Source organism: Balaenoptera ricei, chromosome 5 (assembly GCF_028023285.1).
Source record: "Balaenoptera ricei isolate mBalRic1 chromosome 5, mBalRic1.hap2, whole genome shotgun sequence".
Lineage (NCBI taxonomy): Eukaryota > Metazoa > Chordata > Mammalia > Artiodactyla > Balaenopteridae > Balaenoptera > Balaenoptera ricei.
Window position 1 is genome coordinate 110,805,589 of NC_082643.1, and position 72,089 is coordinate 110,877,677.

The 72,089-nt window shown below is 37.3% G+C and overlaps 1 long non-coding RNA gene across 1 annotated transcript; it reads left to right on the forward strand.

The window, feature by feature from the left end:
• The first annotated feature begins 4,142 nt into the window (after positions 1-4,142).
• LOC132366611 (uncharacterized) lies at positions 4,143-44,597 on the forward strand. The gene is made up of 3 exons (XR_009503477.1): positions 4,143-4,301; positions 43,676-43,767; positions 44,386-44,597. It is a non-coding gene; the product is annotated as an uncharacterized LOC132366611 (long non-coding RNA).
• The last annotated feature ends 27,492 nt before the right edge of the window (positions 44,598-72,089 follow it).

Genomic DNA, 72,089 nt, shown 5'->3' on the forward strand with positions numbered 1-72,089 from the left:
TGAAATAATCCATGTGAGGCACTCAGCCTAGCTTCTGGTTTATAAATTCTCAATAAACATTTACAATTACTCTCATTACTATAAGAATATAAAACTGGTCCAGTGGTTATTACATCTGAAGCCTCTAACTCCAGTTAGACCTGAAAGGATGGAATGCAGGGAGTAAACTTCTTGGGTGACAGACACCCCTGTTTTCCTCTCCCAAAGCCCACATGTCACTAGGACTCAATGTTGAGTCATCCTACCAGACTTGATAGTATCTCCATATTCCTAGTCCTTCTTCATGAGAGTCAGACTTAAGATTCAATGATCTCAGATTGAAAACTGATCACTCATGACATCTGCAAGGACTTGTTCTCTCTGGGCTCATATTGCCCAGAGGGTAGAGGGTGCCATTACCTTGTTTTGGACCATGGTCCCCTTCACAGTCTAAAGCTCAGTTCAAACCTCAGCCTAAATCCTGAAACTCTTTGATCCTAGAGAATCAACAATGTTTCATGACCACTTTGTGCCACCTCTAGTCCTTTTATCTCTTATCACCTATTCCCCTTACTTCCCCTATTTTTACCCCTACATTTCATTCCTTTATGCCATGCCTTTCTCCCTCTCTATAGTGTTCTCGTTTCTTTCCTGACATCACTATTTAACATTCCCACAAAAATAACACTGAAATATTATCTATAAAAACCACTGGGCTGTAACCTTTAACTTGGCATCCATAGCTGAACCCCAGAGCATCCAGGAATGCTTTAAAAGTGTATGCAATACTCCAATAAAGATGTTTAAAATTAATTAATTAGGGCTTCCCTGGTGGCGCAGTGGTTGAGAATCTGCCTGCCAATGCAGGGGACACGGGTTCGAGCCCTGGTCTGGGAAGATCCCACATGCCGCGGAGCAACTAGGCCCGTGAGCCACAATTACTGAGCCTGCGCGTCTGGAGCCTGTGCTCCACAACAAGAGAGGTCGCGATAGTGAGAGGCCCGCGCACTGAGATGAAGAGTGGCCCCCACTTGCCACAACTAGAGAAAGCCCTCGCACAGAAACAAAGACCCAACACAGCCATAAATAAATTAATTAATTTAAAATAATTAATTAATTAATTAAAAAGTGTATGCAATAATAGTATGTGTAACTGTGTGCGTGTGTGTGTGTGTGAGAGAGAGAGAGACAGCGAGACAGCGAGACAGAAAGGGGTAGAGAGGTAGGGTTTTGTGTGTGTGTGTGTGTGTGTGTGTGTGTGTGTGCTCGCATGCACTTGTTTTCCTGAGAGAGCACATTGTTTTCTTTAGATTCTCAAAAACTTTCTGATATTAAAAATGTTAATAACCTCTGCTAAATTAATCTAAAGACTGTAGAATTGTTTTAATGTGTATTAATCATTATATGTCAGGAGATAAAAACATGAAGATGATGAATTCTCAACAAATATTTATTGTGCTAAATGTTAAGGAAGTAAGTGGATCTAAGCCTATGCCCTCAACAAGTTCACATTCTACCTAGAAGAACAGTTAATTTAAAAAATAATAACAGAGTATGTTATTTTATTTTGTTTTGTTTTGCTTTGCTTGTCATTTTTGTTGTGTCTTATGTTAATAAATAGTCTTTGTGTGTAGTTAGAAAAAAGCTGGGAAAGATTGGAGGATGGCGTAGAACAAGGTTGAAAAGTCATATCCAACATAACAGAGGAATAGTAAATAAGGTAATCTTAAGAACAAGGCAATTTTAGAGAAAATATGAGTCTGGGGCTAGAAAAATTATGGTTGAAGTTATCACTAACTAATCAGTGAAGAAGTAGACAATTAGAGATGTGGGACTGAGCTGAACTTAGCAAAGTGGACACAGGTGAGTGGCAATCCTGCTATGAACAGTGTAAAAACCATAGTCTAAGGAATTAGAAATGAATGGATGGTCAGGATGTAGAGCCTGGATGGTCCAAGAGAGGACAGAATCGGTCAAAGGAAAGTCTTCTTTAACTACAGAAGACCTGAGCACATTTGTTCAGAGAGGATGAGTTACCAGCCATCACTAGTTTCTTTTTTTTTTTTTTTTTTTTTTTTACTAGTTTCTTCTTTGTGTTGGAACACCTGCCTTAAGAGTAACACTCGGGTCATTGTTCTTTTGGTTGTACAAGGAAGTGTATACAGAGTTCTGAGTTACAGCTATTTTAGGAGGCTGTGGAGACTTTAAAACTGCACCTATCACTTGTTTCAAGGCTCAGTGACCAACCACAATGTACTGCAAAGATAAAAAAAAAAAAGCAAAATGAAACAGAAAACGCTAACAACCACAATCCTTGGTGAGTCCACAGAAGCAGTCTGTAATAAGAAGTCATTTGTCAGCATGGTTTCCTAAATGTAAGTATACAGAAGTACAGAAAATTATACAAAGATAAAAAGAATAAATGGTTCTAATCACTCAGTCTATTAGAGACATATATTTTGGAGATCAAGAATTAAGGAACAGTCAAAAAGTTGTTTAGTGAGATAAAACTTTGGGGACAGTGAGAAAAATATCTGTTGACTGATGGCTTAGTTTTATTAGAACCAGACCATCACACTGGATATTGCAGCATTTCTGCTTGTGGCTAGAACTCTGGGTAAAGCTGTTGGAATCTGTCACTGTCTTTGTGTGCCCTGAAGTTTCTTCCAATTTTTAAATTTATTAGGACAGCACATGGTCTCCAAGGGAGACCTACTCTGACCCTAGTGACCATAGCTTCTATTTGTTAAAGCAATAAAAAAACACCAGTATTCTGGTATCTTCACATCAGTAAATATCCTCTGCCCATGCTCAACAACAACAATGAAAAAACCCTGAAAAAAAAATTTTCCTGGATCTGTAGGGAAAATACCTCACATTGTTTTGATGTATTCAGGTATATGATGTTAGAGGTGAGAGTATGGTACAAGTGGTAGTTGGAGAAGTTATTCTGGCCATAATCCTGATAGAAAAACTCTAGGTGATTTATTCAAGCTGCTTATAAAATTTCATATAACTCTATGAAAATATATGCAGGTGGAAAATACAAAGGAATAGCAAACCAACCAGAGAGAGAGAGAGAGAGATAGAAAGAAAGAAACACAGATAGATGTGAGATGGTATACAGTTCCCTTTAATATTTTAAATAGCTTTGATAGGTGAAGAACACATTGTTTTAAGAAAAGTAATTTGAGGACACTGGCCTAAATGAATGAAACCTCCATTTGACTTATACAGTTGAAACTTCAGATCAAGGCTTGTTTTTTTAATATCATTATGTCTTTGGATGATTGAGCACTCATTCTGTTCTTTAAACAATTAAAGGGAGATTCCTGAGTAATAACATTATATAAATAACTCCTAAACATAACCCAAAGCCTATAGGCTTAAAAAGTAAATAAAGAAACAAACTAATAATAATTGTTTCACCTCTCACCATTGCCTCATGGTGACATGCCTCATGTCACCTAAGGCTCATGGAAGGGCATTGTGAAAATAGAGTATGCTTAGAATAGCTTCAGAATACTTTATGACAACCAGTGAGGGAAACACAGAGTTCAAGCCAAATAATGCTAAGAACAGCACCTCTGGGCTGGCATGTGGATACTCGTTAGCTGTTCTTGGCAAGCCTTTGAGGCCATGACTTTATGGTACCCACTGAAGAGGAATGTGAAATGTCCAAAAATGTTCCCATAGTAATCTATGCCCAGAATGCAGCTATTTTTAAAGAAAGGAACACATCCAGCTCAGCTCTGTATTCCATGAGACACACAGAGTCCCAGGTTGGAAGGATGCTAAGGCCAGATGGAACTGTGCCTTCCCTAAGCTCAGAACAAACCAATTGATAAATAAAAGAATATAACCAGCTAAATGATATTGACCTTCCCACAAAAAAGTCCTAAAGCAAATATCAGCTTTATCTAAAATGGAACGTTGCAAAACAGCTGTCTCTGAAGACATTTATCTTAACTTGGCAAGGGTCACAGCATCACAGGAATGGATGCTTGGTGTCAGAAATCACATAAAGTAATGGAATAACTCAGAGGCAAGTAAACAGAGGGAGCAGAGGACCAGGGGGTTATTTGTGGTCTCTGAGAGTCTGTTCAGTGATTATCTGTGGAGTTCCAGGTGCCCTAATTTCAAAGCCCAAGGGCAACGTTCTGTTGTTGAGTGGCATCCTGGTGCTCGGTAAGCAGGCAACCTGCATTCCTCTCTGACAATCAGGTGGAAGATTCAGACAATCTGTTCAGACTAAAGCCTGGAATGGCTGATCCTTCTTTGATTTGCTTTGCCAAAGCGACTGAAGAGAATAACGGCACATAGTGAGTAGAAATAGTGCTTGGAAAGATTCTAATTTTAAAAAATTAAAGAATGGAAATCAGGAGAAAAGTCTGTTGAGACTTCTATATCCAAAATCTAAGGATATCATGGGATTTTTTTTTTTTCCAACTGCGTTAACAAGGACTGAGTTATAAAGCATAGAGCTGTTATCTATGTTACTGGAGCTATATTGATAGATCGATAGATAGACAGACATATACTTAGATAAATATAGACATATAGTGTCTAGAAAAGATTTTCTAAAGCCTTACATTCTTCTATTACCTAGCATGTGTAACTCAATGCTTGGCACAGAGTAGATGCTTAGAAAATGTTTGATAAATAAGTGAAAGAATGAATTCTTGGGTTCTACCTCCTCTAAAAAATCTCTATTAGGAGTTTAAAAGTCTTATTTTAATCTCCATTCCCTTCATATGTTTCCTTTCCCCAAATATCTTAGGAAAGATGCCAATAAATAAATACATAAAATCATAAAAATTAAAAGTTTCAAGACAGAAAAACAAGAGAAGCAATGTAAAAATATAATTCCACAAAAAAGAGTTTGAGTTTTAAACATCAGTGGTGTCATCATTTCATTAAAATTGGGAAAATGGTGCCTACTGTACAAGAAAAAAATTACGTTCTGAAAGATTTACGCCTCCCATAAAAAGAAAACACATGCATAGAATAAAATATTAGCTTAAGATTGTACATGATTACAAACTTGGCTATTCTATTAACCTAGTGAAATTGTGTGTGTGTGTGTGTGTGTGTGTGTGAGAGAGAGAGAGAGAGAGAGAGAAAGAGGGAGAGAGGCTGCATGTATGTGTGTTTTCTTGGGGTTCTTTTTGCTGGCAACAGTTTCAACTATGCACTGGTTTCTGTACCCCTGGTTTCCACTAACTGAATATAAATTATCATTTTTATAACTTTAGATTATTTGGGGCAGCTCTCAATGCAACTTATAGTTGGAAACTAGAAACTCTTTTGGTACCATTTCTTTTCAAGGGCAAATAATACTGAATTTTTCAAGAAGGATTCCATTCAACAACCACCTAGGGTCATTGCTAACTGTTATCAATAAGGAAATTTTGGTATCATAAGGTCTCTAGTGGTTTTATTTTTCAACTATGTAGCTTCATTCCCCCTTCCTAACAGCACACAGGTTTTACTTTGGGAAGCTCTTTCCCAGTCTGTGAGCACTTAGGGTGAGAAGATAAATCTTGATCCTGCCCCACTTTCCCTTCAGAGTTGTTTTTCCAGTCTTTACCTCTCAAAACCTGGTACAGTCAAGAATAATGTAGGTGACCAAAACTTGATTCATGAAATTCTCTCTCTCAAGATGTTGAATTTTGTGTGGAGGAACTCAAAGAGAATAAATAGTATTCTTTCACTTTGGGGTGGGACATTTTTTATTATCCCATTCCTCTACCCATCACTTGTAGACTCTATATCACCTCTTTTGTTTATTCAACATTATTTCCTTCTGCTGTGCTTCAGCTGCAGACAGATGAGGTAGTCATACTTCTCAGCTTAAAGCACATCATCACCATGGCCCAAGCACAATTTCTACCTTGTCCATTTATTCATTCATTCCTTTATCTCTTCATTTTTACCATATAACTTTCTCCTTTCCCCTTCCTCTCATAAACAACCATTCTAATGTGTATAATGTATACCTTTCTGGTTAGATGAATACTAACAAAATGTATTGTTGGTTTATGTGCATGTGTTTCTAATTTACATAAATCGAATGATTATATACATATATAATGTATATATTTATGATTTTTACATTGTCTTTACTCAGAATTATTTTTAATATCTATCCATGTAACTATGTGAACATCTAAGCTGACGCTTTTGATATCAATAATGATCATCCACTACATTTTTTCCATCCACTCTCTCATCCACTACATTTTTTCCATCCACTACATTTTTTCCATCCAACCCAAGTTGCCTTCACCTTCCTGCTTCCATAATAGTATTGAAATAAACATTCTTATGGGCCTGGGTTCTTTAGAACACGTACTGTGTAGGCATATATTTTATTTGACAAAGCAGTAACATATTAACAAACTGAGAGCTTACTCTGTGCTAGACAGTTTCAAAAGCTGGGAATAGCAATGAATAAAATAGTCTCTGTCCTCATGAAGTTTATGTCCTTGAAGAGAAGACAGACAATAAATATGTAACAGGACATGCAAGTGAAGGTAAGGGGTTGAGAGTAGTATATACAACTACACACAAAGTCTAGCATTCATACTAGAAGTTAGGTTAAAAACATGAATTTGAGATCCGGCCATGAAACTGTATAAAGTCACTTAGAAAGTTCGTATAGATGAAGAGTTGGTCTGGGGACGAGCTCTGATGCACTTTAACATTTAGAGATTAAAAACATTAGATAAGAAGCCAACAAAGGAAACCAAAATGAACGTCAGGTAAGACAGGAGGATAACCAAAAAGAAGCGGTGTCCCAAAACAGTATTTCCCACAAAAATGATACAGTGTCATGTTGCTGATTGGTCAAATGACATAAGGACTGAGATTAGTTTTGAATTTAAAAATGTGGAGGTCATGGTGATGTTGATAATATGGATATAGTTGTACTCAAACAGTGGAATGGGTTTATGAGAGAATTAAAGATGACTTGGAGACTGGCTTCTTTTCAACATCATTTTGAAGAAACTTGCTATGAAGTGCAAAAGAGAAATGGGGTCATGGCTGGAGGAGGATAAGTAAAGAGAATTTTTATAAGATGGAAGACATTACAGCATGATTTTAGGCTGCTGTGAATATCAAGTCAGGCTAGTGGAAAGATTAAAAATTATGATGCAGGAACAAGAGAATTCCTGAAGTGTTATCCTTAAATTGGTGAGAGGGGATGAGGTTTAGAACACAAGTGGAACACCAACACAAGTAATTACGCTATGGGAATGCTACCTTTAATATGGTGCACTTTTCTCCGGTTCATAAAACTGGAAGATATTGTGGTAAAGAATGAACACAGAAATTATTCAGGCTTTCAGTGTCTACAGAAAATCCCACCAAGGTCTCCTCACTGCTCATCCTGTGCTACATATACATCAGGATGCTGATTTATGTGTCTTTTGTATTACCGTTGTCATGTAGTAAACAGCCAGGGAGTACTTTGTATTTTATCAGTATCTATTTTGAGAATTCCCTTTAAAAGTAAAGAATCTAGATCAGTAACTTGCACCAAACACAAAACTCAACTCCATACCAATTAAGACCAGAAGCAAAGACCTGAATCTGTAATATTTCTAGAAGAAAAGCCGGTTTGTACAGTCCTTCACAGATGTGTCCACCCGTGGGTAAATGGATTAAAAAAATTAATAAATACTTCAATGGAAAACTATGAAGCCATGCACAAGATGAAATCTGGCCCAGTTCCACAAAATGAGAGACCTAGAGAATAGTATGGTCACAAGATAAGTCAGAAGCAGAAGACAGATCGCTTTCAATGGTATGGGGACCATAAAAAAAAAAAGAAAGAAAAAAGTAAATTAAAACTTTCATGAACAAATTAAATTACACAAAAACAATTTAACTGATTCAAAGAGCAAAGCAAAACTCTGCATTCCTACGGGGAGGATTCTCAGAGGGAGTGCCCCTTGAAATGAAGGTTAACAGTGTGATATCAGAAAGAAACTAAGTTTTTCTGTTGTTGTTGGTTTTTGTTTTGTGGTGAGCATGTGTATGAAAAAGAGAAATTCAAATACAGTGTTGTACAAATGAAAAAAAAATGAATACAAGTGGAAAGGATGCTCATGACGTGAAGATGGACAATTCATGCATAGTTACAGGATGGAACAAAGAACCTGGGGGCACAGATGTCAGGGGTGGGGGGCAGGGGGGAGGAATTACTGGGGTAAAAATGATGGTAGAAGAATGCAGAACATTTGTTTTTTTCTATTTTCTTCATCAACTGGCCTCATTTCAACGATCCAGGTTCCTCCACCTTCCCTCTTTGCCTCTCTTAATCTTTCAACAAGCTCTTGCTTCAGAATATAAACTGCCTGCACCATACATTTTGTATGACTTTATGCCTCCTGTTTTTCTACTTATATTGTCCTCTCCAATCAGTCAGCTAGCAAACGTGCACTTATTTTTCAGTACAAGTCTTTGCTTAAATTTCCCTGACCCACCCAGTAGTTTTGTTGCTAAATGTATATATATACACACATATATATGTATATATATATACATATATATATATTTTAAGATATTATGTGACTCTCACTAGACTGTGGCTACAAAAGTACCTGGGATATTAAACTTATTTGTTGATTCCAATTACTTGTCCAATGCGTACTATAAGCCAGGCATTCTCCCAGGTATTGGAATACAGCCATTCACCAAAGACCCTGCTTTTAAGGTGCTTACACTCTGGCGGCTTTCATAGAAAACAAGTCTTTAATGAAGCACCATTCCACTTTAGTGATATGTCAACTTTAGAATTAACATTTGCTTATGGTCAGTTTCATTTTACCCTCTATGGTCAAGATATAATATAACATTAAAAATCAAGTATGCTTTTTTGGTTTGGTTGGCCTCTTATTTGTTTTCTTTTGCTTGTTTGTTTTTGCTACATAACCTAATCATAAACAATAAATTTTGTAATTTTATGCCTCAAAGAATTATGACTTTTGGAAATGTGGGTTTGCAGGCTGAAACCCTAGTATTAAAAAAGCACTTTATTTTGAGTTTTCTCTACTTCAGGTTGCTATGCATTTCTAAACCTGCCATTAAATTGACAATGGAAATTTTGGGACAGCACATATTTCTTAGGCTAGCTGAAAATGAAAATGGACACATCTGGGTGCTGGGTGCTCCATCCTATTTTTTGTCTGCAGGGATCTGGACTTGCGGATAAGTTTGCTCATTTTAATTAGATTCATTACCCTTTCCAACACTGATTTGTCATTCACTGGTAGCCATTAATATTTGTAAGGTAATTGTCAAATCTGAAAACTTGCATATGGGTTCCCCTACCCTAAAAACAGACAATGTACTTTTTGTTATCAACAAGATTACTTAAAACAGACACAAGTCCACCACAACAGTAATCCATAATAACCAAGAAGGAAAATCTTACACCATCCTATTCTAAGTTACTGGAATCACTAACTCTATATCTCATTTTTGGAAGGCTATCCAAGATGCAAATTTGTTTTCCGCTACCTGACATGGGTTTAAGAAATTAATGGAACCATCTTCAATATAGTTTACATAATTCAAAATATTGGCTGCACACTGGCTCCAATTTATTCCCTGAGCCCAGGGAAGATTTGAGTGGAAACTTTGGAACTGTCTATTAGTAAAGAAATGCGGGCTTCCCTGGTGGCGCAGTGGTTAAGAATCTGCCTGCCAATGCAGGGGACTCGGGTTGGAGCCCTGGTCTGGGAAGATCCCACATGCCACGGAGCAACTAAGCCCATGTGCCACAACTACTGAGCCCGCATGCTGCAACGACTGAAGCCCGCGCGCCTAGAGCCTGTGCTCCACAACAAGAGAAGCCACCACAATGAGAAGCCCGTGCACCACAACGAAGAGTAGCCCCCGCTCACCACAACTAGAGAAAGCCCACCTGCAGCAACAAAGACCCAACGCAGGCAAAAAATAAATAAAAATTCAAAAAAAGAATCCTGTTAAAAAAAAGAAAAGGTGAGAATTTAAGTGAGCATTAAGAATTGGTAAAACGCAAAACAAGTGTTAGATTTATAATAGTAATTTTCATTATCAACATGACATTTAGAAATATTTAGTCTAAAAATGTCTCTTGCCCTCCTTACTTTCAGGATTTTTAATTCAACATACAGGGTTATCGACTCCTTTTGCTCATAGGACAGCATTAGGTGTTGTCCCTTCTGAGATTAATAAGGAAGACAGGTCACCACCCAGACCCATGACAGTCTCCGTTCCATCCGGGATTATTCTAAGGAAGGGGAGAATCCATACCAATATGTTTCAGCTAGGAGAATGGGGATCAGGACGCTAGCTGATGCACAGTTCCCCATTCAGTGAAATCTGTTAGTAAAAGGGAGAATTGTCATTCCTGTTCTGCCATCAGTCTTGCTAAGCTGCAAATCCCTACAGGTTTGAAGCTTTCATGAACAAGGTCAAAGCATGGAGTCACCAAAAGGCCACTGCATGGAGAAGAAACAGAACGACAGCCTTCCTCCCAATCCCAAATTCCCACCCTTCCTCCAATACACATACACATCACCTAATGTGACACTGAGGTCCCTGTTACATTGTCTCCTTACATCAGCTTATTTGGAAAGGAAAACCAAACCCTCTGTATTACTAAGGAGGATAAACAACAACTGTCTAAATAAAAAGTTTTGCATATCAATGCCTACTGATCAGCAATTAGTTTAAATTCCCTATTGGGGCAGCATTTTGAAACTTTGAACTAGTGAAGGACAACTAGTTGATTAAAGTGATAAACCAGTTCCACAGTTTGGCTGAGCTATTTATCCAGCTAAGATGATCTTCAAAGGCCTGTCAAAAAGCACCTTTATTAAAACCATACAGGATGCATCAAGCCAGTTTTGGGTTGACTTGAGAACTATAATTCATTTTTTAAAAAGAAAATGGGTTTGCATGAGGTTGTTTCCCTAGTGCAACTGAAATTTAGGAATAAATAAAATCACCTTTGTTGAGAGATTTTTTTATTTTAATAACATCTGTATCCCATGTTATTATTACATATATTTTATTAAGCACTTTGAAATCATTTTTCCAAGTCACTGAATCCCATATCATTGATTTCCTAGAGTTGTTTGTTTTCTTCAAACATTTTATTGAAATATAAAATCCATACAGAAAAATGCATATATCATGTGTACCACTGGATGAATTGTTACAAGGGGAACCTATCCATGTAACCAAGCACCCAGACTGAGAAGCGGAACATTCTCAACATCCCGGAGCCACTCACCTGCTTCCTCATGATAGCCTGATATCCTAATGTCTAACAGCAGAGATTAGTTCTGCCTGGTTTTGTAGCATAGAAACTTTTTTCATATGTAAATACAATAAAGTATCATCATTCGTTACCTTCAAGCAAAATTGGATGTCGTATCTCAGTTGCCTTTTAATAACTGGCACAAGTAGGAACTACGTAAATCAATGTATCTACTTTCCAGGAAATCCTGAAATTCTTCCAAATATTTGATTTCTAGAGCTACCCTGTGTGATTTTCTTCACTTATTAAGACATACATAACTGATGTTTGTTTGCTTCCACTTCATAGACTCAGTCTGCTTTCTGAGAATCAAATACTCTCAGGCTTCTATTTTGAATGATTAACTTCTGAACCACTCATAAGCCGATGGTAATGATAACCAATGTTTCAGGAACTGGAGCTAAAATGAAATATACCTGCAATATCTTATTGGAGACGGTGGGGAGGGGTCTGTTTCTTTTTCTCTCTCCAGCTGCTTTGCTTTCCACCTTTCTTCTCAGCATGAGCACCAGCATCAGTTTTCTCCTGTTCTGTTTCCCTGCTGGGATCCAGCCAGGCTTCGTCATTTCCTGCCTGCCCAGCAGTCTACCCTAGACCTTGTAATCAGCTGCTCCACTGTGACTCCTCCTTTGCTCTTTACCTCAGGCTCAGGAGACCTTTGGGTTGGAAAACCATGGTTCATTTCCATACTTTTTCTCTCATTTCCCTTCCTCTTTCACATAGCCCCAAATGAATGTTAATAATGACATTTTCGGGCTTCCCTGGTGGCACAGTGGTTGAGAATCTGCCTGCCAATGCAGGGGACACGGGTTCGAGCCCTGGTCTGGGAAGATCCCACATGCTGCAGAGCAGCTAGGCCCGTGCACCACAACTACTGAGCCTGCGCGTCTGGAGCCTGTGCTCCGCAACAAGAGAGGCCGCGATAGTGAGAGGCCCGCACACCGCGATGAAGAGTGGCCCCCGCTTGCCGCAACTAGAGAAAGCCCTCACACAGAAACGAAGACCCAACACAGCCAAAAAAATAAATATATATTAAAAAAATAATAAAATAATGACATTTTCTTACTTAGAGATGTTTAGATATGGAAAGAGAACTTCTCTTCTTTGGCTGAATCAGAAACAAGAACAAGAAGACTTGTGGAAACTGAAAGTTGCCCACTTTCATAACGTGGTCCTAAAAGCTGTCTTTGGAGAGTTAACGGTTGTCATTTTCTCAAACGGTGTGTTATCTTTTGTAATAAATATTATGTTTAGTAAAAATACTACAGCTTAAGCTCATCTGATAAGAGTGTCACAAAATGTGTCATAAGTTCATCACTGCTAATGACATGGATTCATACAATTGTAATTAAAATTAATCAAATTGATAATTAATTAATAATAAATAATTAAAATTTATTGTAATTTTTAAACGTTTGCCCTTTGCACAGCCCCAAGTTACCTTTCCCATTGTATATTATGTTGTGATAAGAAGGAAAGGGGACCCATTCAAACACAATACATTTGGTACTGTGCCCATCTAAATCCAGGACACTGGTTGCAAATTAAATCTGAAAAGATACTATAATTAAATCATTTTATGGACCCTCCCCCCCACCACCAAGTACTATTAGAAAAGTAACTCAACATTCCCTACTGACATTGGCAGTACAGGGTAAAACAGATAGAAGAGTTTATAAACTGGGTCAATTATTATTAAATATCCACACAATATCATTAATAATAAATAAATAACACTATAACTCTTATTCTTCTCATGAGTATCACTTAACTAGTAGGAAATATTTGTAGGGTTACATGCAACCATTTTACTTAAAACTAAAATGTGGTCTATGAAATGACATGTAAGAATTACAAACTGAACCTGGTTTAGGATTCACACTGAAGTCTACTGGGGATGAAAACATGCATTTTCTTCCTGCAATTCCCTAAATTAGAGAAGTTTGTATTCTGGGCAATTTCAGAATCATAGAAACCTAACACTAACATTTCTGGATACTGTCATCAACAATTCACAAGAAAAATAAAACCAGGAACTCCATTGATTGAACAATAGCTATGTATATTCCTACAGAACCTATCTAAATAATCTTCCATGATTGGAAGATGTCCTATATAAATAAAATCTTTCTGGAGAAAACAATTAAATAAATTTCCATTGCAATAGCTGGCAATACAATCTGTCATGTGCTGGTTTTAAATTAAATTCAAAGGTATTCCTAGCTGTCCTAGGGACTTCATTGTTTAAAAACAGTAATCACTTCAACAGAAATCAAATCCATTCTAGGAAGTTCACTCTAACTCTCATTCTTTAGTTGTTGGTCAAATATTTTCAAATTTTTTTTTTTTTTTTTTAAACATCTTTATTGAAGTATAATTGCCTTACAATAGTGTGTTAGCTTCTGCTTTATAACAAAGTGAATCAGTTATACATATACAATATGTTCCCATTTCTCTTCCCTCTTGCATCTCCCTCCCTCCCACCCTCCCCATCCCACCCCTCTAGGTGGTCACAAAGCACCGAGCTGATCTCCCTGGGCTATGCGGCTGCTTCCCACTAGCTATCTATTTTACATTTGGTAGTGTATATATGTCCATGACACTCTCTTACCCTGTCACATCTCACCCCACCCCCTCCCCATATCCTCAAGTCCATTCTCTAGTAGGTCTGTGTCTTTATTCCCGTCTTGCCACTAGGTTCTTCATGGCCTTTTTTTTTTTTTTTTTTCCTTAGATTCCGTATATATGTGTTAGCATACTGTATTTGTTTTTCTCTTTCTGACTTACTTCACTCTGTATGACAGACTCTAACTCCATCCACCTCATTACAAATACCTCCATTTCATTTCTTTTTATGGCTGAGTAATATTCCATTGTATATATGTGCCACATCTTCTTTATCCATTCGTCTGTCGATGGACATTTAGGTTGCTTCCATGTCCTGGCTATTGTAAATAGAGCTGCAATGAACATTGTGGTACATGACACTTTTTGACCTATGGTTTTCTCAGGGTATATGCCCAGTAGTGGAATTGCTGGGTCGTATGGTAGTTCTATTTGTAGTTTTTTAAGGAACCTCCATACTGTTCTCCATAGTGGCTGTATCAATTTACATTCCCACCAACAGTGCAAGAGTGTTCCCTTTCCTCCACACCCTCTCCAGCATTTATTGTTTCTAGATTTTTTGATGATGGCCATTCTGACCGGTGTGAGATGATATCTCATTGTAGTTTTGATTTGCATTTCTCTAATGATTAATGATGTTGAGCATTCTTTCATGTGTCTGTAGGCCATCTGTATATCTTCTTTGGAGAAATGTCTATTTAGGTCTTCTGCCCATTTTTGGATTGGGTTGTTCGTTTTTTTGTTATTGAGCTGCATGAGCTGCTTGTAAATCTTGGAGATTAATCCTTTGTCAGTTGCTTCATTTGCAAATATTTTCTCCCATTCTAAGGGTTGTCTTTTGGTCTTGTTTATGGTTTCCTTTGCTGTGCAAAAGCTTTTAAGTTTCATTAGGTCATATTTGTTTATTTGTGTTCTTATTTCCATTTCTCTGGGAGCTGGGTCAAAAAGAATCTTGCTGTGATGTATGTCATAGAGTGTTCTGCCTATGTTTTCCTCTAAGAGTTTGATAGTGTCTGGCCTTACACTTAGGTCTTTAATCCATTTGGAGTTTATTTTTGTGCATGGTGTCAGGGAGTGTTCTAATTTCATACTTTTACATGTACCTGTCCAATTTTCCCAGCACCACTTATTGAAGAGGCTGTCTTTTCTCCACTGTATATGCTTGCCTCCTTTATCAAAGATAAGGTGACCATATGTGTGTGGGTTTATCTCTGGGCTTTCTATCCTGTTCCATTGATCTATATTTCTGTTTTTGTGCCAGTACCAAACTGTCTTGATTACTGAAGCTTTGTAGTATAGTCTGAAGTCAGGGAGCCTGATTCCCCCAGCTCCATTTTTCGTTCTCAAGATTGCTTTGGCTATTCGGGGTCTTTTGTGTTTCCATACAAATTGTGAAATTTTTTGTTCTAGTTTTGTGAAAAATGCCAGTGGTAGTTTGATAGGGATTGCATTGAATCTGTAGATTGCTTTGGGGAGTAGAGTCATTTTCACAATGTTGATTCTTCCAATCCAGGAACATGGTATATCTCTCCATCTATTTGTATCATCTTTAATTTCTTTCATCAGTGTCTTATAATTTTCTGCATACAGGTCTTTTGTCTCCTTAGGTAGGTTTATTCCTAGATATCTTATTCTTTTTGTTGCAATGGTAAACGGGAGTGTTTTCTTAATTTCCCTTTCAGATTTTTCGTCATTAGTGTATAGAAATGCAAGCGATTTCTGTGCATTAATTTTGTATCCTGCTACTTTACCAAATTCATTGATTAGCTCTAGGAGTTTTCTGGTAGCCTCTTTAGGATTCTCTATGTATAGTATCATGTCATCTGCAAATAGTGACAGCTTTACTTCTTCTTTTCCGATTTGGATTCCTTTTATTTCTTTGTCTTCTCTGATTGCTGTGGCTAACACTTCCAAAACTATGTTGAATAATAGTGGTGAGAGTGGGCAACCTTGTCTTGTTCCTGATCTTAGTGGAAATGGTTTCAGTTTTTCACCATTGAGGACAATGTTGGCTGTGGGTTTGTCATATATGGCCTTTATTATGTTGAGGAAAGTTCCCTCTATGCCTACTTTCTGCAGGGCTTTTATCATAAATGGGTGTTGAATTTTGTCGAAAGCTTTCTCTGCATCTATTGAGATGATCATATGGTTTTTCTCCTTCAATTTGTTAATATGGTGTATCACATTGATTGATTTGCGTATATTGAAGAATCCTTGCATTCCTGGGATAAACCCCACTTGATCATGGTGTATGATCCTTTTAATGTGCTGTTGGATTCTGTTTGCTAGTATTTTGTTGAGGATTTTTGCATCTATGTTCATCAGTGATATTGGCCTGTAGTTTTCTTTCTTTGTGACATCTTTGTCTGGTTTTGGTATCAGGGTGATGGTGGCCTCGTAGAATGAGTTTGGGAGTGTTCCTCCCTCTGCAATATTTTGGAAGAGTTTGAGAAGGATAGGTGTTAGCTCTTCTCTAAATGTTTGATAGAATTCACCTGTGAAGCCATCTGGTCCTGGGCTTTTGTTTGTTGGAAGGTTTTTAATCACAGTTTCAATTTCAGTGCTTGTGATTGGTCTGTTCATATTTTCTATTTCTTCCTGGTTCAGTCTCGGCAGTTTGTGCATTTCTAAGAATCTGTCCATTTCTTCCAGGTTGTCCATTTTATTGGCATAGAGTTGCTTGTAGTAATCTCTCATGATCGTTTGTATTTCTGCAGTGTCAGTGGTTATTTCTCCTTTTTCATTTCTAATTCTATTGATCTGAGTCTTCTCCCTTTTTCTCTTGATGAGTCTGGCTAATGGTTTATCAATTTTGTTTATCTTCTCAAAGAACCAGCTTTTAGTTTCATTGATTTTTGCTATTGTTTCCTTCATTTCTTTTTCATTTATTTCTGACCTGATCTTTATAATTTCTTTCCTTCTGCTGGCTTTGGGGTTTTTTTGTTCTTCTTTCTCTAATTGCTTTAGGTGCAAGGTTAGGTTGTTTATTCGAGATGTTTCCTGTTTCTTGAGGTAGGCTTGTATTGCTATAAACTTCCCTCTTAGCACTGCTTTTGCTGCATCCCATAGGTTTTGGGTCGTCGTATCTCCATTGTCATTTATTTCTAGGTATTTTTTGATTTCCCCTTTGATTTCTTCAGTAATCACTTCATTATTAAGTAATGTATTGTGTAGCCTCCATGTGTTTGTATTTTTTACAGATCTTTTCCTGTAATTGATATCTAGTCTCATAGCGTTGTGGTCGGAAAAGATACTTGATACGATTTCAATTTTCTTAAATTTACCAAGGTTTGATTTGTGACCCAAGATATGATCTATCCTGGAGAATGTTCCATGAGCACTTGAGAAAAATGTGTATTCTGTTGTTTTTGGGTGGAATGTCCTATAAATATCAATTAAGTCCATCTTGTTTAATGTATCATTTAAAGCTTGTGTTTCCTTATTTATTTTCATTTTGGATGATCTGTCCATTGGTGAAAGTGGGGTGTTAAAGTCCCCTACTATGATTGTGTTGCTGTCGATTTCCCCTTTTATGGCTGTTAGTACTTGCCTTATGTATTGAGGTGCTCCTATGTTGGGTGCATAAATATTTACAATTGTTATACCTTCCTCTTGGATCGATCCCTTGATCATTATATAGTGTCCTTCTTTGTCTCTTGTAATAGTCTTTATTTTAAAGTCTATTTTGTCTGATATGAGAATTGCTACTCCAGCTTTCTTTTGATTTCCATTTGCATGGAATATCTTTTTCCATCCCTTCACTTTCAGTCTGTATGTGTCTCTAGGTCTGAAGTGGGTCTCTTGTAGACAGCATATATATGGGTCTTGTTTTTGTATCCATTCAGCCAGCCTGTGTCTTTTGGTGGGAGCATTTAATCCATTTACATTCAAGGTAATTATCGATATGTATGTTCCTATTCCCATTTTCTTAAATGTTTTGGGTTTGTTATTGTAGGTGTTTTCCTTCTCTTGTGTTTCTTGCCTAGAGAAGTTCCTTTAGCATTTGTTGTAAAGCTGGTTTGGTAGTGCTGAACTCTCTCAGCTTTTGCTTGTCTGTAAAGGTTTTAATTTCTCCATCACATTTGAATGAGATCCTTGCTGGGTAGAGTAATCTTGGTTGTAGGTTCTTCTCCTTCATGACTTTAAGTATATCTTGCCACTCCCTTCTGGCTTGCAGAGTTTCTGCTGAAAGATCAGATGTTAACCTTATGGGGATTCCCTTGTGTGTTATTTGTTTTTTTTCCCTTGCTGCCTTTAATATGTTTTCCTTATATTTAATTTTTGACAGTTTGATTAATATGTGTCTTGGCGTGTTTCTCCTTGGGTTTATCCTGTATGGGACTCTCTGTGCTTCCAGGACTTGATTAACTATTTCCTTTCCCATATTAGGGAAGTTTTCAACTATAATCTCTTCAAATATTTTCTCAGTCCCTTTCTTTTTCTCTTCTTCTTCTGGGACCCCTATAATTCGAATGTTGGTGCGTTTAATGCTGTCCCAGAGGTCTCTGAGACTGTCCTCAGTTCTTTTCATTCTTTTTTCTTTATCCTGCTCTGCAGTAGTTATTTCCACCATTTTATCTTCCAGGTCACTTATCCTTTCTTCTGCCTCAGTTATTCTGCTATTGATCCCATCTAGAGTATTTTTAATTTCATTTATTGTGTTTTTCATCATTGCTTGATTCCTCTTTAGTTCTTCTACGTCCTTGTTAAATGCTTCTTGCATTTTGTCTATTCTATTTCCAAGATTTTGGATCATCCTTACTATCATTATTCTGAATTCTTTTTCAGGTAGACTACCTATTTCCTCTTCATTTGTTAAGTCTAGTGTGTTTTGACCCTGCTCCTTCATCTGCTGTGTGTTTTTCTGTCGTCTCATTTTGCTTATCTTACTGTGTTTGGGGTCTCCTTATCACAGGTTGCAGGTTTGTAGTTCCCGTTGTTTTTGGTATCTGTCCCCAGTGGCTAAGGTTGGTTCAGTGGGTTGTGTAGGCTTCCTGGTGGAGGGAACTAGTGCCTGAGCTCTGGTGGATGAGGCTGGATCTTGTCTTTCTGGTGGGCACGTCCACGTCTGGTGGTGTATTTTGGAGTGTCTGTGGCCTTATTATGATTTTAGGCAGCCTCTCTGCTAATGGATGAGGCTGTGTTCCTGTCTTGCTAGTTGTTTGGCATAGGGTGTTCAGCACTGTAGCTTGCTGGTCATTGAGTGATGCTGGGTCTTGATGTTGAGATGGAGATCTCTGAGAGATTTTTGCCGTTTGGTATTACGTGGAGCTGGGAGGTCTCTTGTGGACCAGTGTCCTGAAGTTGGCTCTCCCACCTCCGAGGTACGGCCCTGATGCCTGGCTGAAGCACCAAGAGCCTTTCGTCCACACGGCTCAGAGTAAGAGGGAGAAAAAATAGAAAGAAAGGAAGGAAGGAAGGAAGGAAGGAAGGAGGAAGGAAGGAAGGAAGGAAGGAAGGAAAGCAAGAAAGAAAGAAAGGAAAGAAAGAAAGAAGCTATAATATAGTGAAGTAAAATAAAGCTATTGTAAAGCAAAGCTATACAGACAAAATCTCCCCCAGAAGCATATACATATACACTCACAAAAAAAAAGGAAAAGGGGAAAAATTAATATATCCTGCTCCCAAAGTCCACCTCCTGAATTTGGGATGATTCGTTGTCTATTCAGGTATTCAACAGATGCAGGCACATCAAGTTGTTTGTGGAGTTTTAATCCGCTTCTTCTGAGGCTGCTGGGACAGATTTCCCCTCCTCTTCTCTGTTCGCACAGCTCCTGGGGATCAGCTTTGGATTTGGACCCGCCTCTGCGTGTAGGTCGCCTGGGGGCGTCTGTTCCCCGCCCAGACAGGACGGGGTTAAAGGAGCAGCTGCTTCGGGGACTCTGGCTCACCCAGGCCGCGGGGAGGGAGGGGTACAGAGGAGGCGGGGCGAGCCTGCGGTGTCAGAGGCCGGCGTGACGTTGCAGCAGCCTGAGGCGCGCAGTGCGTTCTCCCGGGGGATGTTGTCCCTGGATCACGGGACCCTGGCAGTGGCGGGCTTCACGGGCTCCCGGGAGGGGCGGTGTGGAGAGTGACCTGTGCTCGCACACAGGCTTCTTGGAGGCGGCAGCAGCAGCCCCAGCGTCTCACGCCCGTCTCTGGGGTCCGCGCTGATCGCCGCGGCTCGCGCCAGTTTCTGGAGTTCGTTTAGGCGGCGCTCTGAATCCCCTCTCCTTGCGCGGCGCGAAACAAAGAGGCAAGAAAAAGTCTCTTGCCTCTTCGGCAGCTGCAGACTTTTTCCCGGTCTCCCTCCCAGCCAGCTGTGGTGCGCTAACCCCTTCAGGCTGTGTTCACGCCGCCAACCCCAGTCCTCTCCCTGCCGCCAACCCCAGTCCTCTCCCTGCGATCCGACCGAAGCCCGAGCCTCCGCTCCCAGCCCCGCCCGCCCCGGCGGGGGAGCAGACAAGCCTCTCGGGCTGGTGAGCGCTGCTCGGCGCCGAGCCTCTGTGCGGGAGTCTCTCCGTTTTTTCCTCTGCGCCCCTGTTGCTATGGGATCCGCGCTGTTAGCTGCGGCTCGCGCCCGTCTCTGAAGTTCGTTTAGGCGGCGCTCTGAATCCCCTCTCCTCGCGCACCAGGAAACAGGGAAGAAAAAGTCTCTTGCCTCTTCGGCAGCTGCAGACTTTTTCCGGGACTCCCTCCCGGCTAGCTGTGGTGCACTAACCCCTTCAGGCTGTGTTCACGCCGCTAACCCCAGTCCTCTCCCTGCGATCCGACCGAAGCCCGAGCCTCAGCTCCCAGCCCCGCCCGCCCCGGCGGCTGAGCAGACAAGCCTCTCGGGCTGGTGAGTGCTGGTCAGCGCCGAGCCTCCGTGCGGGAAGTGCGGGAATCTCTCCGCTTTGCCCTCCGCACCTCTGTGGCTGCGCTCTCCTCCGTGGCTCCGAAGCTTCCCCCCTCTGCCACCCGCAGTCTCTGCCCGCGAAGGGGCTCCTAGTGCGTGGAAATCTTTCCTCCTTCACAGCTCCCTCCCACTGGTGCAGGTGCCGTCCCTATTCTTTTGTCTCTGTTATTTCTTTTTTCTTTTGCCCTACCCAAGTACGGGGGGAGTTTCTTGCCTTTTGGGAGGTCTGACGTTTTCTGCCAGCGTTCAGTGGGTGTTCTATAGGAGCAGTTCCACGTGTAGATGTATTTCTACTGTATCTGTGGGAAGGAAGGTGATCTCCGCGTCTTACTCTTCCGCCATCTTCTCTCCTCCCCCCTCAAATTTTAATGTTTAGATCGCTTAAAAAATTTAGTTGTCTGGTTTATAGAGATATTTCTCCGTTTTCTTGGTCTAGCATCCAGGGCATCAACTCTAAGTTAATGACAGTTTTACTTCACTGCAAAATGCTATGAACCATGTGGAAATTTCAGAAATTCTCACTGTCTTGACTATAACAAAGATACATGCTATGTTGACAGCATGTAACTCCACTGGTCAAAAGAAATATAGTAGAGTCAATCTATTAGTTTATTGTTTATTTAGCAGAAATATTTGGCAGCCCATCATAATGCCCCAGACTAGAATAAATTAACTTACTTAGCCAGTTTCTAAGTTATCTACAATGTGTGAAGCTCTGCATGAGGTACTAGAATGAAACACAAGGATGAATAAGACACGATTATTTTCCACTAGTAGTGCACAATCTGTCTTTGGCAGAAGATGGGATTTCTATTACATAGATGTACAGATTACCAAAGTAATTTTTTTCAAGAAACTTTTTAGTTTAACAATAATCTGAGTAGCTGAGTAAATACAGATTTTATTCCCACTTTTAGACAAAGCATGTGTACCAAGAAAACAATAATGAGCATTTTCATTTCCTGATCTATTCAATACTGATTTATTGAAACAAAGAAATATGGAAGAAAAGCAAATGGAAAGTTAGTCAGTGTTTACTATATACCTACTATAGATAAATCTCAGAAAAAGTACCTTTAATAGGAAATAAAGCTGTGAAGGAAAAAGAAGAAAAATGAGAAATGAATAGGAAAGGAAATGAGGTCAAAGGATAACAGAGGCTTCAAGATTAAGAATCATAGAAAAGAATTCACTGAAACCCATGGAACTAAAAGTGAAATATACTTGCTGAACTAGATATTATTATTACTATATTATTTTTATTATGTAAAAGAATGAGAAAATAAATATCCAAACTCAGGGAAGGCTAAGTGGACAGAATACAATTAAGAGCTATTTGGGTTGAGGGAGAGTGGAGGAAAAAGAGGAATAGTTGAGTCTTCGGAAACATAATTAAATGTGAGAAGTGTAGAACAGCAACTATGGTTTTGTTGGACAATATGCTATAATATTTGAAGAATATACCAACTCATGAAAAATAAACACACGATCACAGCAAAAGAAAGTTACCATTTATAGAGCAATACACAGTGTCTCAGTTGTGCATTGAGTATATTTTCCTTATTAATGAAAAACTTTAAGATATGAAATAAATGAAACCATTTGAGGAGTGGTGTAAAAGCAATGGTTTCACATTCAAATATCTATCAAACATATTATATGTCAGAGAAACTTTCTCATCAGAACACTGCTCATTCACAAGATGTTTGAAAAAACAGAACAGCATCAAAATGCAGTTGGCCCACTGCTAATTTTTTTTCATAGTTTATCTGAATTGAGGTTTGAAACAAGACTGAATTTATGATTCATACACACAAAAAAGTACTTTTCAAGGTGCATCCACTCCTTTCCAAAGTATTCCTATGCAAGATGCAGAACATTTCTGAGGGATTACACAACTGGTTCACAGCCAAATATCATAGGACTTCCACCACCCCAGGCAATAATCTTCTTGAAATGAACATCCTGGAATAACTAATTACTCTTATACATTTTGTGGTTGCAAAACTTAAAAAAAAAATCAAGGCAAAAGTTCACTTGTATGTGCTTACTTGGATTAATGGAACAGTTCTGACCTCACTGGCCACCAATCAAGAAGAACCAAATATGTCAAGCATCTTAGAGCAACCACACAATTCACATAACAATGGCATATCATAAACTGATGTTGAATGAGGAAACATGTTGACATGTGTCATAAGATACTTGAACCACAGTGAATATCTTCAAAAATAATGTGTATTGCCTTGCTTAACCAAACTCTGACTCTCATTTATTTGACATTTAGAGACACAAAATTCAAATGCAATATAGTCCCCAAACATAAGTTGCTTCTGTGGTACAGCAGATATAAAAGTTACAAAACACCCAGGTTTTTCTTTCCTTTTTTAAAGCTAATGAGTGTTCTCTTTAAATGTATTAGATCTACAAAGATTTAAAATAGGCAACTTTTATCCATATACATGAGTCCAGTTAAGCTGGTAGTAAATGATGAGTTGGCCAAACACAGAATTTCATTTTACATTTATGTTAAGCATTAGGTCTGATTAGAAGTCATAAATAGTAACCTTTCTCTTACACATACACAGACACATACGTGGATATATACACACATATATGCATATATATACTATATATACACATACACAAACATTCTTACATGAAAGAGTTGTTTAAATAATGGGAAGCTAGTTTTTTTTTATATAAATTTATTTATTTTTGGCTGCTTTGGGTCTTCGTTGCTGCGCACAGGCTTTTCCCTAGTTGCGGAGAGCGGGGGCTACTCTTTGTAGCGGCGAGCGGCATTCTCATGGGGTGGCTTCTCTTGTTGCGGAGCACGGGCTCTAGGCGTGCGGGCTTCAGCAGTTGCGGCACGGGGGCTCAGTAGTTGTGGCTCGTGGGCTCTAGAGCGCAGGCTCAGTAGTTGTGGTGCATGGGCTTAGTTGCTCCACAGCATGTGGAATCTTCCTAGACCAGGGCTCGAACCCATGTCCCCTGCATTGGCAGGAGGATTCTTAACCACTGCACCACCAGGGAAGTCCTGGGAAGCTAGTTTTAATAAGTAATTTTAAATGTCTGAGCTAGGAAACCCTTCAGAAGAAGAGTATAATATGCTGAATTAAGTAATATTATATTTTACATAATTATTCAAAAATTCTGAAAAGTCAGTGGAAAGATTTCACTTCATCAAAGAGACCTAAAGCCAATGCTTCTGTGAAGTACATTAAAGCAATATTTTAACTTATTTCTGTGATAGCCAGTCTGCTAGAATTACAAAATAACAAACATTTTTGATACTCTGCATTATTCTAACTTCTTCTCAACTATTAATTTATTTATTAATTTATTTAATCTTCACAAGAAATTTGTGAGGTAGGTACTGTTATTATCACCTTCATTCCACGGACAAGAAAACTGGTGCATAAATGTTAAGAAACATGCCCAAGATCAATGAACTAGTAAATGTCAGATGTGAGTTTTGAACTAAGGAAGTCTGGAAGCAGAGTCTATGATCTAAACTACTACCCCACGATACCTTCCACAAAATGCTACTACAGTTGACCACTGAACAACACAGTTTGAACTGCATGGGGGCACTTATACACAGATTTTTTTCAATAAACATATTGGAAATTTTTTGGAGATTTGCAACAATTTGAAAAAACTCAAAGACAAACCATATAGCCTAGAAATATCAAAAAAATTAAAAGGTATGTCCACGAATGCATAAAATATATGTACATACTAGTCTATTTTATCATCCACTACCATAAAACACACACAAATCTATTATAAAAAGTTAATCTTTATCAAGACTTACACATAAACACTAACAGATGGTACATGGTGCCATTTCCAGTTGAGAGAAATGTAAACAAACATAAAGATGTAGTACTAAACCATAACTGCATAAAATTAATTGTAGCACATACTGTACTACTGTAATAATTTTGTAGCCACCTCCTGTTGCTATTGTGGTGAGCTCAAGTGTTGTATCAGCTGAAAATACCATGTGACAATAATCATCACCTTGTGAGCAGTTTGCCTCTCCAGTAAATCATGTATCTCCATTAAAAGTGATCTCTCATGGTTCTCGAACATTTTTCCTTGTGTTTAGCACAATACCATAAATCTTGGATATCACCATGGGACCCATACAAAGTGCCACTAGTTACGCTGGAAGTGCTCCCAACAAGCAGAAACAAGTCATGACATAGCAAGAAAAGGTTAAATTGCTTGATGTATACCATAGATTAAGGTCTTCAGTTATGGCTGCACACCATCTCAAGATAAATGAATCCAGCATAAGGATCATCATAAAAAAAGAAAGGGAAATTCATGAAGCTGTCACTGCAATTATACAAGTCGGTGCAAAAAACCTTGTACTTTTTGCAAAATACATTTTTATCTCGTATTTTAAAATGCAGCTTTTATGTGGCTGCAGGATTGCTGTAAGAAAGGCGTACCTATAGATTCTAATGTGATTCCAAAAAAAAGCAAAATTATTTTATGACACCTTAAAGCAAAAAGAAGGAGAAGGATCTAAAGCTGGAGAATTTAATGCCAGCAAAGGATGGTTTGATAATTTTAGAAAGAGGTTTGGCTTTAAAATTATCACAATAACATGAGAAGCAACTTCTGCCAACCAAGAGGCAGCAGACAATTTCCCAGATGACATTAAGAGAATCACTGAGGAGAAAGATATCTGCCTGAACAGTTTACTGATACAGACAAAAGTGCCCTATTCTGGTAAAAAAATTCCACAAAGGACATTTATTAGCAAGGAAGAGAAGCGAGCACCAGGATTTAAGGCAGGAAGGGATACGCTAACTCTACTTTTTGGTGCAAGTGCAGTCAGGTTTATGAGCAGGACTGTCCTTCTCTATAAAGCTGCTAACACCTGAGCCTTGAAGGGAAAAGATAAACACCAGCTACTAGTCTTTGGTTGTACAACAAGAAGACCTGGATGAGAACCCTTTTGCTGGATTGGTTCCACCAATGTTTTGTCCCTGAAGTCAGGAAGTATCTTGCCAGTAAGGGACTGCCTTTTAAAGTTCTTTTGATATTGGACAATGCCCCTGGCCACCCAGGACCCCATGAGTTCAACACAAAGGCATCAAAGTGGTCTACTTGCCCCTAAACACAATGTCTCTAATTTAGCCTCTGGATTAGGGGGTCATAAAGACTTTTAAGGCTCATTACACACAGTACTCTATGGAAAGGACTGTCAATGCTATGGAAGAGAGCCCCGATAGAGGGATCACCACGAAAGTCTGTAAGGATTACACCATTGAAGATGCCATTGTTGTTCTAGAAAAAGCCATGAAAGCCATCAAGCCTGTAACAATAAATTCCTCTGGGAGAAAACTGTCCAGATGTTGTGCATGACTTCACAGGATTTACAACAGAGCTAATCAAGGAAATCAAGAAAGAGATTGCAGAGAAGGCAAAAACGGGGGTAAGGGTTTCAAGATATGGGTCTTAGAGAAATTCAAAAGCTAACAGACACTTCACCAGAGGAATTAACAAAAGATGACTAGATGGAGATGAGTGCTTCCAAACCAGGAAGACAATGAGGAAGAAGACATAGAAGAAGCAGTGCTAGAAAACAAATTGACATTAGACAAGGTGGCAGAAGCGTTCTGATTATTCAAGACTGCTTTTGACTTCTTTTACAACATAAACCCTTCTGTGATACAGGCACTGAAACTAAAGCAAACTGTGGAAGGATTAGTACCATACAGAAACATTTTTCGAGAAATGAAAAAGCAAAAAGTCAGACAGAAATTACAATATATTTCCGTAAAGTTGCACCAAGTGTGCCTGCCTTTCCTGTCTCCCCTTCCACCTCCTCCACCTCTTCTGCCTCTGCCACCCCTGACACAGCAAGATCAGCCTCTTCTCTTCTTCCTCCTCATAGGCTTACTCAACATGAAGATGAGGACGAAGACATTTGTGATGATCCACTTCCACTTAATGAACAGTAAATAATCATCATGCCATGCAGTTAATGAACTTATCTGTTGTGTATGTATGTGCATGTCTTCATGTGAAAATCTCATAACTGTATGGCAAGAACTGTATGAGATGTTCTGATATTATCATCATTATTACTTAAGTATTCATGGTATAGAACATTGTGTGCAAGACTTGTGTTAAATAGTCCATCCTTACATAGGCATATATGAGTGATATTTAATATAAAATTAATAATAATGTGTTAGTTTCATTACTGTTTTATAACTTTCCTTTCAAAGAATTGCATTACTGTACATTATGCCTCTCTCTCAGCCTCTATATATGAGCCTATCATCACAGGTAAATGTTTTTATTAAAATATAACAATGTTTCCCATATTGTATTATGAATATTACTATCATATTGTATGCCATAAAAATTTTATAACAATGTATTCATTAGTGTTCAGGCGAGGCTAACCTGAAGCAATCAAGTACATTAGGCTACCATAAAGCAATCATATTGCTGCTTCTTTGTTATTAATGCATGAGTCACTATACCTATAAATAAATGTGAACATGAGAAAAAAATAAGGAGTGTGACGAGAGATTTAAGATTTAAGAAAACCACAAAGAGTCATTTCAGGAAATCGATGCAAGTAAAAGTTTAATCAACAATGTCCATCAGCAGTACCTACACACTGTCAGCACAGTGGACTGACTGATGTGTTCTAACACCATCATTCTAGAAGTAATGCTGCAGACATGAGAAGTCATTCAAAGATGTATGACACTCTGGATCCACTGAGTTCATTCTCTTCCTGTCTCAAATGGGGCAAGGGTAGAAGGGAGAGTGCTGGCACCAGAAACACCTGCACTTGAACTCTGACTCTACCACCCAGTATTTTATGTGGGGTTACTTGGGCCTCTCAGGGCCTCAGTTTCCTCATCTGTAAAATGGGGATAATACCACTTACCTCACAAGGAATTAAAGAATTGAGCATGTAAAATGCTTTCAATCAATGTTAGTTCACTTACTTGAACTAACATGAGAGCCCTTTTCTTGATGTTTGAGCACTTAGAATGTTAACTGACATAAGCACCTATGTGATCAAAACCATTTTCATTCTTCACAATAGTCCCTGCCACCTCTGCTAATCATATGGTTTCATTTGTAAACAGGAGGCAAGGGTCTGAAATGACAGGCAGGTAACTCATCTGTTTTCTCTTGCATGACTGCACCAATGGCAATAATCAATATTTCAATGGTAACTAGATTGCATTTAATGAGCTGTTTGAAACCATTACTTAACCTTGTTTTCATCTGGTGCTTATTAGTGCCTTACTGCAGAACATGAATTTTAATTAAAGTCTTCTTCATAAAAAAAAAAAAAGAAAGAAACAATGTCAAATATGGCAGAATAGTAGAAGCCAAATTGCAGGGTAACTTCTAGACCTATAACCAGAGTCAAGTCCCAGCAAGACCAAAAGTGTGATTTACAAAATGTTACCCATGGAGCTGAAATACACCACAAAAGAACTGCATGCATTTTCCAGTTTAGATCAACAGAAACCCAGGTAAAATGTGTGGGAATGGATCTTAAGGGTATACGATTAATGTGGAAGGCATATAAAATGGAGGAGCTGGGATGAATTTATTGATACGGGCCCATTAAGTAGAGATCCTAGATTTGATGTTTTAGCTTGAAAGGGGCCAGGAATGGCTCTGCAGTTTGCTCCGTTGATTGACTGAAGTATAAACCCGAAGGTGTTCTATACTAAATGAAGTTGAAATGCAGAACTTCCTTTATAGACTGTGAAGCAGAGGCCAGCAAACCTTCTCCCTAAGGAGTCAGATAGTAATTTTTTTTTTTTTTTTTTTACTTTGCAGGCCATATTGTCTCTGTCCCAACTATTCAACTCTGCCATTGTGACATGAAAGTAGATATAGAAAATACGTAAATAAATGGGCAAGAGTGTGTTCTGATAAAACTATTTACAAAACAGGCAGTAGGCTGGATTTGTTTGACCCATGGACTATAGTTTTCTGAAACCTGCGATAGAGGAAGATATCCAACGGCTTAGGGATATTGGGACATTAGAACGGATTTATCATGAAAGGTATGCTCACCTACCTCATGAGGGTCCAGAGAACATGCCCTTTGCCACAGCTGTGAGGAATAAGTGAGCTCTGGCATTCTTAAAGAGTCCTGTAATGGCCCTTTTCTGTAGCTTAGAAATTACATTGGAAACCACTACCATCAAACTGAGATTTCTAAATGCAAAGAGAATAATGAGTTTCCAGGCTGGCAGGTGCCAAGGGAAAGGACTTAATTTTCAAAAGCAAGATCAGCATTTTACTCTAATAGACAGGGAAGCCAAAGCAGTAATCAGAATAGTCTGGCTCACAAAGATCTTTGGAGTTAGATAATTGTTCATGGTGTACTTAGAACTGAAATAAATGGCAGTCTGCTAAAATCTTACTTTATCCATGTAAGCAGAAAAGCTCTAGGTCTAGTGAACTGAAGTCTGACTTGAATTACCAAAACAAAGAGTTATAACCCTTCAACCAGTTCCCAAACTTGAACCAGATCACAGACCCAGAGTCCTCTGAATAAAGGGAAGTCTGGGTGCCCTCGAGGAAGGACCCTGCTACGCTGTCAGAAATGTATACTGATAATTTTCCTCCCAGCTTTTCCAAAATGGAACTGCAGCCATTTAGCAGTGTGACTGTGCATGAGAGAAAGAGAAATAACCAGACTTTTAGGGGATTACCAGATACTGGCTCTGAAATGACACTAATTCCTAGACACGCATAGGATCATGTGGTCTACCAGTCAGCAGAGGGGCTTATGAAGATCAGGTAACCAATGAAATTTTAGCTCAGGCCCATCTCATAGCAGGTCCCTGAGCCTTCTGTGGTTATTTTCCCAGATACAGAATGCTTATTTGGGATAGGCGTACTCAGCAATTGGCAAAATCCACATACTGGTTCCCTGACCTGTGGAACAAGGTCTATAATGATAAGAAAGGCCAAGTGAAAGCCACTAGATTTGCTTTTACCTACAGAAATAGTAAGTCAGGAGCAATACCACATTCCCAGAGAGATTTCAAAGATTAGTGCCATCAAGGACTTGAAAGATGCAGGGGTGGTCATTCCTACCTCATCCACATTCAACTCATGTATTTGGCCTGTGCAGAAAAGAGATGGATCTTGGACAATGACAGCAGATAATCATAAGCTTTATCAGGTGTTGATCCAAAGGCAGCTGTTCTTCTAGATGTGGTTTGTTGCTGAAGCAAATCAATACATCCCCTGGCACCTGATATGCAGCTATCGATTTTATGAACGCTTTTTTTTTTCTATACCTGTTAGTAAAGACTGCTGGCCAGGTAAGCAATACAACTTAATTGTTCCACCTCAGGAGTATATCAACTCTCCCGTCCTATGTCATAACTTAGTTATAGGGGACCTTGATCACTTTTCCCTTCCATATCATGCACCATTACATTGATGATATTATGATGATGGGCCTTGTGAACAAGAAATATTAATTACTCTAGACACATTAAGACATCTGTGTGCCAGAAGGTAAGAAATAAATCCTACAAAAAGTCAAGGTCCTCACACCTCAGTGAAATTTCTAGGGATTCCATAATCTGAAACATGTCGAGACATTCCTTCCAAAGTGAAGGATAAGTGGCTGCACCTACCTCATCTACCACTAAGAAAAAGGCAGAATGCCTAGTAACCCTCTTCGAATTTTAGAGGCAACAAAAATCGCATCTGAGGGTGCTACTCTCTATCTCAGCCCACACCTACGGCCTCATGGGTTGTCCCTTATGAACAGTTAACTGAGGAAGAAAAACAACTCAGGCTTGCTGCACAGTGTACAGGCACTCCCCCAAAATGTACAACTGCATCCCTCTAGCCCTTTTCTGGGATATCCTTGAAGGACAGTGGTGAACAGAAATCCTCCCATTGGGCAGAATTTTGAGCAGTGCATCTGATTGTTCATTTTGCCTGGAAGGAAATATGACCAGAGGTATGGATCTGCATTAACACATGGGCTATGGATGACAGTTTGGCTGGATGGTCAGGGACATGGAAGAATCACAATCGGAAAACTGGTGACAAGGAAATCTAGGAAAGAAGTATGTATACATACCTCTCCCAGAAGGCATGGAGCATGAAATTTTGTCTCCCATGTGAATACTCACCAAAGGGTGATTGTTAAAAACAGAAAAAGCTTGCAGTAAAAGCTTTTAATAATCAGGTAGATAGAATGACCCATTCTGGAGGTGTCATTCAGCTTCCTTTCCCAGTCATTCATGCCATTGCCTAATGGGCCCATAAAGAGGGGCCACGGTAGCAGGGATAGAGTTTACGCCTGGGCTCAGCAGCATAGACTTTGACTCACCAAAGCCAACCTAGCTACAGCCAGCATTGAGTGTCCAATTTGTCAACAGTAGAGACCAACACAAAGCTCTTAATATGGCACCATTACCCAGGTAATCAGCCAGCTACCTGGGGGCAAATAATTACATTGAATTACTTCCATCTTGGAAGAGGTAATACTTTTTTCTTATTGGAATAGACAATTTAGATATGAATTTGCCTTCCTTGCACACAATTCTTATGCCAAAAACAACCATCCAGAGGTGAAAAGAATGCCTTATTCACTATTATGGTGTTCCACACAGCATCACTTCTGACCAATAAAATCATTTCACAGCAAATTAAGTGTGGCACTGGGTCCATGCTCATGGAATTCACTGGTTTAACCATATTTTCCATCACCCAGAAGTAGTTGGCTTGATAGAATAGTGGAATGGCCTTTGGAACACTCAGTTACGGTGCCAGGTAGGTGAAAATATCTTGGAGGGCTCAAGCAATGTTCTCCAGGTTGTGATATATGTTCTAAGTCAATATCGAACGTATGGTGATGTGGTGCTATTTCTCCCATTCCTATTGATAGAATTCATGGCTGCGGGAATCGAGATGTGGATATGAATAACTAAGAAGGACTTACTGTATAGTACAGGGAACTCTACTCAGTACTCTGTAATGACCTATATGGGAAAAGAATCTAAAAAAAAGTGGATATATGTATATGTATAACTGATTCACTTTGCTGTACAGTAGAAACTAACACAACATTTCAAATCAACTATACTCCAATAAAAGTAAAAATAATAATAATAAAGTCACCAGTTATTGAACTTTCTCTAGAAAAAATGTGGAGATGAGAGTGATCCCTGATGATCCACTAGCAAAATTTTTGCTTCTCATTCCTGAAATTTTAGTTTTGTTGGTTTGGAGAACTTTAGTTCCAAAAGGAGAAATGCTTCCACCAAGGGACATGAGAATGATTTCACTAAGCAACAAGTTGAGACTACCATCTGGCCTCTTTCGCTCCTCCTATCACTGAATTAGCCAGCAAAGAAAGGGGTTACTCTACTAGCTGGGTGATTGATCCTGATTATCAAGGTAAACTTGAGAATGACAATGAGGGTAGGGAGGAATATTTCTGGAATTCAGTAGATCATCAAGGTTGCTTCTACAACTCCCATATCCTGTGATTAAAGTCAATAGAGAACTACAACAACCCAATTCAGCCAGGACTGCCAATAACCCATATGATTCAGGAATGAACATTTCAGTCACCCTACCATGTAAGGAATCACAACTGGCTCAAGTGCTTGCTGAGAGCAAAGAAATATGGAATAACTAGCTATGACCACATAACTAGCTGCAGAAATGAGGACTATACTAGTTATGGGGTTTTCCTTCTTATTTTATATGAATATGTTTGTGTATATACACTATATGCATATGTATTTATTGTATATGTATATATACATGTATATCTTAACACATGTAACCTTTATATACATATATAATAACCAAATACATATATATACACCAAATATATTTGTTTTCTTCCCCTCTCTCATCCTCTTATTATCTAACATAAGGTACATTAATACTAGCTAACTCTACATCTCAGTATTTAAGTTACAGGATGTCAAAGAAGGTATATGAATCAACTACGAGAAGAATGAATATGACTCCAAGAAACAGAAGAGACTTTGTATCCTTTTGAGGAGAAATGGTTGGCATGTGATCAGTTGTACATGGGACAGCTGAATCACGTTAATCAGAATATTACTCTGTTACTGTCTTTATACTGAGGTTAAATAAGTTTTAAGGAAATGTATATGGCTGCCAAGTTGACAAAGGGTAGATTGTGGTGGCTTTGTAATATGTCAACTTGCTGGAAAACTACATTTCCCAGAATTCTCTTTCCTGTGTATGTTTGTTCAGAGTGGACCACAAGAGAGATTCTTATGGATGGAGATTTGGATGATGAAAGTGAAGCAGCAACTATTCTGTAGCTCATACACACCGCTTATCATATAACACGAGGCAGAAGCCAGGTATGCAACTTCTCCACCTTACAATGGATATTACTTCAGCTTCTCTGACTTCTGGGCCAAGAAAAAGTGTTTAACTCTATGATGATGGCCCTGGCTTCTGTAAGACACCACCAAAGTCAGAGGGAAAAGAACTAATACAGGTTTTGGTCCATCCTCATGGACTCCAGCTTGTGTTTACAGTTTCCAGCTTATTCTTGCTCTCTCCCACCTTACTTCCACCTTTTCTGATTGTCTACCTTGAGAAGTTAAAGCTCCAGCTTCAGATATGAGGAGCCTTACAGAGACCACTCAACCTAACAGCTCCTACAGCTGCATAGTCAAAACCCTATATAAGTTTTTCTGCTTCCCTTGTTGAACACTAATATAGTAGAGAAAATAAATATTAGAGGAACAAAGAGAGGTACAATAATTATGAAACTGGAGAACTCCTGGAGTGGAGATGTGATCTTTAGAACACAGGGAGAGATATTTAGAGACACAGAAGAACAACTTTTTCTCTAAACTGAAGGGAAAAGAGATATTGGTTGGGCCAAAAAGTGCCTTCATTTTTTAAGTAAAAATAAAAAACACATTTTTCATTTTCACCAAGAACTTTATTGAACAACATATTCACCCTTTTGTTCCACTACCTCCTGCCATTTTTCAGGCAACTTCATAATTCCATCTTCCCAAAACTTTTTATCTTTTTGAGCAAAGAACTATTCCACGTGCCTTTTACAGTCTTCTAGGGAATTGAAATTTTTTTCCATTAAGAGCATTTTGTAAAGACTGCAATAAATGGAAATCCAAAGGTGCAATGTCTGGTGAATATGGTGGATAAATCAGAACTTCCCAGCCAAGCTGTAACAGTTTTTGCCTGGTCATCAAAGAAACAGGAGGTCTTGCATTATCCTGATGGAAGATTATGCATTTTCTGTTGACTAATTCTGGATGCTTTTTGTCAAGTGCCACTTTCAGTTGGTCTAATTGAGAGCAGTACTTGTTGGAACGAATCGTTTAGTTTTCCAGAAGGAGATCACAATAGAGGACTCCCTTCCAATCCCACCATATACACATCACCTTCTTTGGAAGGTGTGGTTTTTGGTGGTTCATTTCGCTTGCCCCACGATCTCTTCTGTTCCACATTATTGTACAGTATCCACTTTTCATCACCCGTCACAATTTGTTTTAAAAACGAAACGTTTTCATTACGTTTCAGTAGAGAATCGCATGCGGAAATACGGTCAAGAAGGTTTTTTTCGCTTAACTTATGTGGAACCCAAACATCAAAGCGATTCACATAACCAAGCTGGTGCAAATGATTTTCAACGCTTGATTTGGATATGTTGAGTATGTCGGCTATCTCCCACGTGGTATAACGTTGATTGTTCTCAATTACTGTTTTGATTTGATCGCTATCAACTTCAACTGGTCTACCCGACCGTGGAGCATCATCCAGCGAGAAACCTCCAGCACGAGACTTTGCAAACCACTTTTGACACGTTCGATCAGTCACAGCACCTTCTCCATACACTGCACAAATCTTTTTGTGTATTTCAGTTGCATTTTTACCTTTCTTGAAATAGTAAAGCATAATATGCCAAAAATGTTGCTTTTTTTCTTCCATCTTCGATATCAAAATGGATGCACAAAAATTCACCAATTTTGATAAGTCTTTTTTTAAATGCATGCTGATATGACAGCTGTCACACAGACTCTAACAAAATTGTTTCGAATGAAGTTAAAGACAACTAGGTGCCACTCGAGCCATGTTATGGAAAAAACCGAATGAACCTTTTGTCCTTTTGAATATAGTAGATATTCTTAGAATATCTACTATAATTTTTAAACAATATTTTAGATAATCTGACTGTAGCCTCTGCTTCCAACCTACAAAAGCTGATGAGGAAAATGCCTGATTCAACCTCTAAGTCTGTTCTCCCAGCTGTGTGATTTAGAAAAAATTTCAGGTGTACATTTCTCTCTTTCAATTTCTCGAAGCATGATACTTCAACAACTGCTCTCCAATGCCCTACTGTTTTAGAGAAACAGCATTATCTTTTTGCATATCTCATCCAAATCTTGTGCTATTTGTCTGGAATCTCTTACACATTCTGCCACTGCATTTGAGTCATTTAAATGTGTATTAAAACTCAGGGAAATTTAGGGGGAAAATTCTCTTCTCTAAGTTTACTCTAATTGATTTAACTTGTGTTTCCTATTTTATCACACCTCTTCTCATAAATACCAGAACTTATGATGACTCCACTATTAGAATGAAGATTCATACTGAATGAATGAAATGCATTCAAGTGCAATGAAATGCATGCTGCAGATTAGTCATGGATATGGTCTTCTTTACTTAACCCAGATCAATTCTTTACTCACCAGTATCCTCCTCACATAGATAAGCACTTGAGTTCACTCTAGGATCAGGTCAAACTAACAATCTATCATTTGACCACTTCTTTCCTCTTTAAATATTACTCCTAAATTTTAATTTTCATTTTAATAAGTTTTTTCAGACACAATGTCTTTGTAAGCCCTCTGTAATCATAAAAACATAACAGTAATCTCCAGGAGCCTGTCACTTCCAAGATGCAGTCACTTTTACTGCTATTGTCATATATGAATTGCATGCTATGCCTGGCGTGGATTGTTAAGCCCTGAGGCACGGACCATGTCATCCCCCATGTGTTTTTGAGTTTTTTTGGTTTGAGGGATTTTTTTAATAGCACTGACTACACAGTTTGTGCTCAACAAATGATAAATAACAATAATGAATTTCATTTGCAGATGGGATCATTTGAGAAATGGAATTTTTTCATATAAGCTGGCCAACAAATTCTCCCTCTACTCAGGGAAAAATGTCCTAACCCCTCCCCGTGATGCAGGTTAGATCAGATACACAATTTATTCTCAGGCACATATCCTAGAGTACTTCAGGGTACTAAAAAAAAAAAAAAAAACAAGTCAGCAATAAGGTAATATTCCTGGGGATAATGGTACACTGTGTGATAATAGCAAATACACAAATACAGCAAATACATTTGAGTACATTCCCACAATTCCAGGCCAGGAAGCAATTAGATGCCCAGAGCCAACAAGCCACCAACACCCTCTATTAAAAGATACAGAAAGTAGAGATGCCTGATATTGACTAGTTCACTCAGACTAGCGAAAAATCACACCTTTTTCTTTTAACTCATTGAATTCATTCAATGTGAATTTATTAAGTGCCTACTACATGCCCAGAACCATTTTAGCAATAATGAAAAGCAGACTAACAACATCTATGTCCTTCCCCAAAGGAGGCCACAGTTTTACAGGGTAGACAGATGTATAAATAAACAATTACAATAAAGGGTGGTGAGACAGATGTTCACATAGTAATTCGCACAAGGTACCATGAAAACACAGAGGAGGAAACACAAAATTTTGTTGATTTCTAGATTTTTCAAGATGTTTTTCCCATAGCAAAGTACCTACTTTACAAAAAATTACATTCCCATCATCTTTCATACAACATGAATTTATGTCAGAAGTGTATCTTCTCTTACATCCTCACACCACTATAACTTTATTGCTTTCTTTTCTCCTTGTAAACTTTTTATGGGAAAGAACAGTCTTACTTCTATGAATTTAGCTACCATGATCCTTTACCAAATTATTATATAAACTGGCCTCCCTGCTTCTGCTCTTATGCCCAGTTCATTCTATTTTCAACGTAACCTGTAGAGTGATGCCATTCAAACAGAAGTAGGATCATGCCATCTTCTCACTAAAACCCTCCAGTGGTTTTACATCTCACTCCAAGTAAAAGCCAAAGTACTTACAGTGGCACATCAATCAATCCATCCCACATCACCACTCCCTCTCCCTCTCTGATCGCAATCCTACTGCTCTTCCTTTCACACACTCGTATCCTGCCCATTGCTATCTTTTGAAAACGATACTGATCACTGCTCTGACCGTAGGTCCTTGTACTTGCATTCCCTCTGCCTCGAGTGCTCTTCACGTGTCCCCACATGCTCAGTCTCTCACCTCCCCTCATTTCCTTCACGTACTTACTCAGAAGTGAGGACTTCTGTGGACAGTATATTTAAAACTGCAACCCTCCCTTACTGCCTAGACCCTCCCTCCTTTATTTTCCCCCATAGTATATGTCACCTTTAAAGGTACTTTTTGTTTTGCTTACCTATCTTGCTCGCTCTTAGCTCATCTCGTTTACTCCATGTCTGCCTTGCCCTCCCACAACTACCCAACCGGAGTGTGCGTCCTGCAGGAGCAAAGATTTTCACTGATTTGATTAACTGTTTTAATTCATAGAAGGCAATCAACGGATTTCTGTTTAAAGTATTATATATTAATGTGTGGGATTATTTGTGTAATTTAAGCTTTGTCTTCCCATTAGGCTGCAAGGCCCATAAGAGAGGAACGAAGTTGTTTTGCTCACTGCTGAATTTTTGATACCTAGAACTGTCCTTGACTAGGAAATCATTTAAATATCATTTTACCAGTAAACTAATGAACAGGTTCATATATTATGAATGATATGTTTATTATGAATTATTTCAAAAGATATTTATATGGCTACCACCTTGAAAGTGACTTACAAATATGCAACATGAGTCAAATCAATTATTTGATAAAATTAATAATAGCATAATGTAAAAGAGTATATAATTATATAAAAACCACTTAACCATTTAAAATAAAGTACTCAAAAATAAACTGAGTACATAAACCTAACACTGGGGAAAAAACACATACATTGTGATATCTGTCTTGTAAAATGTAAAGCATGCCAAACAACTCTACTTATAGTTAAGAGAGCTATGCATATTGAAAGAAAGAAAGGGAGAAAGAAAAGAAAAGAAAGAAAGAGAGAGAGAGAAAGAAAGGGAGAGAGAAAGAGAGAGGGAGAAAGAAAGAGAGAAAGAAAGAAAGAAAGAAAGAAAAAGGGAGAGAGAAAGAGAAAAAGAAAGAGAAAGAAAGGGAGAGAGAAAGAGAGAGAGAGAGAGAAAGAGAAAGAAAGAAAGAGAGAGGGGGGGAGGGAGGGAGGGAGGGAGGGAGAAAGAAAGAAATGCATGGAAATGATAAATATCAAATTCAGGAGAGGATATACCTCTACAGGGAAAGGAAGGGTTTACAATTAGGAAAGACCCATGAGGGATTTTGACTGGGTTTGTAATGTTTCCCTTGGGTAAGCCAGTTGTGGATACATGGCTGTTCGTTAAGAGTATTCTTTACACATTTTTGTTCGTCTGAAATAATTCCAAATAAATAAAAACACAAATAAACATGTAAAATATACTACCTACATTCCAAGAGGAGCTTTAAACTATCCCCGTGTTCTTCTTTTTCTATACTACCTAAGCAAGCTCTTTAGTGATTGTGGGAAGCATAAGCACTTTTAATGCTTAGGTTGCTTATTCTTCAAGTTTTAGATCTTTCTGCTGTGCACTGAATCCTGACTGGTGTTAACACCAGTACACAGAAAAATTGTTTACTTGTTAATTGGTTTTTATTCTTTAAATTCAGCTCCAATTATCTAATGTTATCTATCTTTCCACCCTATAACAGCTATAATTAAAGTGAAATTAGCAATATGGCTAGTTTCTTTCATCTAGGTATCCAGAAAAATGATCCCTAGGAAGTCACTAAGGAACACAGTTTTTAGTAAAAATAAAATTTCTTTTTGGGGGCTAATTGGTACCACCCATGGTTATATGTGGTTCTTTAACTCTTAACATTCTTCAGGTTCTGAAGAATGTGTGGAGGGGGAAACACACTTGCAATATTTTTTGGCACTGAGATTAAAAGTGTCAGTAACACTTTTAAATGTGATTAATTCTTTTATGCCCGTGGGAGGGTGGAGTGTGATATTACAAAATCACATACTGAAAAGCCTAAAATAAACTTAGAAATGAGCACTCTCATCTTACAGAGAAAAACCACATTTAGGTAGGTCAGATTTTGTATCACAACCCAAGTTTCCCAAATTCTAGTCTGATGCTCCAAAGCACTATTCCTGGAAAATGTAGAGTCTAGTGATAATTCTTCATAGAAGGGAAGAAAAGGAGCTAAAACTGTTTGAGAATTTTGCTGGCTCTTGCTAGGCTCTTTAAAGATACCATCATTTTTAACTCTCACAACAACTTTATGAGGTAAAAATACCATTTTCCTGAGGAGCAAACTGGGGCCCAGAGAGGTTATGTCACTTGCCCCAATTCTTGCAGGTAACAAGTGATAGAACCAGAAGCCAGGCAAGGATTAGTCCAAGTCCACCAAAGCTGTGCTTGTTGCACTCTGCCTGCTCCTGTAAATAGTGATGGTGGATTAGAGCAATAGTCTATATCATGCAGCCTCAACAGGGGCAATATCCCAAGAGAGCAAAAATTTTTGTTACAATGCTTTGTGGCCTTCCAAAGGTTCACAGTACATATGCAAATATATTACAATTTCATGGGGAAGGGGACAATCAGAAAAAAAAAAAAAAATCTAAAATGTCTCCTTAGGGGAGTTATAAAGAAAAAAAAAGAAAAAGTTTGAGAAAAGCTGCTCTATATAGTTGAAGAAAAAAATGCAAGTTAATGTTTAAGCCATTTTTCTAACTCTAGGTATAAACTCAAAACCAGGATACCTGATTCTCAATTCCATTAAATGTATGTTTTAAAGCATCAATAGTTCTTTTCTTTGATAAGCTACAGGCTTTCTGCTGGTCAAAGCATGGGTTTTAGAGTCAAGTGAACTTATCAAGTTGGTAGGTCGGCTCAAATATTCATGAATTTTGCAATTACTTGAACTTTCTGAGTGTCATCTCACAGTACCATTGAAATAATTAACTGAAATCGCATGTGAAGTGCCAAACATAGAGTAAACTTTCAGTAAATGTGCGTCCCTTCCCCACATTTGGTTATTAATTTCTTTGAACAGTAAACCTCTACAAGAGGATCAAGAATGTCAGAACTGGTTAAAATAAGAGCTGTTTTACTTTAGGGAAAGAACTGAATATTTTGACCATTATAGAATTATGCATTTTCCAAGCAGTTGGTATTTAGTATTTGAGCATTTAGAAATGTAGGAGAAGGTTCTGTATCAGCAGGATTTGTTGGAGTATTTTGAAGGAAGAATACTTTAAGTGGTCTGTGATAGAGGGAAAAATAAAAGGTTATATTTACTTCAGTCATAACCATCAGTGGTCAGAAGAGCCTGTATTTGAGCAGTGAAATCATAGAGGATAAATATCTTAAAGAAAAGAAAGGAAGAGGCAGCAGATAGACTGGCCTCTACAGTGATAGAAACTAGATGGAGAATTAAGTTTCTGAAATTGTCATGTAATATACCTCAATGCAACTATTTCAATTCCAAAACATTTTAAATGGAGGATTGCATCTCCCCTCCATTGTGGTAGCTTAAGAACATGATAATGAGGGTTGTAATCTTTATAATTGCTCATATTTAATATTTCACTTTTCTTTCCACGATAGGTGATATGATAACTTAAGATAATCATGTGCGCCTCAAGTCAGATTTCCTAAGGATTTATTTTTTAATTCAAATAAATATATTATTAGCCAAAAAAGCTTCACTAATAAATTTCATATTTCAAAGAACTTACTTTATAGGTAAACTAATATCAAATACTTATGTTTATTTCTGTAGATTAATATAATTCCTTTAGTTTATCCTTTAATAACTTATTAAAAAGGCATATATCAAGTAGGAAGGATTATACAAACAGTACATTGCGAAAAATACACATATATATATAGAATGTGTATTTTTAATGAAGAATAAACATGCGTACACTTGTGTGTATGTCTATCCATCTAAATCTTATGTGTGTTTGACAATCTTGCTCTGTATAATCACATAAGCATTACAACTGGGCAGATTTTATTTCTCCAGCAAAAAAAGTATCACTCTAATTGTATACTTATCACCACTCTACAGTAGCAGCAATTTAGAAATACACTGATAAAATTATGAGAGTGTGAATCAAGAACTGAGATACTGGGTGAAAAGATGATGTAGAAGAGATGACAAAATTTGAAGTTGGGGTTCTATTTGTCAGTAATAAAAGAAATCATCAGTCTAGTCAGTATGCAGTCATTGGTTGTAAGCTTGTCTGTGGGATTTTAATTGTCCTGATCTTTAGTTTTCTTAATCTTATCTGAAAAGAGAAAACATAAAATTTTTCACCAGAGAAGTAGACATGGCCCTGACTACTCTCAGAGTAGCAATGCAACAGTGTTCATTTCAAGGCACCAGATCCAGCTCCAGACTCTCTAGGTCACTGCCCATTAAATATTGGAGGAATAAACCTTCTAGTCCCAAAGTGGTAGAAGAAAAAGCAAGGTTCCAAAATAATTCTTTGCTTGTTTTTTAACCAGTTTGAATATATTACAGGAAGTCGATCATCATGTTAAACTTTAAAATATCAAAAACTTTTCTTACGCTCTGTCTCACTTCACTTCCAAAATGCCTTCCTATGTGTTTTCTCCTCTCCTTCCTGAGTTTTACATTATGTCCGGTCTTCTGACTAATTATGGTGTTGAGTGCCCTGGATAGGTTATTTTGCTTCATTGTGTTACAATTATATGCAGAACCAATTACACTATGTCAATGCAATTTTCCACATAAATAGTGTTGACAGCAATTGATACTGTGGCTCAGAGCCCGTAGAAATGGGCAAAGTCCCAGCTGGGAGATTAGCTTCTTTTTTTCTTTTGCTTAAATGAATCAGCTTATTTCCTTTCCTTTTAGCTGCCTATCTTCTACCTTCTGTTTAGAACTCAGTGGAATTGACCCACCATCTTAATAACCAGGACTAGAAAAAAAGGGACCTATCCAAATGAAATGACAATTTAGCTAAAGAACATGCAACAAATCCACATTTAACTGTCCTCATCATTTTCTCATACCTTAGAACCTGCATAAACTTAAATCTTGAGTTTCTGGTTTTGTTTGTTTATTTGGTATAAAATATATTATCAACTCATCTATATACAAGAAGGAAAATGCAACACACAGGTTTGCACAGACCACAGACATGAGAAAACTGAGCATTTCAAGACTTTCTAAAGGTCAATTTATTTTGAAAGAATTTATAAGAATGATTATGCTATCTTTTCAAATGAGCATTTCTGTAAATTTTCAAGTTTGAAATTTTACACTCAAATAATTTCCATTTATAAATAAATATATAGCAATCAAAATATATTTAACATTGCATGGCATCATACAAGTTACTTTATGAAAAAAAAAAAAAGGAGCTATTTATAAACCCAAAACAGTAATGCTAGTGTCTATAGAAAACAAACCTGTACTCCTAGAGCCGGGTCTTTCTCCTTTGATCTCAGAAATTCTTCCGGAATTTACATAACACAGCTTAGACATGATCAATAACCTAAACAGGGTTTAAAATCTAGTGTTCCAAAATATATAGTTAAACTAAATGTCTAGGTATGCTTTTCATAAACTTTCATATACTTTAGATGAATCATCAGGATCAAAACCCAGAAAGCCTTCATTCAACAACCAAGTGCCAGCCACTGATTTGAAGCTTAGCATGAAAAGGTGCCGAGAGCATGTCTGCTTCCTATCTGAGGAACAGAGAGGGATATACTAGGGTAACTCGAGCTCTAAGGGAAGAGATGCAATTTGTTTTATTCATGTCTTCACTACAGTCTGCATCATTTGGCTTGCAACTTTAAGAAATGTTTTAAGTTTCTTTCTGTCTGTTTCATTTTAGAACTCACTCAAAAGAAGCCAGTTTTGACCTTCTAGATATCCTAGCAAATGCCATCAGATTGATATAGTACCATGTCATTTTTCACACTACACAGAAACAAAGTATAGACTCATTCTGAACACAGAAGCAAATGTTCCACAGCAACAAATGAATAAAAAAATTCAGAGATAAGTTAGAATGACAGGTTAATCTGGTTTAGAAGGTGCCTGTGGAAAAGAAGTATGAACTGGGATATAACTTGATTTCTGGAAACTCTAGAATTAGAAGATGTAAAAGATTTAGTGAGTGAAAAACATCCTGGGGCCCAATCCTCTATCAAATATTCATCTTCAATCCTACTTACGAAGAACTCCATACCCATGAGAGAGATATACAGGAAGCAGGAAATGAGACTATTATGATCACTTTGGGTTGATTTACTCTTATTGCATATTCCCATCTAAAGGGTCTGTGCTTCTTTAGAATATGCCATGAAAAATAGGCAGAGAATACAGAAACTGAAAATGTGATCTACAGAAAGAACCGTTTTAAAAGGAAATGTTTGCTTAATCCTTCTCTAAGGAGTCCATAGACCTTCAGTACCACGTGATAAAATTCAAAAGGAAAAACTGCATCCCCCATAGGTATATGACCATGTGTCATCAGCCTATTATGTCACTGTCTTCCACATCGCAAAAGGATCCATTTTCCCACTAGCTCTCTTTCAACAAATATTTGTTCCATGCCTGCTACGTTAACAGGAACTGTTCTACTCACTAAGAACACAGCAGCAAGTAGAAGGAGGTAACCATGAAAAGATCACAGACAAGAGCATTCCATACAAAATGGACAGGTAATACAATGCCCTAAAGTGGGAACACGTTTGGTCTGTTCAATGGGGTTGGAGAGTAAGGAACAAGGAAAGAATAGTATAAAATAAAGTAGGAAGAATAGGCAAGGATCAGAACATGCGGTACTTTATAAGTCAGGGCAAGAAATTTGGGTTTCATTTAACTATGATATTTGGTGACTTTAAGAGATCATTCTGGGTACTGTATGAATAATGAATTACGGAGAACAAGAATAGAAATCAGTGAAACCTGTCATTGGAGGTCAATTAAAAATGATGTTTGGTTTATAATAGAGATAGAAATGAGTAGATTAATTTAAAATATATTGGGAGGTAGGAGCTATAAGACTAAAATGAAGTCTTGGGGGAAAAAAGGAATAAGGAATGGAAAGTAAACAAGAATAACTCCTGGATTTTGTCTTGAGTAATTAGGTGGAAAATGGTGTTCTTTTCTGAGAGAAGGAAGTCTGGGAATGAAAGACTGATTGTTCATAGATGAAATAAAATAGTCTGCTAAAAAGCAGCACTTCTTGCATTCTTCTAAGTACCTTATGAGACTAAGTTATGGAGAATAACATTGCAAAATGTTATACACTAAACTTTTTTCATTTTCTTTTTCAGAACTTCAAGACCTCCACCCCAAGTTCATAAATTTATTTGCTATAATCTTGTTGATATATATAACAAATAGAGAATGAATCTTCCCTTCTAAGATGGGAGCACCAAAGAGTTCATGCCGAGCTGAATGGAATTTGAAGGAAGGATTATACTGGATTTTACTAACCAGCATATAATAATGTTGTTTCTTTCTAGATTGTTTCCATTTTACTTAATCTGTGTATTATATCCAATATAACATTAAAAACATTACAGAACATCTATATGACTTTTGCTAAATAAAATAATAAAATAATATTGGTTGTCTCCAAAAAGCAGCCTCCATTTTATATAAACAGCCATGTTACAGGGCAGACATCACAATACTGAGCATAAATTAATTTTCCTAATAAAAGGGATACTAACACATCAAAGAGTTACCTTTCTTCTTGAGATCTCAAGATAATTTGAAAACATGTATTTACAGAAAAAATATAGCTCAGAAATAAGTAAAGCTCTTACCCACAGATGCTAAATACTGAACAGGGGTCAATGAAGTCTGAACAACATATCACTACCAGGACACTTAAGGCATCTCAAGAGCTTGCACTGTTGGTCATTTTGTCAGAGAAACTTGCAAAATAGATTCTCTTTTAATCTATATCAGATGAAGCAGTAGAGAGCCTCATTAATCTATGTCCAATAACTTCAGATATGGTCTTTGCCCAAGTCAACTTCAACTGAATTTTCAATCTAAACACATGTAACTACTATGTGATGGACGTATATGCCAACTGAAGTGCCAAATTTCAAAAAAAAAGAAAAGGTTTGGGCAGAAAGGAGCCAGTTGTTCTTCTGCGAAAAGAAAAAGAAGTCCTTCCGATTGTCATGGAGGTCTTTATAAATCAGGGAGAATCAGAGGCCAAACTTTCATTTTGTCTTAATGCCATTTCTATCTGTATGCTCTTACCTCACCCACCAGCATACACCCTCTAGATTGCAGGGACTCTAGTATTAGCTACTTGTCAATACTAACCCTTGCACTTTTTGTTCTTCCCCCTAGAAACAATCTTTTAGATGCACATATGGCTGCTTTATTTTCTTTTGTCTGATTTCAGCTCAAATATTCTCCCCTCACAGAAACCTTTCTAGATCACCTGTGTTCATTTGATAACCAAAATTGATGAACAAATAAACCCAATATGCAATGGCTCAAACACAATATGATCTTATTTCATTTCCATTGAACAGTCCAGACAAATCTTGTAGGTTGCAGCCAGGGAAGGAGTCTTTGCTCCACACTGTCATTCAGGGACCCAGACTGACATGAGCTCTGCCATTTTTAATACATGATTTCCAAGATTGTTCCAGTCACTCTGATAATTGTTGTGACCTTCCAGCTCACAATAAGAAACAAAAATCATTAAACACCATTTGAAGAAGGTTTTATGGCCAGGCCTGGAAGTGGCAGACTTCACTTCTGTTTTTGGACTAATAGAAAGCACTTACTCATATGGCCACTATACTATTTAGTGTAGAGTTTTAAATTTAGAAACTTAGTGTAGCTGGGAAGCCATGGGCCAGCTTTGGTGGAAGAAGGGGAGAATGAACTTCGATGACTAGTTAGTAGTGTCGAACATACCACACTAATTTGAAGTCACATCTATTAATTTTCTGCCTTTCTCATTAATATGTAAGGTCTTCAAAAATTTTGTCTGTTTTGCTCATGCCTCAATACTCAACATTAGAATAGAGCTTGGCACCTAACAGATGCTAAAATAGTATTTACTGACTAATTGATTCACCCAGCCAATGCCTCTAAAGACTCCTGTACAGTGAGTCCCAGATATTTGGTTGCCAAAACTCTCTGATGCCCAAGAGTCTACTTTCAGAAATAGCTATGTTCATCTCCTCTTTTTTTTTTTGTGCCCTTTTATAACTATCTAATGATAGTAAGAACAAGTTCTAGTATGTATTGAGTAGCTGCCATGTGCCATACACTACACTAAATCTTTCACAGGTGTTGTCTCATTTAGTCTTCACAATTACCCCAGAAGGTAGGCAATCTTATTAGTCCCATTTTACAAATGAAGAAAGTGACGCTTAGAAAAGTTAAGAGATTTGCTCAAGGCCCACAGTGGAAAAGGTAACAGAACTGGGACTCGAATCTTGTTCTAGAACTCAGTATTCAGAGCCCAAGCTTTTAACCATTAGACTATATGACCTCTGACAAATTACTTACTCTTTTAAAGCATTGGTTCTCAAATGGGGGCAATTTTGGCAATGTCTGGAAACATTTTCGATTGTCATGACTTGGGTAGGGGAGGTTATCAGTTTCTAATGGGTAGAGATCAAGGATGCTGCTAAACATCCTACAGTCACATGACCCCCACACACAACAAAGAATTATTCAACTCAAAATGTCAGAGCTGATGTTGAGAAACCCTGACTTAGAGGGACACGCTGGTAGTCAGTGCCATGCTGCTTTGAACAAACTGTAAGCAATTACTCTCTTATTCTGATCTTCTCAAAGATTATTTTTACTCCACTGAAAAACCCTTTTCAAGATTGTCCCTGTCTGTGTTGTTACTTACTACCTCTTTTCACACTTCAGCTTCTAATTTCAATTTGTCCCTGGAAATTTCATTTATTATCTTTTTCAAGCTTGAGTTCTTTTGCAACAGCTCAGGAAAGTCTCTACTGTTTTCCATTCTAACATCTTCTAATGTTCTACCTCCTATGACACCTCCCTCTACAGGTTAACAACCTTTTTAATAACCTCCCCAACCCAGATCTAAACCAAATGTTCACATAGCTCCCCCCGCCCTCATTAACTTACCAAACATACTTAACCTCATTTGAGGACACTGAGTTCTCTTGAATCCAGCCAGGAGTTTAATGGCCTCATTTACCTAATGTAAATTCCTCCTTCTTACTTTTAAAAATTGAAAAGAGCAAACTAATAGCAAAGCCAAGATGAAACACAAGGCCCCCTGACTCCCAGTCGACCATTATTTTTAAGATAACACACTGCCTCAAACCTGACAGAATGCTCATATGCATTTACATCTGCTCATATTAATGCTTTTAACCTAGCTAGAGCTAAGAATAAAGTTAGAGGAACATGCTAATTTCTAAATAAGCTGTTTGGTATAGTTTGCTCTGTATATTTATATATTTACTCAAATGTTAAATATATCCTAAGTTATTACCTACAGAAATTAATACTACTGATTTTTACATGTCAGATTGCCTCTTCACTGTCTTTGCAACCAAGCAGTATGAATCTAGCCTCTATAAATTATAGTTGGAATGTTTTATTTTAAAGATAGTAGCAATGAATAAGCTACAGAGAAAATAAAGAAACTCCAGTATCCAAGAGAAAGGACCATGAGAATTCTCATCTCTTCTCTGACCTGCTACCCAGTTTTGATTTTAACTTAAATTGATTCTAGGGGAGAATGACAAGATGGAAACAAGAGATGGGTATTGAGGATGTCTGAGGATGATGGAAGGAGAAAAATTGCGGATGGAAAGACCTATTTAAAGGAAAACAGAGGAGAACCAATGTAAGCAAATGGCCCCAAAATGTGAACTTATCACCACCAAAGCCAGGGTTTCCAGGTGTTTTCTTTTCTTTTCCTACCGAGACAAGATTGTCAGGATGTCAAGCACCTGATTGAACTCTGCGGCACTGAGCTGTGAATTCCAAGGCTATGTGTATCATTCTGTCCATGTGTTTCCAATTTAACATGCTCTTTCTCTCCAGATAGCTTTACAAATAGCTAAGCACACTTAATGTGGTGACCCAACCAGGAAGAATGTGTCAAACTACTAACTCTGGTGCTCCTTTCAAATGACTGTCTGGACAGGCAAAACATGACCAGGAGCTATTCCTTGCCAGGGATTTTCATGGCAGTGAGCCGTCTAATCTGAATATGATCTTTCTTATGACGTTGGCTGCTGTTTCACTGTAATTATCTTAGACATACAGGTAAAATCTAGGCATTCTCATGAATATGAAATTTTTATGGAAATGAGCATGAAATATGGAATGTAAGCTTTTGTAGAACGATGGAGAAGCAACAGATGTGAAGAAGTGAGAAGGGAAAAACAAGAGGAACCAGATGGTTAACACCCTTATGAAAAATGGATATGTGATGCAGCACAATAATGCTCTTGGTAGACATAGAAACACCGTAGTCTTAAAGAGAATTCAGTGCCCAGCTTAATCTTTTCATATTTACCATTATTCTAGCTCCTTGCCACTCTACTGTAATGCCAACTCTGGGAATTTTACAATGCCAGAGTGTCATATTTGTCATGGAACACACAATTAAAGAATAGAACTGACCATGAAGTCACATTAGATCTGAATGATTGTTTGAGTGTGGTAAGACTAGGGACAAAGAAAAAGAGAAAGAAAAACCTCTTAAGATGTTCCCAATAAAAAGAGTGGCAAAAGTAAGAAAAATTAATTCATCAAATGGAAATTAGATACAAAAATATCCCATAGAGGTGAAAACAGTTCAATTTCATCTATAAATTAACATTAAAAGGTCCACTTATAATTAAATCCATGTTTCCTCCCCTCAAATGTTTAAGGTACACCTCCACCAATAAATGCAAACACAAATGCATTATGGATATTAAACCATGATATACAAATTCCATACATACAGTACATAAGTTAACATATGATTTTTTTGTACTATAAAACCATTCAATGCAGTTTATCATAATCCAGACTAAGAGACATTACATCTTGTTCCTATAGTCAAAGTTCTCAGAAACATCCCACATATGCAACAGTTCCATAGAGACCTAAATAAAGAGTAACTGAAAGGAGGACTAGAAAGAACAAAGGCAAAATAACTTAGCACTTACTTGTGGTTTTTTCCCCAAGCCAGTTTCTTTAATGTGAAGAGAGAATTTATGTTTTTAAAAAGGAAGAGAAATAAATGAAGAGGGGTGAATTGGATTTTACTCCAGTTCTAATTGATCCTAAACTAAAGGACATGATGAGGTATTAACTTGTATGACAGTTCTAGTGAAGAGATGATTTGATGTATTGGTATTTCTAGGTTATCATTTTTGGTAAACTTAAATCTATCTGCAACCAATTTATTGTCTGTAAAATGAATGTAAATAACCTTCATCACTTGTTTTAGTGAATTTTATACTAAGGTTATTAAAACACTTAAAAACTCTTTGAATACAACTATTCCACAGAAATACAAAGGATCATAAAAGACTACTATGAACAACTATATGCCAACAAATTGGACAACCTAGAAGAAATGGATAAATTTCTAGAAACACAATCTTCCAAGACTAAATCATGAAGAAATAGACTGATTACTGACAAGGAGATTGAAACAGAAATCAAAAAGTTGCCAACAAAGAAAAGCCATCTGGCTTCCCTGGCAAATTACACAAAACAAAGACTTAATACCTATATTTTCAAATTCTTCCAAAAAATTGAAGAGGAGGGATACCTTCCCCACACATTTTTGAAGCCAGCATTACTCTGACATCAAAACCAGATAAGGACACCACAAAAGAAAATTACAGTCCAATATCCTTGATAAACACAGATGAAAATTTCCTCAACAAAATACAGTTGACCCTTGAACAACACAGATTTGAACTGCTCAGGTCCATTTTATGCAGATTTTTTTCAATAGTAAATACTACAGTACTACATTATCTGTAGTTGGTTTGATCTGCAAATGCAGAACCATGAATAACAGAGGAACCATGTATATAGAGGGCCTACTATAAGTTACATGCAGAAATTCAACTGCATGAAGGATCAGCACCCCTAACCCCTGCATTGTTCAAGGGTCAACTGTATTAGCAAACCAAATCCCTTACATTAGAAGGATCACACATTATGATGAAGTGAAATTTATTCCAGGGATGCAAGGATGGCTCAACATCCACAAAATCAATATGATACATCACATTAACAAAATGAAGCATAAAAATCATACAATTATCTCAGTAGATACAGAAAAGGCATTTAACAAAATTCAACATCCACTTATGATAAAAACTCTCAACAGAGTGATAACAGAAGAAATGTACTTCAACATAATAAGAGCCATATACGGCAAACCCACAGCTAACATCATGTTCAATGAAGAAAAACTGAAAGCTTTTCCTCTTAGATTGGGAATAAGACAAGGATGCCCACTCTCATTACTTTTATTCAATATAGTATTGGAAGTCCTAGCCACAGCAATTAGGCAAGAAAAAGAAATAAAATGCATTCAAATCGTAAAAAAAGAGGTAAATCGTCACTATTTGCAAATGATACTATATACAGGAAACCTTAAAGAATCCACCAAAAAACTTTTAGAACTAATAGATGAATTCAGTAAAGTCGCAGAATACAAAGTCAATACAAAGGAATCTGTGGCATATCTATACACTAATAACAAACTATCAGAAAGAGAAATTGAGGAAAAACTCATCTATAATTGCATCAAAAAGAATAAAATATCTAGGAATAATTTAACCAAGTAGGTGAAAGACCTGTACACTGAAAACTATAAAACACTGCTCTGCACAGACCTACACAGTGAAGAAAACCATTATCCAAATGAAAAGGCAATCTACTGAATGGAGAAGATATTTGCAAATCATATATCCAACAAGAGGTTAATATCCAAAATATATAAAAAACTCATACAACTCAACAACAGTAAAAACACACAAACAACTAGATTAAAAAATGAGCAGAAGGCCTGAACACACACTTTTCCAAAGAGGACACACAGATGCCAGAAGGCACATGAAAAGATGTGCCTAATTATTAAGTGATGTTTATTAGTGATGTTTTCACTAATTAATTATTAATGAAATGCAAATCAAAACCATGTGAGATATCATCTCACACCTGTTAGAATGAATATCATCAAAAAGACAAGAAATAACAAGTGTTGGAGAGGATGTGGAGAAAAGGGAACTCTTGTACACTGTTGGAAAGAGTGTAAACTGGTATAGCCATGCATGGAAAACAGCACAGCAGTTGCTCAAAAAAATTAAAAATAGGACTACCATATTACTCAGCTATTTCAGTTCTGGGTATTTATCCAAAGAATGCTCACTGCAACATTATTTAAAATAGCCAAAATATGGAAACAACCTAAGTGTCCATTTATGGATGAATGGATAAAGAAGATGTGGTATGTGGGTATGGAAAATTACTCAGCCAAAAAATGAATGAATTCCTGCCATTCACAACAACATAGATGGACCTTGAAGGTATTATGCTGAATGAAATAAGTCAGAGAGAGAAAGACAAATACCATATGATTTCACTCATATGTGAAATCTAAACAACAACAAAACCAACAAACAAAAAAATAAAACAAAAACAAACTTAGATACAGAGAATGGATTAGTGGTTACCAGACGAGAAGAGGCTGGAGGAGTGAGTGAAATGGGTGAAGGGGGTCAGCTGGACAATGAATGGTAACTAGATTTGGGGTGGTGATCACTCTGTAGTGTATACATATGCTAAACTATAGTGCTATACACTTGGAACTTATGTAATTTTAAAAACTCTTTGAAAATAAATACAAGAAATTCTATGGGTTTTGTGATACTACTATACCTTTATAAAGCTGATCAGTTCTTTTTGAATGTATAAAGCCAATGGAAGATTTCCAGAATTTTGTCTTTAAACAGAGACCTACATAAAGCACCACAACCTTGGCAATGTGTTAAATTTGCATGTGTAAGTAATTAGAGTATATTTTAAAGCAGTATTCTCTTGGGCAAATCTTTATTCTCCTCTTCCTGCAAATGAAATTAAAGAAAGATATATTGGATTTTGGAGTCTTTTGTTTTCCTTTTAAAAGTACTTTGTAGTAAAGTGTACTTAATTAAAAGGGCAATCACAAAAGACAGGAGGAACTCTGATGATTCTGGAGGTTGACAGCCAATGTGATTAACCCCCAGCAGGCGCATTACAACAAACATAGTTTATCTTCATCAACAAGCACTTACAGAATTTAGCATTAGAAATGGATTTCAAGTTCAAAATGTTCTCTCCAAGATAAAATATATGTATTTCTTTTACACACCCTGAATTCTTACTATATATGTATATATACATATATATATACACATATACAATAGATATATAATTTTATTTAAAATAAATTTTTTAAATGTACATAAAATGCTACTTTTACACCCCTTGAATTCTAAGTCTATTTTATATACATACGTATATGTGTGTGTGTGTGTATAATTTATGCTTAAAATAAATATTTAAAAAATCAATGTACAATTTATACTGTAGATTCACCTTAGTGGCTAAAAATGATCAAATAGAATATTTAAGGATATGGCGGGAGAGAGCTAGAAGTTACACTATTTTAGCCATGAGAGTCTAAGGAAAAATTCTCTGTGCATGTTGCCTGGATGTGACTAGAAGCAAAGAACCCTGAGATTCTAGCAAATGATTTAACATCCATATCTTAAGTATCCTATCTATAAAATGGGGAAATTTATTTTCATGTGTCAGTGAAGTAATCAGTATTACACTACTTAAAAATAGTTTTCAAAGAAGTGAAATGAATGTGTGGCATATGTGCCAAGTGCTATGCTTTCCACATACGATTTAGTAATCCTACAAGACAGATATAAAATATAAACTTCATAACCTCACATATCCAGCAATCACTTATCAAAAAATATTTATCCAGATTATACTGTGTGCCAGCAACGAACAAGATAGATATGATCCTGTCTTCATGGGTCTTACATTCTAGAGGGAGACAAACAACAAACAAGTAAATAAAGAAGAGAAATAATCAAATACTGTTAAAAGAACTGTACAGTTCTCTCACACCTTACTCTAATAGAACACTTACCACACAATTATATATGTGCATGTGTGTGTATGTATGTTTCTATTAACTGAAGTACTCTTAAGGAAATGGACCAGGTCTTATATCATCCAAAACTTAGCACAATAATTGAGAGAGTAGTATTTTACAGACCAACTCTTCCACCAAGAACTACTATAAAAGTTCAGGATAACCCAGCTCTTTGACAGCTTGGAAAACAACAATGTTAATCAGGACTTAAAAGGACAAGAGTCCCCCCAAAGAGAAATGTATTGATGTGAACCCACGATTCTGTTTCTGGTTCCCAAAAGGCATTTTCAGATTCCTAAGATGAAAATGGCAAGAAGACAAGAAGTCAGAATGAAGCAGCTAAGAGGTAATAAAGATGAGCAGAGGTTACAAATAGTCTTATGATACCAAAAAGGCAAAAATTCTTACCAAAAAGGATGAACCCTGACTAAAAAACAAAGCAAACAAACAAAAAACTCCAGAAAATATAAAACAGGCTTTCCATTGAGACTCTCCAAGGGCTACAATCTAGGAATAAGGGCAAACTGGAAATAATCCAACCTTTAGAAATATTGAAACTCAGACTCAAATTCCATAACCCCTGAGTGGATCAAGATGATGGGTCCACATTCTATGCCTGATAGCTTAACAGTGTAAACACTAGAAAAAGATAACATAATCCAGAGACTCTATATAACTTTTTTTTATTGAATATGCAAAGTATTCAATCAAAACTTACCAGATATGCCAGGAGATAGAACTAAATGACTGAAGTCCAAAAAATAAAATAAAATATAGAAGTAGATTCACAGATGACTCAGATAGTGGTATTATCAGTTTAAAATAACTATATTTAATATGTTTATGAAATTAAATGAAAACATTTACCAGAGAACTGGAGTCTGTAAAAAAATTACCAAATTAAAATTTTGGAACTGATGTATACAATAACCAACATTAAGAAACTCAATAAAGCATATTAGATGCCACAGAAAAGAGTATTAGTGAAATGAAATACAAGTCAGTTAAAAAAAAAAAAACCGACATGAAAGCAGAGATTGAAAAAAAAAGATATAAAAGACAGAATGTAAGAAATATATGGGACATGGAGATAATGTCTATCATATATATAATTGAAATCCCAAAAGAAAAAAGAGAAAGAGATAAGGGAAGAAACCATATTTGAAAGACACTAGCCAAGAATTTCCAAAACAATGAAAGATATCAAGCAACAGAATTAGGAAGTGCTATAAACCCAAAGCAAAATAAATACAAAGAAAACATCTAGATACACTTCCAAAAACCAAAGAAAAAATTCTTAAAAGCAACTAGGGACAAGAACAAAAACAAAAATACGTTCAAATAAGCAACAATAAGATTGACATCTGATTTCCCAACAGGAATGAAATCAGAGGAGAATGAAATGATACCTTCTAAATTAAGACAACTTCTAGCCAGAATTCTTTACCTAGAAAGATACTTCTAAAAAATAAAGGGCAAATAAAGATTATGTCAGACAAACGAAATTAGAGAACATTTATTGGCAGCAGATCCATTCTCCACCCCCCATCCAAACACTAGAGGTTCTTCAGGCAAAAGAAAGTACTTCTAAATATGCAGAAAAGAATGGAGTGCAATAGAATGAGTAAATATGTGGAAAATATAAATGAATTTGATTCTGTAAAACAATACATATTGTGTCTTATGGAAGTTAAAATATATATAGAATTAAAATACATGAATAGAATGGCAACAAGGCATATTTAAAATTGTTTCACTGCCTAAGAAGTGGTAAGATTCATAACCACTATAAAAGCACTAATTTCTAGCGTACTTTACTGAGTAAAAGATTTATGCTCTAATATCTAAAACAGGTAATAGCAAATTATGGCTAAGGGCCAAATCCAACCCACCACGCATTTTTGTATCACCTGAAAGCTAAGAATGGTTTTACATTCTTAAATGGCAGAAAAAAATATCAAAAGAAGAATACAATCTTTATAGAGTACCTTACAATATGTTGCTCTAGATCTTTGCATTTATTAGTTCATTTAATATTTGCAACAACCTTGTGAAGTAAGTACTATTACTCATTGGATAGATAAGGAAATTGTAGCTTCTAGATAGGTTAACTAAATAGTCAATGGTAACACAGCTAATGATCAGTTCCTCTGACGTTCAAACCCAGGGAGTCTTGCCCCAGAAGCTGTGCTCTTAATGTACTTCCCTCATATGCACGTATATCTAGGCCTTCCATCAGGAGACTATCTTACCTACGCAAAGCCATGACTTCACTATGCGAACCATGACACTCCACTTTTCAATCTCTGTTCTCTCCACACTCAGAATCTTTCTGTACACAGTTTCTGCTTGCTTAGAATGTCTGACTTTTTTTTCCTATCAAAAGCTTTGTGAAGTCTTAAAACTTCTAAGTTCTTAGAACTTCTAAGTTCTGAAAGCTGCTTTGACAATTACAATCTACAAATGTTTTCCTTGTTCTGTTTCCATGGCACCTAAAAACATAATCTGTTCCCACATCATTACATTCTTTCCTATGTATTACATTAGAAAGTCTTTCCAATTCATTATTTTTATGTCTGTCTCCCCAGCAAGAATGTAAGTTCATTTGGGTCCAATAAGTTTCATACAATGCCCGCACGCATCAGTGTCTCAATGCTTGGGTCAATAAAGGAATGAATTAGTGGTGGCCATTGGTACAGATGAAAGAAAAAAAAAATGCTTTAAGGGCAGTGTCTTTCCATTAATTATATAACTTTTCTTTCCTCATCTGTAAAATGAAGATTTGATTTGATCAGAATCACCTAATGGTTACTTTTTATCCATGTAATATCTCTCTCTCTTCCTCAAGGTAGATGATAAATGATAGGTAGGTAGGTAGGTAGATAGACAGAACAACAGATAGAACAGAAAACTCTAAAATCGGATTAGCTTATTACAACAAAACTACTTATAGCTTAATCTATTTTAACTTATCTGCCCCAACAATTGGTCACTCTTTAAATAAATCTATTTCTGTCAAAAAATGAAATACAATGCAACCTTTAAAAATAACAGGACAGTACTATAGGTATTTATAAGAAATGATCCCAAAATATGGTAAAGAAAGAGAGAGACATGAAGGATGAAACAAAATGGGTTCTCTTTGTGTTTTAAACAAGGTAATATGTGTATATATGTAGAGAAGATTTCAGATGAATATAAAAAGAATTTATTCCAGTGGTTACCTAGGGAGAAAAAAACTGGCTTAAGCATCAGCATAGAAGGAAAATAGCATTTTACACTAGATTGTCTTCTGTATATTTAAAATTGAGTATCAATGCATGTATCACCATAGAAACATAAATTAATAAAATATTTTAAATAAAATCAAAAATTAATAGTAATTCCTACGCTTGCTCTTAGAAAGTATGCAGTCAAGGAATGTAGCTCCTAAATGAGAGCAAAAACCATGAGTTGTAACAACCACAAATTCTCAACCTTGAGAAATGAGAAAATCAAACACAGTAGTAAATGACAGAAAGAAAACGTTTACTTGCACTAAATAGGATTGCCCTTAATTAAACATAAATAAATGGTGTCTGGTGCAAAACTAGGCCTGGTAGGTTTCTTTCGAAACTGAATGCAATGGATTTTGTTCAACATTTTCTGTCTCTCCCTCTCCATCCCCTCTCCCCTCTCCCCCTCTCCTTCCTTACTTGCCCTCTAACCTTCTTTGAGTAGTGTTGTAAACACTCAACTGATTTAAAAAATGGCAACAAGGCAGCAAAATTAAATGATAAAAACACCTTTGTGTTTTCCTTACTGCAGACATACAGACATGTACCAATTTCTTCAAAACTAATTTTTTTCTAAGAAACAATCTACAAAGAACAAATGTTTGCTGATGGTGATGACTATAATAAGAAAAGTTTGTCACTATTGCTTAGCATCTGTAACTAGGAAACCCATTTTGACTGTATGTCTTGAAACAGGCTTAATTATTTAGCTACAGGAAGTGGGGGAGAGAACCCTTCTGTTTCCAATATTCATGAAAAAAGTCTTAATTTCAGAGAAAAGATAAATTCGGATACACTGAAATGAGATCCTCTCCCTGCTAAAATGTTCTGGAGACACTCTGCAGACCAGAGCTGCTTCTCTTCTGTTTCCTCTTCCGTCTCTCCCCTTGACACACGGCACTGCTTATTTAGAAGATAAATCTAAACTGCATTAATTTGGAAGAAAGCATACATAGAAATATCCCACACCCTGAGAGTTTACAAAAGGAGAAACCTCTCTCCACTGGAGATCTGCTTATTTGCTTGAAGGCTCAGAATTTAATCAGATGCCTCTGATGAGAGAAATAAGTCAGTTTTTCTCAGAAAGCAAAGAAAGCTAAGAATTTATTAGTAATACGGCTGCTTTAAGAAGTCTGACAGTAAGGATTTCTACAAAACTTGCTTGGCAGTAATTGCACCATTAACAGACCCAAAGGCAGAAGGAATCCCAACTTTCGGAACAGAACTCCTTCACATCTACAACTTTTAATACTGGTCAGCCACTTTCATGGGTCAACTGAACAAGACAGCAAAACCTTATTGTAGCCAGGGGCAAGATCTGCAAGCAGTTTCCAATGATTCATTTCCCTCACTGTATTTTCCTTCCATTCATACGCAAATCCGCATGCATCTCAGGCCCCTATCTTCCTGTAGCCCAGCCAGGGACTCCCCCTCTAGCTGTAACCGCCACTTCCAATTCCCTCTGGTTTACATTTCTTAAGTCTGTAAATATGCCTTTCTTCCTAAAGATCTGGATCCCCTCTAATCCTCTTACTAACCCGTGTATCCATGTAGAGATTTCCCTCTACTCATCCCTCTTATTTAATTTGCCATTCATGAATGTCATTCATTTGTTCATTCATTCAATAAGTATTCTTTGACCATGATGCGCCAAGCACTGTTTCAAATACTAAGACTCTTAAGAGTAAACAAAACAGACCAAAAAATGAGCAATGAGAGTATAGATGGTAATAGCCATCTTAACAATAATTGTCCTCCACATAGACCCAATGTTAGAGGTAGAAAAACTGTTTTTTAAACAATCCTAATAATTAACTCTAGATATTTCAAAATAAGTGAATTCAAGTATTCCTTACATATATATTTGCACATATACATGGGGCTAATTAGTATAAGTAAACAAATAAGTAGTTTTGTTTTTTTTTCATTAGTGCTAAAATGCTTTCAGAAAAGGTCTGGCAGTCACTACCATCATTAGGCTTGCTAGATGAATGTTCCTGCAATAAAATGTAATACGACCCTCACCATTCACTCCAGATGAAAGACCAGATATTCATCCAGATATTCATCTCCAGATGAAAATTATACCTAAAAGGAATTTCTCATCAGTAAGGAAAGACCAGGGATAATTTACAGCCCTGATAAATCTCTGAATATAGCAATTAAAATAACAAGGTGATGATGCTTTTATTAATTGAATTAGGACAATCAAAATAGCCATGCCCTTCTACCATGTCCTTAATTCAAGATTTTGAACATAAACTTTATTTAGAAAAATTGGCCAAAGATTGTGTTTACCAAATGTTTATAGTCAGTCTTCTGGAATGATATTAAAGCCAACTGTCTTTGAAAATACTACATCGCATGACTATTCCTGCTTAGCATTAAAGAGGGCAAACAAGGCACAATGGATTTATCTTGTCATTCATCTGTTTGCTGGAATCCCAAGGTGACAGGCTGCACTGGTGAAGGAGGTTCTTCTGTCCAGACCAAAGCTCACGTCCTGCATAGCCAGCAGGCAGTAGGGTTTAGTGAAGAATGGTTGGTGTCTTAGTCCATTTGGGATGCCATAAGAAAATACTAGAGACTGGGTAGCTTATAAAGGACAGAAATTTCTCACATTTCTGGAAGCTGGAAGTCTGAAACCATGGTGCCAACATGGTTGGCTGAGGGTTCTCTTCCGGATTGCGGACTTCTCATTGTGTCCTCACATGGTAGAAGGGGTGAGGGATCTCTGTGGAGTCACTTTTATAAGAGTACTAATCCTACTCATAAGGGGTCCACCCTTAAGAACCTCTCAAAGGCCTTACCCTTCTAATGCCATCACGCTGGGCATTAGGATTTCAACATATGAATTTTGGGGGGGACACAAAATTCAGACCATAGTAGTTGTCTCACTTAACATCCACTCCCAACCCATCTACCTTGCCATTTTCCCCCATAAAGGATTGAAAACTAAATACTCATTTTTCCTTACTTCCCTTAGAGTGGCCATGTAACACAGTCTTACCAATATGTAAGAGAAAAAAACCTGTTAAGGGTACAAAAGAAGGGCTTCTAGGAAAGCCCTTTTCTTTCAAATTAAAGAGGCATTTGTGACTGTTCTCCCTTCTTCCTGCTTTTAAAGTAAAAATGAGTCCCTGAGCTGTGGAAGTCACCAATGCTGTGAAGTTGAGAAGCCAACATGCTAAAGATAGGTTCAAGGGGCCTGAGTCTTCGTTGACGTTACCTAGCCACTGCACCAAGCACAGGACTACGTCCCTCCAGATTTCTTCTTCTGTGAGAATAAAACCCTACTTTCTTCAGCTCTGGTTAGCTGCATTTTTTGATACTTGTAGCTTAAAGCTACTGACACAGTGCATGAGCTTGTAAATAGGGCAAATCCAAGCTCAAACATTTGATACCTGAGTGATCTCAGACAAAGTTCATCCACTTTCCTGGTCTCATTGTCCCCATTGATACCTTTCACATATCTATAGACAGAGATTTCACAATCTCCTCTCTACAGTTATCATTAGACTACGTAAGTACCTTTTCATGAGAAATCAATCTATCTTGTCCCTAAATCATACTGATTTTTCAAATGACAAAACTATTTGAAGAGAAACACATGACAGGGGATAGCAGCATAGGGAGAAAGATGCAAAGAATATTTTTTCTAGACTTGAAATGATGTAGATGAGAATGTATAGGGAAAACAAATGTTTACAAAGGAGATAAAAATTAACATTCTTTTGCATGTTGATGTGTTGCCCAACTTGAATCCTTTAACATTTTCCAGGTGGCAGCAGGAGACCATTAAAAGAGCAGTACCCAGAGAAGTGGGGGAGTTTAGGCCAATAAGGGAGAAGCCAGGTGGAGCCAAACTCCAATCTCTGGCAGGGAAAAAACAGCAAAAAAGGCTGAAAATGTACTTCAGGATTAAGAGACTTGGAAACCTGGAAGATGGATTATAATAATTGAGAAAGAAAAAGATCCCAAACTGCAAATATATCTGTTGTTTAAATCCTCACAATCTCTGCACAGATTCTGAAAATGTCCTACTGCTTTTCAAGATACATATACATTAGCATTGCATAAGCAGGGAAAACAAAACAAAACAAAGCAAAACAAATGAGAGAGAGACTGAAGTGTTGGCCAAAGAATAAGATTTTACAAAACTAAAGCCAAGAGACTGAAAAATTAAAGAGATTAAATATATATGTCTCTGGTGCAAAAGAGCTAAAATCAATACAGATGCCATTATCAGATTTCAAATGAGCAGAGACAATCTTCCAACTAAACTCTGAAATCAAAAGAGAAAATACTGTCCTCTGGAAAACTCCAACTCCATGAGTGAGAGAAGACCACCAGGAAAATAGTTTTAAATCAACTTGTTTCCTGGTTTTGGAAGGGAATGTTTAATTCATCTCCCTCATTTTACTGGTGGGAGCTCACAGACCAGAGAAGTTACAGAACAAAATAAAGCATAAGCTGTGTTTCCTCTCTGTGACCTGTCTCCCCTGAGACTAACGATATCCTTCCTCTCTGAGAGAAACTAGAAAATCTTCATCTGGAACATAAAGAAAACACTGAAATGAACTTGTATCAAAGATAAAATTCTTACACTGATCAATTTCTTATCAATTTATTTCTTCTTAGCCTATCTCATTGAGATGTAGTTAGAAAACAAGGTGAGAATATTTGTGACATTATAAGGATCTTTGTTAAAAATAATAATAACTAAAAGAAGGAAAAATAGGAGGAAGGGGCAAAATTTGTCCACAGTTCATACTTGCATCCACCTTGACTAACTTCAGATATTCTTAACTCCCTGCACTGCACACCCACACATCAATGCTCAGCCTAAATATCTGTTTAATCAATGGTAAATGAGACCCTCCTTCTGGCCTCCTCTGGCTGCGCAGGCGCCCAGAGTGAACCCAGATGGCAGCGCCCACAGATCTGCAGTTGAAGACACAGAAGAGGGTCTTGAGCACGCAGAGGCTTCTCTTAGAAACCTGAGGGAACTGTGGACAAGAATTCTGAGTGAGGCCCAAATCCTGCAGAAGGAAAGAGGCTCCAGGGGCCTGGGGAGTGGTTTCACAGATTCCTAAGGCCAGCCTGGGTCTTCTTAGACTGGGGTGGAAGGCGAGTGGCTCTTGCAGGGTAGGAGCCTGCGGGGCTGGGTTGAGTTGTCTGTGACCTGTCGCTGACCTGTGCCCTCAATCCGAGCTCCAGAGTGTTTTTTTGCACTTGGAGCCTTCAGGGATTCAGTTCCCTGGTAAGACCTGAAGAAAGTATTTCAAAGGGAGTCCCTTTGGACAGCTCACCTGAGCTAAGGCCTCTGGAATTCTACCGCCTCATTTGTTTTGAAAAACTCCAAATCCAACCTGCTTTTTTAGGCCATTTATTGGATTCCATACCTTGAAATGTTGCAGTATCTACTGTTCAGAAAGTCAGACATTCTCATAGCAATGTTCCTTTCAGGACTTTGGCCCTCATCCCCACCCCCTTTTTTGAAGACGGTGTCAGAAAGAGAACTAAGTCCAGTAAAGTTGTTTTCAAGTCAGATTGGTATCAGAAGGAATTGGGTTTCTCCCTTTGTTTAAACAATTGCTTATAAATGTGTTATTACCCAGAAACATCATGCCACCTAAGAGTGGTCAGGATTCACACACCACTACCAACCCAAAGTCATGTTTTTGGGGATAGGAGAGGGAGGACGGGGATTGCAAACAACCCTAGACTTCAGCTAGTTTAAATCTGTACTTCTACAGGAAAGGTAACTGAGTTCCAGCAAAGTCTCAGTCAAAGGTTGGGATCCAGTATTCTCTGTCTTACCCCACACGTTTTGACTGTTAGTTTATGTTTTTCAGAAGAGCAACATATTTCTTCTTAAGACGGTCTTCCGGTCAACCTTTGCACGAGAAAGATGACAGCTAAAACTGCTGTTGCTCTTAGTAAATGAAGCTGTTTGTTATTGCTCTGAGGAAGGAAAAATGATAAATGATACTAAGGAGCCTAGGTTTCACTGTCAGAGGCATCACCTGAGTCCTTGGGGTAACAGACCATCTTCTCTGGCATTGGCCATTTCCCTACTGTCAAATTAAGGGAAATGACTGAACCTTGCTTCTGACAGCAGAGGACTTGGAAGACAGGAATGCCATGATGGTGCCTGTTACAACTGAGAATGTAGAATGATGGTGAGAAGGACCAAGTAGTTAGAGGTACGGATGGAGACCCCGTTGACAAGTGACTACGAGGAGAGCGCTGGCATCAGGGCCAAATAAGGATGACCCCTGGGCTCTCCCCCTGCTCTAATCCACCCACCTCACCCCTCCTGGGAGGCATCTCCTCACATCTAGGACAGAGTCATGGCCCTCAGGACTGATGACTCTAGACAGATCAGCTTCCTGGTCTTGTCAGAACTGCGTATCCATCCAATCACCCATTCATCTATTTATGTATTTATTCTTATCCCTCCTTGTTCTAGAAGGATTGGAGGGAGCTCAAATAAAACATAACAAAACAGTGTAAATTAAAAACAGTAAGAAAAGAAGGAAGAACAAAAGTGAAGAACTAAAAGGGATCCAAGCATGAGACTGAAAGCAAACACCTCAAAATGCATTTTGTGATAATTCCTCCTACTGCACCCATGTGATTTTTGTATGTTCTGTATGGGTATATAATAGATGGCAATTTAAAAATCCACTTTAAAAAAATAATAATAATTACTGAGATAAAAATAGTACTGCATGATCTCACTTATATGTGGAATCCCCCCCAAAAAAGAACTCATAGATGCAGACAACAGATTGACATTTGCCAGAGGCATGGGGTAGGGGGTGAGCAAAATGAGTGAAGGGGGTCAAAAGGTACAAATTTCCAGTTATAAAATAAATAAGTCCTGGGGGATGTAACGTACAGCATGGTGACTATAATTAATAAACTGTATTGCATATTTGAAAGTTGCTAAGAGAGTAGGTCTTAAAAGTTCTCATCACAAGGAAAATAGTTAACTATGTGTGGTGATAGATTAACTAGACTTCTTGTGGTGATCATTTGGCAACATATACAAATGTCAAATCGTTATGTTATACACTTGAACCTAGCTTAATGTTATATATCAGTTATATCTCAGTAATAATAATATTTACATTAGTCATGCTTCTAACCAGTTCACTCACATTATCGCAGTATTTAATACTAACAACAACCCTATGAGAGTGATTACTGTTGTTATCGCTTTCTTAGAATTGAGAAATAGAGGACTAGGAACTTAAAGAATTCGTCGAAGATAAAACTTGGAGTCAGTTAAGGCATGCAATTAGCCAGGCTGTCAACCACAGAGTACATACTCTTAAACTACTCTGCTAAGGATGCCTCCATCTTTATGAATATTCCAGGTATTTTTTTTCACTCTTCACTGAGGACAAATTACATGTAACAATGCATCACAGTTGGATACTTTTGTAATGAGTTAACTTTTTTAAAAGTTTCTAATTCTAATAAAAAACAACTTTTGCATAAATATGTGGAATACTGTGCTGACTTGCTCTGAAATTGCCGTATTTTATTATTGAGCTAGGGTCTTAGTCTGCTATTAAGGTCAGAGGTATGATGGCCCTCTCCTGCTAACCTGCCAAAGAAAAGGTGAGCATTTGTAGCAATCAGATCCCCACCTAACATGTAAAGATTAGTACTATGTTTGAGGAGGAGATAAGGAAAACCAAGAATACTTTCTATAGAGTGTCATTTTCTTTTAATCCAAAAAAACTAAAGTTGAGAAGCCCAGATGACAGAACTTTCTATTCCATTATGTCTCATCATAATCTCACTCATTATCTCATTATCATAATGATAATCTCACTCATTATCTCTCCCTTGAACTAGAAAACGAAGTCGATTACCAAGAGTTCAAGTCTGTGATATAATTCTAAATATTCTGCAAGACAGTCACTTGCTATGATACCATAGATTATCAAAAAAAGTTTATTTGCTATAATAAAGCAAATTATTTGCTATAATAAAGCCCTAATATAGGATCAAGGCCATAACACAAGATATCAGTACTTAGAGGAACCCACCAGATGATAATGAAGTACATTTTATTTAGACTGCCTTTTAAAACAACATTTAGCTATAATTTAAAGTAGGCAGAGAGTAAGGCAGAGGTAAGGAAGAGAGAAGACACAAGACTTAAATACAGAAGGGTAGGATGCAAGACATGCTATTTTTGTGTAAGGCACGTGTTGACTTAGAAAGAATTAGTAGTCATGAGCCACTGCAGCTCACTTAAACATGTCTTTGAAAGGGATCTACCAGAGATGATACATAATTTATAATTTGCCACAAAAAATACTTTTGGCGGGGGGGCCTCATGAGTTGCAAACCACCCTGAAAATTCAGAAACTGAATATAAACTAGCTACATAATTTGACAGCAAGTACAGATACGAAACATGTCTTCAAGCTAGCAAAAGAAGCAACAGATTTAAACAGGACATCCAAAAAAGAATTTACCCCATGGAGAACAAAAAGAGAGCAGAAAAATAGAAAGATAAGCAATATAATAATTTAAATACGTATAACTTGACTGCATATCTTCTTTTTTTGGTAATGTTAAGTTTACAAATGACTTGGCCAAAATATATTGTAGAGCTGCTTCACATAAAGACAAGAATACCTGACATCTGATGTACAGAAATGAAAACCAGAGTGATTATTGCCAAGCCAGAAATTCACTAACCCTACTATGGAAAACTGCTACTTGAAAATCCCAACAGTCCATAAAACATTAATGGTATGCTAAATTAGGTGACTACTTTAAAATTCTCAAATGGGGAATCTCTAAATTAAAACTTCATGTGAAATACTGGCAGATTCTCACATAAAATGGGTATGCAGAGTTGCAGAGAAAGGAAGAACTGTTCCCAAGAAATGTGTGTACATATGAGTGTGAAAGTATGTGTCTCTATAGGTTTCTTTTTATCTCTTATTAGTCTCACAATCCAATTAAATGAGAATTCGTGTTGTGAAACCTAAAGGTCAACCCAAACTTGACTTTTTTTTGTACTCCAGATGGTCTTATTCTCTACCACAATACAAGGAATAATAAAGGACAGTGTCTTTTTTTTTTTTTCATTACTGAGGTATAATTGACATGCAATCATGTAAACATATATAAAGTATACAGTTTGATAAGTTATGACATATACACTTACCTGGACAGCCATTACCACAATCAACATAGTGAACATATCCATCACCCCCAAAAGTTTAGTCCTGCCCCTTTGAAATCTCTCCCTTCCCTTCTCCACTCTTTTTGCCCTTTCCCTTCTCCTCAATCCCCAGACAATCACTGATCTGCTTTCTGTCACTGTAGACTAATTTGCATTTTCTAAACTTTTTTGTAAATGGGATCATGCAGAATGTACTCTTTTTTTGTCTGACTTATTTCACCCAGCATAATTATTTGGAGATTCACCCACGTTGTGTGTGCACCAAAAGTTCAGTTCTCTTCCTTGCTGGGCAGTATTCCATTGCATGGACATTACACAATGCATCTATTCAGTCCCTTGTCACTGGACATTTGAATTTTTTTCAAATTGTTGACTATTACACATAAAGCTGTTATGGGCATTTATGCCCAAGCTTTTGTATTGACCTATACTTTCCATTCTCTTAGATAAATAACTAGGAATATAGTGAATAGACCATAGGTTAACTGTAGGTTTAACTTTTTAGGAAACTGCCAAATCACTTTGTATAGTGGTTTTAATACTTAAATTCCCACCAGCAGCGTATGGGAGTTCCAGTTCCTCCTCATCCTTGTCAACACTTGGTATGGTCAATCATCTAATTCGAGCCATTCTAATAGGTGAGTAATACTATCACGCTGTGTTTTTAATTTCAATTTTTATTTTGAGCATCTCTTCATGTGGTTACTTATAGTTAGCCTATCTTCTTTGGAGACATGTCTGTTCAAAGAATTTACACAGATATTATTGGGCTGTTTGTTTCATAATCATTAAATTTTGAGAGTTCTTTATACATTCTGGATACAAGGCCTTCATCAGATATAAAGTTTGCAAATATTTTCTCACAAAATATAAATTGTCTTTTCATTCTCTTAAATTCCTTAAAAGATCATAAGTTTTAAATTTTAATGAAGTTTAATTTATATATATTTTTTTATGTAGATTGTACTTTTTGTATCGTAGTTAATAAATCTTTGCCTAAGGCAAGGTCACAAACATTTCTCCTATGTGTTATGCTGGAATATATATAGTTTTAGGTTCTACATTTAGATCTTTGATTCATTTTAAGTTAATTAAGGATCGAAGTTGTTTTTGATTTTGCATGTGGATATCTAATTTTTTCAGCACCATTTGTTGGAATGGTCTCAATGGGCTACAATCAAGGTGTCAGCACGACTGTGTTCCTTCTGGAGGATCTAGGGGAGAATCCTTTTTTTTTTTTTTTTCCTGCTTTATCTAGTTTATCTAATTTAGAACTTAGTTCCATCTGCATCCTTAATTTCCTTTGTCATGTAACCTAATATACTGAATGTTCCAGAGGTTAACATGTGGACATCTTTGGGGGGGGGGGGGCTGGGCATTATTTTGCCTACCACACGTTTACAGAAATTCATGTTTTCCTATTCTAAATACCTCCCTCCATCCTTTATGATAGGTCTGCTACCATAACCAATTATTTCACCACACTACAGACAGACATTAATTCCCATTTCCTATCAGTTAGCCTTGTCCTAAAGCAGTTCAATGAACAGTGTCCTCCTTTAATATGTGAAAGTCAATGTCAGTGTCATAACATATAATAAATTATACATTTAATCTAGAAACCTGTGTGTCTATTTCTATTTTTGGAGAAGCATCAATGAAACAGCCATGCAACCACCATGTAAGTACTTGAGCAAAAGTTGTGCAAGTATGTTATAGTAATTCCATAAATGTATTTCTTCATTGAGTGGGTTGTCATACACAATAACCTTTAATGTAATTCTCAATTCTAAGCATATATGATTGTGTGCAACCACAATAATTAACTATAGTTACTATTACTCAGTGCTTACTGTGTACCAGGTATCTGTGAAACATTCATTACCTTGCTTAATCCTTACAACAAACTGTGAGGTAGGTTTTTTTCCCCATTACAGAGGAAGCTGGGGTACAGAGTTACAAAAACTTTAAATAATCTGCCAAAGGTCACATCTTTAGTGTGTAGGGGAGCCACTGTTTGATACCTAGTCCATGCTTTTATAACCATGACACCACACTGCTGTGATACTACACTAAAGGGACCCACACATAGACTGGCAGGGATAACATTAGGAAAAACCCAGAGACCAGAAGTTTTGTTCTTGGGTTTGATATCAAATCAGCCCTTGACCTGCCCATAATCTCATAGTTTGCTAGTGTTTCACCTTGTATTAATGAGCTTTGGCTAGATTATGCTGCAAAACAAATGACCCCAGAATCTTTGTGGCTTTCAACAACAAAAATTAACTTCTCAACTCACATTGTGCGTGCACTGCTAACAGCTCCCATCTGGAACAGGCAGATCATCTGGCAGAGAGAGAACATGGAAACTCTGCAGAGGCTCTTAAAGCTTTGAAAGGGGCATACAACAGTTCTGCTCACTTTTCTTTGGTCAAAGTAAGTCACAAGCCCAAGCTTGATGTCTATTAAGCAGAGAAGTATAATCTTAACACAGAAAGCGGCAGTAAATTGGGGGAACAATAGCAAAATCTATTGCAAACCTCTTGATTCATCTTTCCATTTCTCTGGCTTACTCCAAGCCCTCCCATTCAACATCTTTACCCATTGGTTTCTCTAGCTCTCAAACTATCCCTACGTCTGTCCTTTGTGGCAACATACTCCTTTTCTCTCCTTCCTTGTCTTACTGCTTGCCAGGTGCACATCTGTTAAATGAACCCCTTCAGTGAGGTCTGGGGATTTTCCCCTATAAATGGCTCTAACAGAGCCCCAGTGTCCAGGGATCCACTTCTCTGGCATTAGTTTACATAGATATTTCCTGAATTTACTGAATGACTTGAGTCTGAGGCTTAAAAAAAAAAAATTTTTTTTAATAAATTTAAAAAAAGCACATTCCATACTTATTCTAGGAAAGAGGTATTATTTTCATTCCTGTTCATTTGACTCACAGTAAATAGTTCCTTGAGGGAAGTAGTGTTCTATCATTCTCATATTACAGATTAAAAAACTGAGGTTCAATTTAAGTAAGAGACTTGCCAAAGTTCACCCAACTAATGGGTTGTGGAACCAAGTCCAAATCACAATTTTCAAACTCTAAATTGGGATCTCTTTTTTACTAAACCAAATTGCTATTATTAACATTTGGTGCACATTCCAAGCCAGAGAGAGTATGAATTTTGACTTGAGTTGGTGGGGCTGAAACATGGAAATGGATTGAAAAGATTAGACTCGGATTTATATGTGGCTGACACCAAGTCCAGTAATATGAGCTGTGAGGTTACGCTACTCGTACAGCAGACTGGCAGAATCACTGTTAAAGACAGGCACACCAGCAGTCAATAGGAAGTGACAGCTAACGACCTGATGAATAATGCAAGGCCTCTACCTTTTAGTCTGGTCAAGTAAACTCATCATTGAAACATACTGTGAATTACTTCTGTGAAGGGCTTCTTAGAGAAGGTGGCACCTAGATCTGAGAGTTGAGAGACAAATGATTCAGGTAAGAAGAGTAGCAGATGCTTATTCCAGGCAGAACAAAAACACTGACAAAAAAGTTCATGTCCTGTTCAAGAGCTACACAGGAGTAGAAAACATTGTGCAAGGAGCGAGAAAGTGAGAGAAAAGGCTGGAGAGATGGGCAAGGTCAAGTCATGGTGGTCCTCACATATTTTTTCCTTTTTTAACATCTTTATTGGAGAATAATTGCTTTACAAAGCTGTGTTACTTTCTTTATAACAAAGTGAATCAGCTATACATATATATATATCCCCATATCTCCTCCCTCTTGCATCTCCCTCCCATCCTCCTTATCCCACCCATCTAGGTGGTCACAAAGCACCAAGCTGATCTCTCTAGGCTATGTGGCTGCTTCCCACTACCTATCTATTTTATATTAGGTAGTGTATATATGCCCATGTTACTCTCTCACTTCATCCCAGCTTGCCTTTCCCCTCCCTGTGTCCTCAAGTCCTTTCTCTATGTATGTGTCTTTATTCCTGTCCTGCCCCTAGGTTCTTCAGAACCACTTTTTTTTAGATTCCATATATATGTGTTAGCATACGGTATATTTCTCTCTTTCTGTCTTAATTCACTCTGTATGACAGACCCTAGTCCATCCACCTTACTACAAATAATTCAATTTCATTTCTTTTTATGGCTGAGTAATATTCCATTGTATATTTGTGCCACATCTTCTTTATCCATTCATCTGTCGATGGACACTTAGGTTGCTTCCATGTCCTAGCTATTGTAAATAGACCTGCAATGAACATTGTGGTACATGACTCTTTTTGAATTCTGGTTTTCTCAGAGTATATGCCCAGTAGTGGGATTGCTGGGTCATACAGTAGTTCTATTTTTAGTTTTTTAAGGAACCTCCATACTGTTCTCCATAGTGGCTGTATCAATTTACATTCCACCAACAGTGCAAGAGGGTTCCTTTTTCTCCACACCCTCTCCAGCATTTATTGTTTGTAGATTCTTTGATGATGGCCATTCTGACTTGTGTGAGGAGATACCTCATTACAGTTTTGATTTGCATTTCTCTAACGATTAGTGATGTTGAACATCCCTTCATGTGTTTGTTGGCAATCTGTGTATCTTTGGAGAAACGTCTATTTAGGTCTTCTGCCCATTTCTGGATTGGGTTGTTTGGTTTTTATGCTATTGAACTCCATGAGCTGCTTGTAAATTCTGGAGATTAATCTTTTGTCAGGTGCTTCATTTACAAATATTTTCTCCCATTCTGAGGGTTGTCTTTTCATCTTGTTCATGTTTTCCTTTGCTGTGCAAAAGCTTTTACATTTCATTAGGTCCCATTTGTTTATTTTTGTTTTTATTTTCATTTCTCTAGGAGGTGGGTCAAAAAAGATCTTGCTGTGATTTATGTCGTAGAGTGTTCTGCCTATGTTTTCCTCTAAGAGTTTTATAGTGTCTGGCCTTATATTTAGATCTTTAATCAATTTTGAGTTTATTTTTCTGCATGGTGTTAGGGAGTGTTCTAATTTCATTCTTTTACATGTAGCTGTCCAGTCTTCCCAGCACCACTTATTGAAGAGGCTGTCTTTTCTCCACTGTATATTCTTGCCTCCTTTACCAAAAATAAGGTGACCATATGTACCTGGGTTTATCTCTGGCTTTCTATCCTGTTCCATTGATCTATATTTCTGTTTTTGTGCCAGTACCATACTGTCTTGATTACTGTAGCTTTGTAGTATAGCCTGAAGTCCAAGAGCCTGATTCCTCCAGCTCCACTTTTCTTTCTCAAGATTGCTTTGGCTATTCAGGGTCTTTTGTGTTTCCATACAAATTGTGGAATTTTTTGTTCTACTTCCGTGAAAAATGCCAGTGGTAGTTTGATAGGGATTGCATTGAATCTGTAGATTGCTTTGGGTAGTATAGTCATTTTCACAATGTTGATTTTTCCAATCCAAGAACATGGTATATCTCTCCATTTATTTGTATCAGCTTTAATTTCTTTCATCAGTGTCTTATAGTTTTCTGCATACAAGTTTCTTTCTCCTTAGGTAGGTTTATTCCCAGGTATTTTATTCTTTTTGTTGCAGTGGTAAATGGGAGTGTTTCCTTAATTTCTCTTTCATATTTTTCATCATTAGTGTATAGGAATGCAAGAGATTTCTGTGCATTAATTTTGTATCCTGCTACTTTACCAAATTCATTGATTAGCTCTAGTAGTTTTCTGGTAGCATCTTTAGGATTCTCTACATATAGTATCATGTCATCTGCAAAGAGTGACATCAAAGATGACATGTCATCTGCAAAAAGACGACAGCTTTACTTCTTCTTTTCAATTTGGATTTCTTTTACTTCTTTTTCTTCTCTGACTGCTATGGCTAAAACATCCAAAACTATGTTAAATAATAGTGGTGAGAGTGGACAGCCTTGTCTTGCTCCTGATCTTAGAGGAAATGGTTTCAGTTTTTCACCATTGAGAACGATGTTGGCTGTGGGTTTGTCATATATGGCCTTTACTTTGTTGAGGTAGGTTCCCTCTATTCCTACTTTCTGCAGGGTTTTTAGTCATAAATCACTGTGAATTTTGTTGAAATATTTTTCTGCATCTATCGAGATGATAATATGGTTTTTCTCCTTCAATTTGTTAATATGGTTTATCACATTGACTGATCTGCGTATACTGAAGAATCCTTGAAATCCTGGGATAAACCCCACTTGATCATGCTGTATGATCCTTTTAATGTGCTGCTGGATTCTGCTTGCTAGTATTTTGTTGAGGATTTTTGCATCTATGTTCATCAGTGATATTGGCCTGTAGTTTTCTTTATGACATCTTTGTCTGGTTTCGGTATCAGGGTGATG